Source organism: Taurulus bubalis (genome assembly GCF_910589615.1).
Source record: "Taurulus bubalis genome assembly, chromosome: 1".
Classification (NCBI taxonomy): domain Eukaryota; kingdom Metazoa; phylum Chordata; class Actinopteri; order Perciformes; family Cottidae; genus Taurulus; species Taurulus bubalis.
In genome coordinates, this window is record NC_136589.1 from 17,443,465 (window position 1) to 17,502,756 (window position 59,292).

The following is a 59,292-nucleotide window of genomic DNA, read 5'->3' on the forward strand; positions in this document are numbered from 1 at the left end:
GTACCGTTATTACAGTGTGCTACTAGTACTGTTATTAGTGTGGGATAAGTACTGTTATTACAGTGTGGTACTAGTACTTTTATTACAGTGTGGTACTAGTACCGTTATCACAGTGCGGTACTAGTAGTGTTATTACAGTGTGCTACTAGTACTGTTATTAGTGTGGAAGTAGAACTGTTGTTACAGTGTGGTATTAGTACTGAAGCTAAAGCGCTGAATACTTCTCGTTGCCGTTCAGGAGTTTGAGCAGCAGCTGACTGAACAGAGAGGCCTGACTCAGGCCATCGCCAGGCAGGGGGGCCGGCTCCACAGGCAGGACCCAGAGGACCACAGTCAGTTGCTGCAATGGTAACACACTGTACCTTTACATTATTTATTTATTTATATATGTATTTTTTTCTTCCTTTATTTATATATATCTATATATATATAGATATATATCTATATATATATAGATATATATATTTTAAAAAGAAGTATTTATTTATATATAGATATTTGTATTTATTTATATATAATAATATTGTTGTAATATATATACATACATATATATTATATTATATTGTAGTTTATTTTTCGTCTTCTTAGAATTTTAATATTTTCCCAATACAATAATAATAATTTATTTAAGCACATCTACAAGCAGTGAGTATGTGTGTGAGACAGAATAAGGCTGCAGGAGAAAGAACAAAACACAAATGGAATTATTCATCCTCAAACTTTTTTAACTGTTTTATTTAATTTGTCCAATCAATGCCACTATATTATATTTTGGATTAATTTGCCGTCTTTGAATAAGTGAATGGACGTGAGAGATGATAGCAGAGCCTCTCTCACCCCCGCCGATGGAGAGGAAGATGAAGTGTTAATGCTCGGCCTCTTCTCTCTCCCGGCAGGTCGCCTCCCGCTGAGGAGGACGCCGCTCAGAGGAGGTGGGCCGGCCTTCACAGCCGGCTGCTGGCGCTGGAGGAGCAATGGCTGCTTCCTCCCTCTGAGGTAAAGGCCCTCATCATGAAGTGCTTGATTATCACTTTTTTTCAAAAATACAAAAGAGAAAAGAAAAATGAAGAAAAAAAATCGGTGCTCTCGCCATGCTTGATTATCACCTTCTGTGAGCAGAAGGCACTTTGTTGTGTCTCTGGTGTGATGGGGAGTCCTGCAGGGCATGATGGAAGTCGTGTGTGTCTTCTTCTCTCCCTCTGAAGGTGACAGACTCATCTACGAGGCGGCGTGATGGCACAGCGGGACGCATGATTGGCGCGGAGGCCGTGAAAGAGCTTCAAACCCACGGCAGAAACCTGAGAGAGCTGGCACTCACGATGGAGGGAGCGCTGGATCAGGTGGCGGGCTCTTTGTCATGGCGATATGTATGTTGGGACGGGGGATAAAATGGGAGGAGCCGACATTTATACTCCATAACCCTTTTGAAACATGAGTTTATGTCTCAATCTCTAGTTTCAAGTCTTCTTCAATGCAGCATGATGCTCATTTAGTAAAGTATGGTAATTTAGAGTCAAACAGACCATAAAGTTACAGGCTACAAGGTGACAGGTCGTCTCTATGTCACTCCTCCTCAGTCCTAATATGGTCACTTCCTGTTCACTGGTTGCCAAAAAAGTCGTTGTTTACAGTCTTATTTATGTCGGTCCTTAGATGCTAAAAATGTCTGTGTAAAAAAAAAAATGCAATAAAACGATATGCTAATATAATTGTATTACTTTTTCAGTGTTCAACCTTTGAACCAATCAGTCCTGATCATAACGACCAAATATTGATACATTTTCATATTATTAACCTTTTAAATGCCAGTTTCTTTACATAGTGCCTGTTGATTGTTTATTATTTATTTTCTGGATACTAAATGCTAGAGACATTTTAAATTTAAATTTCTGAGTGGCTGTAGGTTGGCTGCACAGTTTATTATAGTTACTATGGGAGCTGATAAAAAAAACTCAACTGAGACAAAACTTATGCCAGGTGCATTTTGCCAAATTGCCAAAAAAAAAATGTTCATCACATTAAACATTATTTGTAATGCATTAAATGTCTTTACACCCGTCTTTACCTCTCTATATACATCATGATGCTGAATCAACCCAGAAAGGTTGGGACCACGCTCTGAAACCATTAAGAGTACGTTTTGGAAGATGAGGAATTGAACCTCAACCCAACGTATCAGACATGGTGACTGATATGAACTTTTATATTATATTGTAAATCTCAATCATCGAGGTGTTGAGGTCAATTGTAGATTCAGAGACCAGACGGACCGGTTAACCTTCTGTGATCCACTGCCCAGAGATGAAGCGTAATATATATTTCTACCGTGAAGTCACAGATTGGAAGTGATGGACGGTAAAGACGGAAGAGAATAAAGAAAGTAGAATCAACCTGATGAAAATCAACAGAATTCCAGAAGTCTGTGAAAGTAAAGTATTGGAGAAAGATGAATGTGGAGTTTTTAGAGCGAGTTTCAAACCACATTTATTTGTTTGACGAGAATAAAAGATGGAAATTCTCATCGCTCATCCCGGGAGACGCACTGTGACATCACACTACGAAAAAGAAAGAGCATAAAACAACAAACACGACAGACAGCCAGTATGATGAAGCCTCCTCCTCCTCCTCCTCCATAATGACTCAAAATGCTTCATCAACAATCGTAGAAAGATCCCAACATTCCCATCCGACTAAATACTTGCGTGGTATGAATTCATCTTCTGCACGTTTTTATGGCAAAAGTTTGACTCCCCTGTCCATCCCTAGGCCTCCCCTGTGGACGGATCTCATCAGATGCTGGACGAAGGTTTGTTTCTTGTCCTGCAGGGGGCATCTCTGTCCCTGTCCTCCATTACCAGCCTGCTGCACTCGCCTGCTGGGCCGCCACATGAGGGCGACAGCGATCAGAGGCTGCTGCAGCTGCAGGTGGGAAGATGCTTCATGTGTTAAAGCTGCATGCTCTCTCCTGACCACCAGGAGGTGACTCCTCTGGTTGTATAGAAGTATATGCTTCATGTCTTAAAGCTGCATTACTTCCTCGTATTCCGTTTCAGAGTCTGTCTGCAGAGCTGGCTACCCTCGGCAGCGAGCTGGCCTCTCAAGGGTCAAAGGTCAGCCACATCCTGGGCTCAGAGCGTGCTCAGCGGTGTGTCAAAGGTCTGTGTCGAGTGCTTCCTGTGGTCCGCTCTGCGCTGACCAGCAGAGGGCAGCAGCTCGCCGACCAGCAGGAGGAGCTGACGAGGCACCGGGTCAGATACCATGACGCACACGCAGAAATACAGACCAGTTTAAAGAACCAGTTTAAAGAACCAGTGCTGTGTGTTTAACCCCTCAGATGCTACTAAATGAGTTGCATGCAGCCTTCACCTCTAACCGGGCGACGGCTCTCCAGATAACTAATGAATTCAGTGGAACTCTGGACTTGAAGGTACGAACAGGATGAACGGACAGGAAATTATTATTTTGATAATTACGTCTCAAAAGTTTCATATCATTAGAATGAATTATATAAAATGTGTTAAACTTGAATTCAACTAAATATTTGAAGACTTTAATGTGGTACAAGTCATCCCCCTGGCTGTAGCTCGGGGGGATGAGTGGTTGTCCCCAGTCCCCCCATAGCTCACATGTCGAAGTGCCTAAGCAAGACACTGAACCCCCAACTGCTCCCCGGGCGCCTCACAGGGCTGCCCACTGCTCCCTAACCAGGGATGGGTCAAATGCAGAGAAGAATTTCCCCAAGGGGATTAATAAAAGTGCATGTTTCTTTTCTTTTTTTCTTTTTTTTTCTTAATGGTGGCCAGATGGTTTGATAATAAGGAGGTAATAATTGAGGTAATGTAACGAGCAACAATATACATTTATAAATAAGATATTAACAATAATTTAAAAAAATTGTCAGTGCAATATTTGAATATAAAAATGTCTATACGGTGCCATTAATGAGGTAATAACCTGATAATTATATAGGTTGATGTTTTCACAATGTTACAGGCTACTGTCAGCACAATCTTTTCAAAATCACAATATTATAATAATATATATAACAATAATATTTCAATGTCTAAATATTCTAAACTAAACTAACATTGGACGTAGCGGTCAGCTGCAGCATGAGAGGGTTTTAGGTTCTCTGCCAAGCAGAGGACAGCAACGGACATTGTTTCATGGAAGTCTGCAGAATTTACAAGGTCAAAGGTCAGGCTTATCGACCGCCTTGCTACTTTAGGTCTGGAGATTGCACAAGTTACATTAATATAAACTGTAAAAAATACTGTGAGCTACATGTTGCTTTCCCAGCATGGAGACACTGAAATGGTTTCTTACTATGAAGAGTGAGAGAAACTAAGAGAATAAATACCTTTATGTTTATGTACATGTACATGTTATGTTATGTTTATGTACATGTACCAGTATGTATTACCTTAAAGGCTAGAAGGAGAGAAACAGAGTAATCCATGAAGAGATTTAAGTTCACATCACAGCGTTCTTATTGGTCATTTTGTGTGTGTGTGTGTGTGTGTGTGTGTGTGTGTGTGTGTGTGTGTGTGTATTGCAGGCTGTGGTTGCGGTGCAGGGGGCTCTGCGGCGGCGGGTGGGCTCCCTGCTGGGAGAGGCTCACCTGCCTCCCTCTCTCGTCCACCAGGCCTCGCAGCTGCAGGTACGCTCACATCTGTAAGGTCTGCTTTTTGTGTGCACCAAGACATGTTACGAAGCTTCCTCCCAGAAGAGGACCCTATATACGGGGTTCCGGTGCACGTTTAAATCTGCGTCCCCCTCTGTGTGTGCAGTGTGAGCTGGACGGATCTCTGGGTGGCGTTCGCTGGCACTGTGAGGAGCTTAGGGCCGGCGTGGAGCTGGAGCAGCAGTACGAGCGTCTGGTTCACAGCCTGGAGGAGCTGCTGGCTGTGGGCGCCGAACGCCTGGCCCGGCAGCCTGATGTCGAGCTGCGCAGCAGAGCTCAGTTCCAGCAGCGGCTCAGCGGTCACACGGTACCGTCTGCGGGAGACAGGAGAGAAGATACCGCTGCTTTAACTACACGCTTTAACTCTTAACACCCTTTGTGTTCGCAGAAGTTCTTCCAGTTCCTGGGCCATCATTTCAGCATCCTGCAGCAGCTGACCCAGAGAGTCCCAGAGAGCGCCCTCCAGGGGTGGGAGGGCGTAGTGAGGGGGCTGCAAGGCGAGGTGGCCCGACTGCAGCAGCGTGGACTAGAGGAAGGGACCAGGATGCAGGAAACCATCCAGGTAGAGTCTGACATGCAGGTTATTTATCTGACGAGGAGGTGAGAGTGAAAAAAATGATCGGCTGCAGACACTTAACTTTGTTACTGTGACATTCAAAAGGTCGTAACTTTTCGAGGTACTTCGAGGGTTTATATGTGAGTCATGGCACAGGTGCAGCTGACTTATTACCGAAAAATGTGGGTCATAAGGCGCACCGCACCCTTTTATGCCCACATCTACTAAATAAAAGTAAAGAGTTGAGAAAAATTACTACATGCGAATTTTAAGGTAGAATTAAAAGACTCCTTAAAGAAGACGTCTCCTCTGACCGCTGCCGTCTCTTCGTCCTCTCAGACGTGGTCCCAGTGGGAGGAGGACAGCGCCTGGTCGGACTCCCTGCTGAGAGCCATCGAGACTTCATCTCCCAAGATGCACGAGGGGGGTGATCCTGAGAAGCAGATATCAGACCTCTCTGTCTACAAGGTACTTTCTCTTCTTATTAATACGCATGTTCTTTCAGACGCTCCGGGGATGATTGTGATTTACCAACAAGCAGCCCACTGCAGGACGGAGCTCATTTGGCAATGTTCCATTCTGCTCATTTGGAGACTATTGGGCGCACTCTCCATGCTCTACTTTGTGCATGGCCTTCAAAAACCTAATTGGCTCAATTAAATACAAGTGAACGGGTTGTTTTCTGTAGGGGAACACGATGTTCCTTGGCTTTGATGTGAGTTATTAGCCGAGCAGAGACCTCCAGGTAGGATTCATTTTGGTTCATGTTCTGTGGCTGCGGGATAAGAGATGTGTCTCTTATTCATCTGAAGTGTGTGTGTGTGTGTGTGTGTGTGTGTGTGCGCGTCCACGTCCACGTACTCGTGCTTGTGTGTGTTTAGGGATAGAGGTGAGGACATAAAGTTGTGTCTCTCTGACAGGAGCAACGTGGCGCTCTGCAGGGAAGCGAGGCGCGGTTCAGTCGGATGCTGGAGGCGGGGCTCTGGCTGCAGGGGGCGGGATGTGGAGGAGTGGGCGTGGCCACAAGCCAGCTGGAGGCCCGGTGGAGAGGCCTGCACAGGAAGCTGGAGCACAAACACACCAATGTAGACAGGACCAGGAAGCTGAGCAGCAGGTGAGGGAACTAAAGGAGTAAATACCATTTGGACTAAATAGGTTTGATCAAATAATTGATTTAGAGTTGAACTTTTTATTTTCATTGAAATGTTGCAATTAAATTAATTTCCGGTGGAAACTGGTGACTGGAAATATTTATCCTTTTACTGGTTGGGTCATAATTCAATGTAACCATAATAAATGATAATATTTACATTTTAATAATATAATCTAATAGAAACACTTGACTTGTATGTTAAAGTCTAATGTATATTATAGATAGATATTATGTAGATATTATTCATCCCATATATCATTTTTGTTATTAAAATTAAAATACATAAATTAAATAATTTAAAATTATTATTTGACATGTTATTCAGGTAGATTGCTTAATTAAAATATTAAATTAGTCAAAATTATTATTAATAATAAAATCTAATAAAAACACTTGATAAGGATGTTAAAGTCTAAATAAATGTACATAGTTGTGTATATTTATACATATATAAATACAATAAATACACATTATTCAGTTGACACTGTATTCAGGTAGACTGCTTAATTAAAACGTGATGTTTTCCACCATTAAACAGGTTTTCTCGTGACTCTGCGGCGCTGGCTGACTGGATGGGCGGAGCCAGAGAGCTGATTGACAGATGCAGTTGGCTCTACCTCTCTGAGGAGGAGATGGATGTTAACCAGAGGCGTGACCACTACCTCCAGTCTGTGGTGAGCAGGAGACTCTCTGTTCAGACCAGACTTCTACAGTTTAATTAAACGTTTACTCTCTTTCTTTTCTAAATTACAAGTTTATTGTTGTTGTTGTTTTTTTTGCATTTTGCAATAAACAACATCAGCTTCAAGCAAGCTGCCCTTCATATTGTAAAGATTAAGACTTCCTGAAGTGATTTAATTCACTGCAACAGAACGTATGTTGTAAACTGCCAGCATCCAGAAACTTAACCAGAGGAAACGAATGGAGGTGTTAAAGTATCCTGATCACACTCTTCATGTGTGTGTGTGTGTGTGTATATATATATATATATATATATATATATATATATATATATATATATATATATATATATATATATATATAGAGAGAGAGAGAGAGAGAGAGAGAGAGAGAGAGAGAGAGAGAGAGAGAGAGAATTGGAGCATAATTCTGATGTCAGTAGACCTCTAAACAGTGTTGGGGCAACGAGTTACAAAGTAACGGATTACAGTAACGTAATTACTTTTATAGGTAACGAAGTAAAGTAACGCATTACACTCAAAATATTGGTAACTACACTACTTTACTAGACCTCAGTAACGCGCGTTCCTACGTTACTCGAGACATTTTTACCAGTCCGAAAAGTTTTCTTTTAGTGGCGCGCGAATCACACGACACTTCCTGCATGAACAACCTATCACAGAACTCGATCTGAGTGATTTGAGTGACGTAGCTGCTGGTGCGTAGAAGGAGGGAAGCGGGGAATGGATGAGACGGAGACGGAGACGGAGTGCCCGGATCCAACTGGGAGGTTCTCTCCAGGTTCCCTAGGATTAAGGATATTGCAAAGCAATACAACACTCCAATACCATCAAATGCACCTGTCTATAATGAAGTGGAGCTTCTGATGAGGACAAGACACGTCTGGTATGAACGGAATCACTTTATTAGTGCACTACAGTATTACAACTGTTAAAGCGATCGAGAACGCGCTCTTGCACCAGACATGTATATATTTTCCACACGTAACATCAACATTAGTTAGCGTCAACAAGCACGTATCATTGTACTTTATGCCTTCAAAGTAAAAGCACTTCCTGTTTACATGCTCTTCACAATAAGAGTAAATCATGTAATAAAACAAGTTACAACACTGTCAAAAGGCTTTTCAACCTGGGCAGTATTGTTCTGACCCCAAGGAGGAACAGGCTGTCGGATAAAAGATTCGAGAGACTTTTACTCATGCGATACAATCGCTATTTTTAAGAATAGAAAAAATGATAAACTTCATAGGATATAGTGCACTTTCTGTTTATTTAGGCAATAATGAAGTGGATTTTCTGTTTATTTAATTGCATTTTCTGTTTCTATTTTTTGGGTTAAGTGCATTTCTGTTTCTATTTTATGGGAACAAGTGCAATTTATTTTTCTTAAACCACTACAATGATTCCTATAACAAGCTGGTTTTGTTCTTAGGAGTAGGCCCCCATTTGGTTTAGTGGGGTCTCATGTTTCCAAAAGCCTGTTTTTAATGTGTTGTATGTAATGTAATGCTGTTTGACCTGAATGTCCCCACCATACACAGCCTCTTGTATCCTGTTGTTTGTGGATTTTAAAGTGAGGCATATTTCTTCGTAAAGTAACTAGTAGTGAAGTTACTTTTCAAATGCAGTAACTAGTAAAGTAATCTAGTTACAATTTTCAGATGTAACTAGTAACTTGTAACCAGTTACTTTTTCTGAATAACTACCCCAACACTGCCTCTAAACTAGTGTGTAGTCACAATCTCCACACACTGACGATGTGTATTATTCTTGACCACTGTCCTGTAAGTGCAAATGATTTGAAGTAAGCTGAAAAGTGAGTCGAGAATGTCCGATATTCTGGCAGTGATCCCATCAAACCCCACAGACCAGCTGTATTTTTGGCCATTTGTGCGACTGTTCCCACAGTCGCACAAAGTCTAAAAGACTTGTTTAATTAAATAATAGTAAAATAAATTGTCTTTTTAGACTTTGAACAAAGAGTTGGAGGCCCAATCTGGACTGAAAGTGGCTGTTATCTGTGCTGGAATCCAGCTGGTTCAGCTGAGGGACGAGGACGGAGAGGACCAGGACCAAGAGGCTTCACGGCCTTCAGACCCAGACCTCCCTTCCGTCTCCTCCCAGCTCAGACGGGTGGAGATGGACTGGTCCAGTCTGCTGTCCGAGGCCCCCATCGTCCAACAAGCTCTGCATACGGTGAGGAGAATGGATGCAAAAGTCTGCAAATATGTCTTGCAGTCGGTGGAGAGAAGCCTAAAAAATCCCCGCCGCCTTGATCTTGTGACCTCGATCTTTTCCCAGTGTGTGCATGACGTCAGAACCAGTCTAACCAGCATGCACAAAGCTCTTCTGAAACAACGACGGCCCGTTTCACTGACAGCATCTGCTGTTGCTCACTTTCCTGCTTTTGCATTAGTTTGACACTTCTCAGCCACCGTAGTATGTGATTTCCATAAGTTTGATTTAAATATAGTGTTTCAGAGGTGTGGCTTATTTTAATCAGTAATTATCATTAGAATAGATAAGGTTTCCTTGGCTTCTCCTACTTTTTATGAACATTTATTGACTTTTTTTACTGTATTATTTTAATGAAAATACCAAATATAATGGAGGTTTTTGTCGCCATGTGTCTCTAAATATGAAAAAGTGTGCGTATGTTTGCTCCTCCATGCCACATGTACAGCGTGGAACGCTTTGCCGCAGTCTTCATGTCACCAATTAGTTTTAAACATCCCCGCCGTGCGGCACAAAGCCGCCCTGAGGACTCTTCTCGCCCTTATTGGTGTGAAACCAGTCTGCCTGTCTGTCTGCCTGTCTGTCTGTCTGTCTGTCTGTCTGTCTGTCTGTCTGTCTGTCTGTCTGTCTGCCTTGTCTGGGCCTCCTCTTGTCCCATCTTCCAACCCTCCTCTCTTCCTCTGCCTCATTCCCCTCTCATCTTCTCTTCTTGCTGTTCTCGTTATTTTCTGTTATTTCCCTCACCTTGTTTTTTCATCCTCTTTTCTCTACCATCCCTCACCCACTGCTTTTACCCTCTCACTCGCCTCCTTTTCATGTGATTTTTTAAAGCTTATTTCAGATGAAATGCATCTCACAAATGAACAAGTAAAGACACAATTTAAAAATAAATATCTTTAGCTTTAAATATGACACTAGCCCAGATGTGTGCAGGCTCCTGCATAAAAAACACCTGATATTTAGACTATAATTACATCATTTAATTTTGTAAATCATCCTGAGTTTTTTGAGGAGTACAAAAAGTGCTTCTTGAAGAAGTGTGTAATTTGTTGCCTCCTCCTCCTCCTCCTCCGCAGCGATGGATGAAGACGTTGAGCCAACAGGGGGCGCTGCTGGAGCTGCAGGCCTGGCTGGAGGCTGCAGAGTCCTGTCTGCAGGAGCGCCGCAGCAGAGTCGGCCAAACCTCCTCCAGCAACGCTGATCTGCGTGAGCTCCTGAAACACTGCAAGGTAGAGGAGAGTGTGGTGCGTGGCCTTATAAAAGCACAGATGGAGTCAAAAAATTATGTTATTTACAGAAAAAGTTTGAGAACCACTGCCTCACCCTCTCCCCCCCCCCCCCTCCTAAAGCTGTAAACCTAGGGGAAACACTGAACTTTTAGTGCACTAACTTAAGTGCAGTCTTGATTTGCTGGTGGACCTCTCGCGACCCTTTCTTCCCTCAGGAGTGTCGGACAGAGATGTCGGCCCATCAGACCACGCTGGACTACATGAGCCAGCCGTTGCAGACGTGCAGTGCCGGGGACGGCCAGAGGGGGCGTGATGAACACAACCGGTTTGCGGAGGAGCAGGGTCGGCTCAACCATCGGTGGCTCAGCCTGCAGGAAGCACTCAGCTCTCAGGTCAGAAAACAAGTTATGATTCTCGTCTCCTTCTTCCATGTTTGCTTCAAGTTGAGCAGGAAGTCCAGTCTTGATCTTGGAAATTGTAGTTTGACAACATTATTTTAACACTGTAGCTTTCAACCATTTCACACGGCCTTTATTGGTTCAAATTCCATCAAACATTCATAGAAATTAATATGTTATTAGATATATTTTATACATATTTTTTTGTGTCATTTTAGGCTCTAATCATTTTCCAATGAATACATCTCACTAGATACACAATAGCCAAAAATGTAAACCTGCACCCGCGCAGGCTAACTGAAATTCACTGGATAAGCTGGCCACGCCCCCGGATAAAAAGGGCAGCTCCCTTCCTCATTGATGAAGGAGCGATATTAGTTTTATAGGGAGAGAGTTCTTCCAGATCGCCAAGATCCGTTCTCACATCATCATGACTTCCTGTACGAGCGCTATTGATTCTGCCGACAAGGAATCATTTATTTACGAGAGCTTCTCGAGCCGCGGACATTGAACACCACAGGCGCAGCCGATTGCCCGTCTCACAGACATAGACTATCAGCCGCTGCATGCCGCGCTGTTCCTAAGTTTATTTAGCGCTTAAGAAACTTATGGATGTGTTGAAAGCACTCATAATTATATGACAGTGTTATTAGTAAACCATACATATCATTATTGTAGAAAATGATTACGATGGACTCATGATGAGAATACAGAGAATCATGCACAATTTCTTTTCACTGCTTCAATTGATTGAATTTCTGATTATTATTATGAATAATACATACATACGGGCCCATATACATATTCAAACTCCTAGTTATATGGTAATCTACACATACATGTATACACATAGTACATGATACATACGAGCATACAGTACACATATCCTCATAAGTATATATTTATTTGTATACTACTGCCAACAGCAGGCACATTTAAATAAATATAATCTGATTGATCTCTGGGTGATGAAGCACTTAAAATTAGCCGATACATTTTTCCAACACTGACGCATTTAACTTGTCTGATATATTTGCGACGCTTATGTCTCTACCTTATGAATGATTAAGGTATTGACTTCTTCATATGCGTTCATGATCATCTCCTGCTTCTCAGCGTGGAGAGAAAAAAAAGATTTCTCTGAGTTTATTTGCCATTGTACTGTTAGAACATCGTGGTGTCAGTACTTGATTATTATCCCTTCTGAAGAGGAACGGGCGTGCACATTTTATCCAGATAATTGACGTCTGGTTAGAATTAACGAGACCGTTTCAGCACGAATCTGCCGTGGAGAAACCGAGTTAGCCTGATGTCAATAATCTCGCTAATTTAAGATGGATAATAGGACATTTGCTCGACTTTGTTAAACCACGTATGATGAATACCCCCCAGGTCTTTACTTTTTTGTATTAATCCCACAGCATGAAAATTCAACTGTTGCAGCAGCTCAACAGTCAAAGAAGCCAGTGAATCAGTGATAAATAAATAATAATAAATAATATAATTATCTTTATTCTCCACTCCTCTGTCCCCGAAGCTGCATCACATCTACTTGAATATACACACTCTGACCTGTTGTTGTTGTTGTTTGTGGTGTTCAGCTCCAGGAGGCGCAGCAGCAGCTGAGGAGCAGAGCGGAGCGGGAGGCCCGTCTGCAGCAGATCGACAGCTGGATGGCAGAGCAGAACCTCTGGATGGACTCTGCCCAGACACCCGGCAGCCGGACGGAGCTGCAGAGGAGCGTTAGCACCGTTCAGGTCAGCAGGAACCGACGGCTGCTGCTTCAGGGTCCAACTCCACTCGTGAGGCGTCACGGAGCAGAGGAGCACTTTCCATCTACTTGTTTTTGTTTTTTTCAGCATCTCGAGGAGAAGATCGGACAAAAGTGTGCAGCTCTTCAGGAGCTGAGAGGCGGAAGAGAACACAGCAGCTGTGGCTTCATCTCTCGGACGGATAAATCCATCCAGGCCTGTGCAGCGCTCTCCCAGCAGGTGAATTACTTTCTCGTCTGCTGGCTTTAACTTCTTTTCCTCGGTGTTATTGAAACTTCCTGTCTGTTTTTTACCAGCATGCCTTGGTGCAACAGCGGCTGATTGAGGCCCAGCAGCTGTGGGATGGCGTGCAGCAGCAACTGAGTCGGATGACGCTGAAGATAGCGAGGACGTCTCAGAGGCTGGATCGTGACAGCGGCCCTCCGCTCTGCCTGCAGGCGCAGAGAGAGCTCCATGCAGAGCTGCAGGTACAGGAGGAGGACCGGTGCACCGACTTGTGTTTGTGTTGTGATGGAGTTGGGCAGGAATTTTTAATACGCATGTAGTTTCTGATTTGATCATTGGTTTGTGTTGGAAGCAGCTTCTTCGTGAGGAGACAGACGCTTCAGAGATGGAGTGGGACGAACTGAAGCAGAGCGCCTCCTGCCTGCAAGACGCCGTCAGTCCTGCTGCTGCCACCGTCCTCACGGGACAGCTGGACAGACAGAGAGACAGGTGAGACACACAACACAAACATGAACAACACAACAACGACGCAAACGCACGACACACACAAACAACACACAGTCCAACACACACAACCGACGCACACAAACAACACACACACGCAACCGACACACGTGGACGACACACGAACGACACACACGAACAACACACACTAACGATACACAGACGGCACACACGGCAGACACACACCAACAACGCACACAACTGAACCGACACACACACACACACAACACTCAAACCACACCAACAACGCACGCAACCGACACACGACTGATGCACAGGACCGACACACAGTCTCACTCCTTAACCACTTGATCGTCCTCCAGCTGGACGGAGGTGTGCGCAGCATTGAACCGGCGGCTCCTCTGGAGCCAGGCCATCATGCAGCTGTGGGAGGTCTACGGCGGGCTGGCGGCGTCTTCCTCCCGCCGGCTGCAGACGCTGCAGAGCGACGCCGGGTCCTCGCTGAGTGGAGCGGCTGCAGACGAGGACTCTGTGGAGCGCGTCGCCGGCCAGATGGTCCACGTTCAGGTGAGGAAATCAAGTAAAAACAGGAAGTGGACTATGAAACGGACGTCCTGTCCAAATCTGCTGAATCATCCCCTCAAGATATGCTTTTTGCTTTAATTTTTTTGGAAGGAAGTTTTAGGACGTTTTCGGAATTATTTCCTTGTGACTGTGAACAGTTAAAAAGTAGGATATGGTTGAGAGTCCTGAATAAAGCGTCCCCCCTCTGCTCCCCAGCGTCTCCTGGAGAGAACCGAGACCCTGCAGGTCGACCTGCAGGAGGTGCTGGAGGCCTCCAAGGACTTAGTTGCCCACCTGGAACCTTCGACCGCCGGTCTGGTCCAGTCAGAAAGCCGGCTGTTGTCACGCGGCGTCCAGCAGCTCAGCCAGACGCTGAGGAGGAGGCGGAGTCAGCTGCAGGTACGTCACCACTAAGCAAAGAGGCTATATATAGACGGGGATTAGGGCGCTGTGACATCTGAAAGCAGCGTTTGATTCCCTTTTTGCTCTTTAAGCCTTTTAGTGTGCCAACCTCTTAATTTAAATGTTTGTTTCATTGTTTTGTAATTAGTGTTGTATTGTATTCACGATATCAATACATACAAACATATTGGCACACAACACCAGTCCCTGCATGAAACATAATAAAACTAAAGAAAAAAAACTAAACTAAATAAATCCGGGCACACAAGATTAGTCCAGTAAAAAAACAACACTGAACAAACCGGAAGATGAAGAGACGAAGATGTATCATTCTTTAAATGTTTCAATACATCAATGCATCAATGTTTCAATGTATGCATCAATGTATCAATACACAGGGTTGCAACAGAAAACTAAAAAGGGAAATGTCTGAATATTTCCCAACTTCCTGTTAGGTTTCTTCCTTTCTAAACATCTGAAACTTTAATCAATTTCATGAAAACTTTACCTTTCATAATCCTTGAGGTTAGAGCTCCAAAAAGGAGGCAATTTTAGACCTATAATTTTGTCTTCTTAAAATAAAAAGCCTGGCAGTGCAAAGTCCAAAGTTATATCAAGGTCTACCTGGTGGTAGACAATATCATAATAATAATCATAATAATCATTGAATGCAGAGAAGAACCTGTTTTTCATTTACCTGGTGGATAAATATACCTCCATCATGTGTGAATCTGCCCTCAGTGTCTGTAACTGACCACCCGACATTGGCCACCATGTTGTTGTTGTTGTTTATAACACTCGTCACGGTCCTCTGTGTACTCCATGACTCGTGCATTGCCTAACCTGCCACCTGAGTGTCCCAGTGACCTATAAACTGAGAGCAGATGGCGGCGTGTCGCGTGTCTCCCGCTGCAGGAGGAGCTCGGCCGGCTGCAGGAGTTTGAAGACGTCCTGGCGTCGCTGGAGGGGAAGCTGGAACTGCGGCTGCAGCGTCTGCAGCAGGCGGCGGCTCAGACCGCGGACCAGGTGAGCCGGCACGGGGCGTTCAGGGACCGCTGAGCAGGAGAGCTTTTACGCGGAGATGAAGACGTCTGGATTCCTTAATTTATATTTTGTTCAATATTTTGTTGATGTAAATGTTTTATTTGGACAAGTTGGAAATAAGAGTTTCTTAGAGCAGTTTGGAATATGAATGAGATTTATTTTTTTACAAATCAACTTGTTTTTATAGTCAGTTTAGTTTTCTATAAAGAGTTTTGTAATTCCAGTGTCATAATGTCTCATATCAAGATACTAAATTATCATATCAATTACAAATTAGCACAATATCCTTATTTTCAATTCACCTTTTTTGTGAGCACTTAAAAGGACTTCACACCCATGTTGGTGAAAAGACTCCAATTTAAATGTTATTTATTTTTATATTACACACCCTGCTGACTAACTTTTAAGAATTAGTTAAAGAAAATGTGATATTTAGAGCTAGAGACGTGTTAAAAGGACAATATTTCTTTGCAGAATTAATGATAATTATAGGTATTGATGGAAGTGGATCTCTCGGGAAACTTCAGGCCATGAATCAGGAGTTTGTCTCCAGCTGAGAGGAGTAAAGGCAAAACAACGAGTTTGGACGGACTAGAAACTCAGCAGAGGAGCACATGTGTGGCATGCAGCGTTCATGCATGCAGTGTCGTGACCCCTTGTGACCCCGTATGTGTCCAGGCTGGCCTCCTGGAGCTGAGCGGCCCGGCGGCTGACCTGGCCGTGCTGAACGAGCAGAGCTGCAGTCTGACGCTGGCCGACACTGCAGCGCGCCGACTGCGGCGCCTCAACCAGCGCTGGGCCGACGCCTCCGCCGGAGCCGAGGAGGCCTGCAGGTCAGATCCTGTTTTACCCTGAATCCCTTTAAGTTTGAAGACTTGTTGCCTCACTGCGTTGGTTGTTGTTGTTGTTTGTGTGTTTTATTCAGTCAATCATTACAATACAATAAGCAAAGCCACAATGTAACATACAAAAAAAGAAAGACTGAATAGGTATAGGTAGAAGCATAATGCTTATATATTCCTATCCTAAATTATTATCAATTAAATCAGATAATGAATTCGACGTAAAGAAAAGAAAAAAAGAAACATATATTCATACATTTCATTCACACTTGTAACCCTCAAAAATGGTTTTATAAATAGTCCTTTTGAAAACCAAAAATTAGTTGACCATTCTTACATTCATGTTAGCGTTGTTCCACAACTAAACTCCTACAATAGAAATACATCTTCTTTTAATCCCTTTTTTAGCTTTTTGTACATTAAACTTACAAACATCTCTCAAATCATATGTACACTCTTGTATTGTTGTTGTGGTGTGTGTGTGTGTGTGTGTGTGTGTGTGTGTGTGTGTGTGTGTGTGTGTACAGTGAGCTGCAGACGGAGGCCCTAAGACGGCAGAGCTTCCAGCAGAAGTGTGAGAGCTGGATGTGCTTCCTGCAGAGGATGGAGGACAGCCTGGCGGTGGACGTGTCCGGCTCGTACGCCGGCCTCAGGCAGCAGCTCTGCACACACCAGGTATCGTGTTTGATGCACAACTCACCCGCTGACCTTCACGAGCACACACAAGCGCGGGTGTGAACCCTGACAGGGTTTTTACGGTCATGGAAAACGTGGAAAAGTCATGGAATTTTAAAATGGTTATTTCCAGGCCTGGAAAAGTCCATGTTATATTCATATGTTCATGACGTTCATTTACGCTGAGTTCGAAATAATAAAAAAAAATGTGTATGAACCCTGCCTGAACTTGCCGTTTCAGCGGTTCCAGGCCGAGCTGTCCTCCGGTCACCAGATCCTCCATTCCGTCATCACCGAAGCGCTGCACCTGCTGCAGAAAGGAGAGGTGGAGGACAGGTAAGGAGAGCACGCCTTCCGGCACAATAAAGAGAGGGGGTGGGGCTAATGCGGCTTCTCACCTGCGAGAGCGAATGTGTTCCCCAGGAGTGACTTCATCCTGAAGCTCGCCCGGCTCCGGGAGCACTGGCAGGGCGCGGTGCAGCGGGCCGACCAGCAGCGCTCCCTGGTGGAGGGGCTTGTGAAGCACTGGCACCTATACGGCCGCAGCCTGAGGAAGCTGCAGAACTTCCTGTCGGAGACGCAGAGGCTCCTCCCCCCCGCCGGGCCGGCCCACTGCAGCCTGCGGCAGCTGCGGCACCTCCTGCTGGACCTCCAGGTGAGGCCGGCAGCAGCATCGGAGGGGGCGAGGGGAGGAAATAGATAGAAAGACAGATGTGTACTTTATTTATCCCCAAGGGGAAATGCGTTTGTCACAGTAGCAAGCAACTTACATATGAGACACAAAAAATAAAAAATATCCAAAAAAAATATCAACAAATATCAGAAATTCAAAATACTCAATATATACAACAAAATAAAACAGTAAAGCGTAATAAGGAAATGAAACAATAAAGAAAGTGCAAAAATGCAAAGTATGTGCAGTTTATATGAAGTGTATAAAGAATGAGTGACTAACTAGACAACAAAAGCGGTGCATGGGCTATTGTTGATGGGTCAATTGACATTATTATACAATAAATAATGTGTAAGGGCATCACTTTACAGATACAAAGAACTGCGTAATGACAAACCCTCGATGAATTTGATGGAGGAATTTCAGCCTGAAGTTTTCGGTTCATCATCGTGTTTGATCTTTATTGGAACCAGATTCCTTTTTAGTTTAGAGGGTATGAATAAAATGTGTTTTTTAATATTTATTGTCCTTATTTTCTCCCCAAGATCGTCCTGATTGTCAGTGTTAAAGTACATGTTGCGTCATGCAATCTAAATAGGTTATTTCTGTTATTCAATTCACGTTTATAGGAACTTTAAACAAAATGAAAAGTGAATTAATTAATGAAATAGATGTTGTGTTATGAATCAGAACCATTTATTGCCATGTATGTTTTCACATACAAGGAATTTGTCCTGGCGGGAGGTGCATAACGTTGAACATTTAACAATAATCATAAAACAGAGTGCAATAAAGAGTGCATAAATAAATAATCCAAGATGATAAAGACGCAGTCGATTTTTTTTTAGTGTAAAGTTCTTCCCACTAAGACTCAACAACTAAAGTAAACTAAAACAATACTTCTCAGACCTTCAAGAAACAACCAAATGGTTTTAATCTGGTTTCCAGGAGTGTAAAATAGAGACGGTCTGGACTTTCAAACAAAACCAGCTGCTGCTGATGACATTTACATCAAAAGAGACAGAAGAGGAAGAGTGCTTCCTTTCTGCTTCTTTGATTAGCATGATAAGAGTAGATGAGATTTAAATTGATTGTGCGTCTCCACAGAAGAAACCAGTCTTCACTGAGAAGACCACAGCTCACCGTGTTCCCTTCTTCCTCTCCTTTCCTTCCACCTTCCTCCCTTCAGCACACAGAGCTGCTGTTCCAGAGGCATCAGTGCAGCTTCATCCACACGCTGGAGGTCGGCCGGCAGCTCTTTTCCATGGGTGACGAGGAGACCCAGACCCGGCTGCAGACGGACCTGGGCGCCCTGCAGGAGGAGTGGGACCACCTGCACGGCCTGCTGGGCCGCAGGGTGGAGCTCACCGGGGCCGTCGTCAAGGTACCTCTTCTAGAAAGTGATGCGTTCAGGGATATCGTGTAAATGTGTTTCACTGCGTCGTTTGTCATGCTGGATGTCGTGTCTGTCGGCTATGTCGGTCAGTATTCTCCATCTTTACTCCTGTTTGGCTTGACTTGGTGCTAAGTGACCTTATTTGGATCTGTTCCTGGACTCAAACACCAGGGTCCTGGTCTTGGACTGGGCCTTAAAGGAATCAGTTTTAACGGTCTGTTGTCAAGGCAAAGAGGACTGCATTTGGTTCTACTTTTCTCTTCTATAAATTATAGTGAATTTAATATTTGGGGGTTTTGTGTCTCTTTGTAGTAGTTTTATATTTTTTTGTTGTCATGTTGTGTCACTCTGAGGTTGTTTCGCCCCTTGTCAGTCATCCCAAGTCTCTTTTTGGCTTTATGTGTTTGTTTTGTGTCTTTTTGTGGTCATTTTGAGTCACGTCTTGGCCCAGAGGGGCTCCTGGTACTTTGGGCCCGTGCAGTAATCCATCCGTCCCCTTTAGTCTCCGACAGCAGCTAAATTAATCCAATCTGCTCTGCTGAATGCAGTGGACGTGTTTAGCAAGTCAGAGACAAAGGAGAGTAACGGCCCTCTGCTCATCAATCAGCTGTTCAAGAACCCGGAGCATTGATCCGCTTGATCTGCGAGCCTTCAACATGTTTTATTGTTTACCGTGTCTCAGAAGTGGGAGTGCTGCGTGGTCGGACTGACAGACAGCGCGCTGCAGCTACAGGACATGAAGACCAGGCTGAACCAGGCAACGCCAGAGCTGGACGATGAGCTGCCGAGTACCGAGAAATACAACAAGGTGTGTCTGCAAACGGCTGGTTTTCATGCCAAACATCCAGAGGAGGGCCAGAGCCAGTCTGCAGGCAGCAGTGCTCTCATTGGCTGAGTTAAACGTCAGTGGGTGGAGCTAAAGACTGAGTAACTGACTGAATAAGTCAGTGGTAATTACATTGATATATGAGAGAGAGAGAGAGAGAAAGAGAGAGAGAGAGAGAGAGAGAGAGAGAGAGAGAGAGAGAGAGAGAGAGAGAGAGAATGAGAATGTATATATATATATATATATATATATATATATATATAAATTAGGGCTGGGCACGTTATTATGAATCAATTATTTGATCATGCATTAACTGCATGTTTTATTGTTTTGCATTGGGAGGGGCTTATTGTTACACAGCATTGATGCAGCTACCAGCGTCCTTAAGCCTAATCTATGATTCTCCGTCAGGTCGACGGCGTAGCTACACCGTAGCTACGCCGTCGACGCAGACCCCTACGCCGTAGCCTGACGCGCACCTCCAAAAAATCCTAACTACGCGTCGCGTCGACGCGGACCGTAAGCGCTGTGATTGGTCCGCTCAGAACGTAATTTCCGGCAGTTGCTTTTTCCCAGCCTCGACCGGTTTAGTGGTCGTACAGACCACCTCCGCAAACGTCTTCTCTGTCGCCTGCGCTTCAACATTTGCAATATAAGCATTTACTCTTCAATATTGATGAGCTCCAACTCCAAATGCAGCCGCTCCAACTTGGTCGCCATTGTTTACTGTTTACTGTGACCGGAAGAAAAAGGATTCGGCCCCTATATAATCCCTGAAACCACACAGCCACACCCCTGGCGGCATGGCGGTAACGCGTCCCCTCGACGCAGAACTTTGAATGCTCAACGACTGCGTAGAACCATGTCGTCGTCAGGAGAATACACAACTTATATGAAACGGAGTGGAGTGACTACTTTACAACGTGCACCAGCTGTTGCTCTTACTGAGACTACTGGTCATCGCTGTAACCACAGTTATCTCGGAGTTATGCTGCGTTCACACGTTTACCGTGGTAGTTTACTCGCTCGACAATAAAAGTGGCTTATCTCCGTTGCTTCTCTCCATGAAAAGAGCTTTCACTTCCGCTATCGACCATGGAATAAATAACCACTAGTTCTGCTTCATACTTGTTGTGGAAGTCCCAAACATGTCGGAACATGAAACGCCCTCGCGTTTGGGTTCATAACATCATCTGTAGCCGCACACAACTCGGTGAATTTCACCGACTCCTCCAGAAACTGCGTCTGGCTTATCTCCGTAAAACGATACTGATTATGCCATCCACCATGGAAATAACCACCAGTTCTGCTTTATACTTTTTGTGTAAACTCGACATATGTCGGAACATCAAACTCCATGGTGTCTGGGTTCATAATATTATCCGTAGTCCCACAACAGCGTCTCAATGACGGCCGCTCCCAGCGCTGGTTCAGGCGGAGCAGCAGCAGTTTCATTCAGGAACGGCAAGACGTCGGTGATGACGGCCGGAGCTTCTCAACGCTGATTCTCAACGCTGATTGGCTGATGCTACTTTTGGTTGGGATATTTCAAGTTGGGATATTTCAACTCGCGACTTCCGTTTCAACGCAAACAAAAAACATGCAACAAAAACAACTAAATTGATTGGCAAACTGTTTCTAACTTTACAACACATATTGAGTTACTTACAAAGTTCATTATATTGATGAACTGTGGGTGCTGCTTCACATGCTTTGACTATTTCTGATTTTTTTTTTATGTTACTGTTTGAACATGGACAAAAGAAGGAGCCACTAGTCCCTCTAACAGGGACCCTTACTACTGAACAGACTGTTTATGCTGTTCCCTAATCAAATAAAATGTTTCTTCTGGTACCTGTAAAAAGAAAACATTTTTATATACTGTTGTTAATTTGCTGTTGCTCAGAGAGTGCCAGTTATATTGTTCTGATAACATTACTATTATAAAAGTGTGCAATACACTGGTTTTTAATCTTAGTATAGATTAATCACAGTTAATCACAGAAAAATCATGCGATTAATTAGTTAAATTTATTCAACTTTGACCAGCCCTAATCGATCCATATATCACAAACTCTTCATGGTCATTAACAGTCATAAATATGGAGGACAGAAAATTACTTGAGTATAAATAAATAAACGCATGAATAAATACAGGAAAGATGAAGGTGCTGCTGAAGGTGACACCCCCCCCCCCCCCTCCCCAAAAAAAAATGTCTAAATGTTTGTGCAAGTATAATCCTGACTTCACGAAGTAGGGCTTTGTGAACGGAGGTAACAAGGCAGAGCCCTGAGCCTGTGTGGAGTGAGGGCTAACGCTAGCTAACGCTAGCCTCGCTAGCTAACGCAGCACTGAAGGCTTCACAGCTAAAGCGGTATCTAGAGACCAAACATCCAATACTCATGGGAAAGCCGGTGGGATTTTTCCAGATAAAGGACAGTGTACTACAGATGCAGAAAAGGTCTATCTGTCACTGACAAGCAACTCCAAATGTCCTGTGAAAGCCAGCTGTCACAGATATGAAGAGCAACTTCTGGTTCTGCAAACATGAAGACTGCTGAAGCATATCATTCACATCATAAGGCTATATTTTAATTTGCACTTTATTTAAATGTTATTTACAGTTTATTTAATTTGAAAATTATTATTTTGAATTGTGTGCACACTTGTCTGCACACTAATAGTTGCCCAATAATTGTGAACACAGATATTCTCCTAAGAAAGTAAAAACCTCACTTTTACTGTCTAAAATATTCAGGTTTGAGGCGATCTTTAGCAGACGATTCATCGTCTGCTAAAGATCGCAATTGATTTGAAATGGCTTGTAATAACAATGCCATGTTGCCAAGTGCTAACGACGACTTCTGCTAACAGTTAGCTGAGCTTGCCAACTTCAACAACATGTGCAAGGCAGAAGTAGTATAGCATAACATACCAGGTGCGATCACACTCCTGTGACCGATCATGCTTTTGACAGAGGTTCGGACTGCCCCAGCTCATTTGCATATAAGGACACAGAAAGGCATAAATAAATGAATTTATTTATTTATTCCTGTATTTATTCATGCATTTCTTTATTTATACTTAAGTCGTTTTCTGTCCTCCATACATAAATACCTCTTTTTTAAATATCAAAATAATTACAGGCAGACAGATACTTTATTGATCTCAGGGGGAAATGTATGCATCCAGTCGCCTCGTATTCAACACAGATACACACCAGGATAAAGATGGAGGTCATCAGGTCATCAGGAAACAGTTGTAGCATTGTAGCATCTAATAATAACAATAATAATATTAAAGCTGCTCGCAGCTGTGACTGGGCCCTCACTTCCAGCACGTCAGGGACGCCTGCGGGTCGCCGGCTCGTCCGTCCGAGAACGTTCGCCTGCCAGGCGGATGTTCGAGGCCGGGAAGTGAGGGCCCAGTCACAGCTGCGAGCAGCTTTAATTTAGAGGGATATATATGTATATATATATATATATATATATATATATATATATATATATATATATATATATATATAAATAAAAGAATCACATCAGAGGAAATTTGGCCTTTTCCAAGCTCCAGTAGAAGTCGGTAGGGAGAGAAACTGAAGCTGGTTCTTCAGAGATTCATCACTGCATCTCCATCAGTTCTAGTTCAGGCTCTTCACTTCTTCTGCATCATCAGGAAGGGAGTCGAGAACAGCTTGAATTCGTTCTCACTGGCAGAAAGATCTGGGAAGCGCTGACTGAGTTCTGTCATTTGATGTGATGACAGACACATATTTCCTCTTTTTCGCAGAAAGGTTGACCTCTGGAAAATGGAATATATGTATGTATATTTTATACATGTAAATATGTATATAAATATATATAAAAGATAAAAATATGTATTAAAAGTGATCAAAAGCTTGAGGTTTCATGGAACGGCGTGGAAGTGGTGTGACGACTATATCATATGGTTCGTGATCATGCAGCAAGCTGTTGTAACTCAACTGTACTTTGTCAAAACTGTTTCAAAGTTAGCATGCTTTATGAGAGGCATGGCTTGAAGACTTCTGCATGCCAATATGAACTCATAGTCAGAGCGCCACCTACTGGGAAACTATGGCAATTTGAACTAGAAATGAATGAATAAAATGAAATTGGACGACTTCTAGTACGGTTTAGAGCATGGTCCCAAGAGAGTTATTTTTAAGTTTATATGTGGTACATACGCCTATCAAATATTGTATATCTATGTTGAACGTACTGCAAGGGCTGCTTTGTTGAATTTAGTTGAATTTACCCCGAAGAAGTTAATGGGTCCTTTTCTTTCGAACACAGTGAGATACAAACAAGCTGAGAAATCAACAAGTGGAAGATATCCTTTGATCACATTGAGCCAATGATTATCCACTGACATTTTCGTAAGAAATGGACCCAGCGTTTAGAAGGAATGGGCAAAAATGTGTTTTTTTACGAAATTCAAAATGGCGGAAAATCTAATTAGGCGCATTTTAATTTCACGGATGAGTTTTTTGTAGAGCAGTCCCACCCGGGCATGTGTGTAAAATTTCAAGTCAATCGGCCATAGTTGGCAAAAAGCGTGGGCTTTCAACCTAAAGGGGGCGCTATAGAGACATTTTCTCCGGCTTTTGTCTGACACCCAAATCAGATTGCGATTTTCACCGAGTCGGATGGGTGTGCACATTTTGAAGAATGTAGCTTTAGCACAAGCACCTCTTTTCCCCACGCAAAGCCCTACCATAATAATAATAATAAGAAGAAACATTCGAAATACAATAGGGTCCTCGACCTGACTACGTCAGTGCTCAGGCCCTAATAATACATTTTATTTGTATTGCCAAGGCCAAGTTTGAAACTCATCCTCTCTGACCCATCACCGCCTTGAACCCCCTCCCTCCCTCCCTCAAGCCCCTCCCCCTCCTCTTTCAGCCCTCCCCCGGCCCCGGTGGCCCTTAATCCTCTCTCTGGGCGTGGAGACGGACAGAGAAAGGAGAAAGGGGCCGGACAGAGAGAGCCATTAGCTGCGTGAAAGAGGGAGCAGTGAGTCCCTGACGGTCTGTTGTGGCTCCGCTGTGTAATGGTATGCAGGAGAACGAGGACTCGCTGGAGGACTGGGCGGAGAGCCTGACGGAGCTGAGCACCATGAAGACGGACCTGTCCCAGTACATCATCGCCGACGACGTCCTGCTGCTTCAGGAGCAGGTGGAGCACCTGCACTGCCAGTGGGAGGAGCTCTGCCTCAAGGTGAGCCTGCGGATCAACTCCGACTTAAACCCAGACTTTGATCTCAACTCCAGCTTAAACCCAGACTTTGATCTCAAGTGTCTCCTGGTTGTCCTTCGATCACAGGCTGCTTCTGATTTTTATCTGCTCTCATTTTACGTCATCGCTTGTACTTGACAGAGTAAATTACTAAATTTACTTTAATATTCCCTTTATGTATCTTTAATTATTAAAAATACTTAACTTCACTCAATCAAAGCCAAACTTCGCACAGATACTCTTAGCACATAGAGCTATGTTATGTATATACAAATATAGCAAATATAGTTACGATAAGAAAATGTAACTTTTAATTATTTATATTTTGCAAAATATATACAGTAGATATATATTTGTTTTCTTTTTCTGGGCACTATCGCAAACCAATATACAAGTAACATATATGAATGTAACACATATATGAATGTTCCCCAGGGTGTTCTGTATATTATACCTTTTTGAATTTTTCCAATAGGCCTTGTGGTTGAGGAGATAATTGGAATTTAGTATAGTTATATTAACCATTCGAATTTTCGGAAAACAGAGCTTGATGCCATAAGGTTGTAAAACTCATCTTATTCCACAATATCTGACCGCATCATGTGTATATTTCTTCATCAGCTTGTTTCAGCTCCTCATTGAAGCTGTTTGGTGTTTCCTAGTTTTTATTTTAATGTCTCAATCAAGTTGAAATATTCCAAATGTCTTGTGCCTCATTAGGTTCGGCCTGCAGCATATTTGCTATTTCTGGAACAGTGGGACTCTGAGTTGGTATTGACTGTCCTGCTGCTGGGACGGCTGGTAAAGCTGGTATTTTAAAGTGATCTGTGTAATTTGTTAGTGCGGCGACTAAAAGGCCGCTTGTGGAAATGTGCTTCATTAGATCAAAGTTTTCTTTTGAGGACAGCGGTCGTCTGACACGTGACAGCTCTGCTCTCTGGTCACTTAGTGTGAAGTTAAGTGAGTAAATCCTGTCAGTTTTTTTAGGGAGACTGGAGAGAGCAACAGGTGTGATGGGGTGTGACAGTCATTGTGGGGAACAGATGGTGATGGGAGAGGCTTCAGGAAGAAGAGCTATTGTATTGAAATGGGTCCGGGGGAGGGGACTTCTGTGCTGCTCAAGACCGGAGAAAGACACATCTTGTTGCAACATTCTGTGTTATAGGTGTAAATCCTAATTGCCATTTCCCAATTCACAGTTTGTACATCCTCCACTCCTTTCCTCGCCTCCTTCTCCTCGCCCACGGCAGGTGTGAGCAGAGAAGAGGAGAGGAGACAAGGAGAGAGGAGTCGAGGCAACAGGTGTACAACAAAAACGAGACGTCTTGTTTCTCTGAGCTTTAGTTTTTAACCCTGGAACACTAACGTCGGGTGATTTTCACACGAGCGATTGTGGTTACGTTATTTTCATTGTGTTGCTTTTGTCTGAGTTGCGTGGGTCCTTGTGTAGCTTGCTCACTGACGTTATTGAAGGTAGGCGTGTCTTAATGAAGGTTTGCGTGTCTTATTGAAGGTGGGCATGTCTTATTGAAGGTAGCAGTGTCTCTCTGCTCCAATCCCTGTTTTTTTCAACAGGCACGTGTTCGGGAGATTTTTACCCGTCGTTAGTGATAGAGGGTGAAACATTTCGAAAGGGTTTTACCATTGAAGGGAGACTTTTCCTTCACAGGACAAGGCGCACATGTCCCAGGAACGGGTGGACCAAAGAACAAGTTCATAGCTCCATTATTTATATTTGTAATCATGTTTCAAACCAAATTTTTCACCCGATTTTGAGCCTTTTTTCAGCCCCCCCCCCCCCCCAGATACCCGTTTTTGGTTTTATGAAAAGTTCTATTGGGTAAAATGAAAGAAGAGTACTTCAACTTGCCTTGTATTGTTGTATTTTAATATATTTTATGTATATTTGATCAGGTACATTATATCGGGTGAAATATATCCGACGATAGTGATAGTGTGACCATTTTTAACGTTAGTGTTCTAGAGAGACGTCGACCAAATATGGCATTTGGGCTGCATCCAGCTGAGCATCCAGCTGAGTTGGAAATAATAAATATGCTTTTAAAAGAAGACATTCAAAATATAAGCAGGCATACATACAGGCATCTATATAAATGTTTATTCTTTTAATCAAACTATTGTCTCTCATTCATTTGTGTCATTTAAGGTATACCGTATGCTTGGTCATGGAAATTTGGTTTAAAGTCATGGAAAAGTCATGGAAATCCATTGGTCAGAATGTGTATGAACCCCGGCATTGGTAAAAGACAAATTGACTGATCGTGTTATCATAATGAAGCTTGTGTCATTTCTGTCAGGTGTCTCTGCGTGAACAGGAGATCGCGGACCGCCTGGACGCCTGGGTCGTCTTCAACGAAAAGAACCAGGAGCTGTGCGCGTGGCTGACGCAGATGGAGAATAAGGTGGCGCACAACTCCGACTTCAACATCGAGGAGATGGTGGAGAAGCTCAAGAAGGTAGGAGGCTGCAGGAGGGGAGGAGACGCTCACCGATTGGTCGAAAACAATTACACGGTGGACAGAGATGTAGTTTACATTTTCAGCCCTGAAGAAGGTTGGGAAAAATAAATGAAGGCAGAAAGTTTTGGAAAATACATGAAAATTATCTATTTAGTATTTAATATACTAAATTATCTTATAATTTAGTATATCATTTAGTTATATCCTACTATTTTCAGTCATAGAACAGAGGTAAAAATGTGTATGAACCCTGTGTGTATATATATACACACAGGGTTAATACAGTATATATATATATATATGTTCCTGTGCAGATGTTTTGTTTTGCCTGTGTGTTTTATTCTGCTCCGTCACCTCTCTGTGAGGACTGTCGGGCTGTGAACCCCCACCCTCCTGGTTGTTACAGAGACGCCAGCTGTTTGAGCCCCAGCCGGTTTGTTTTGTATCAAACTCACGGCCGCCGTTACTTGCTACCTATTGTTCAAACCTTTTCAGGCACTGGAGCTTTAAATCTAGCGTCTCCTGCTCCGCCACACAGACTCCTGCAGGCAGGAGTTGTGTTTTCCTTTCTGGCAAACTTCCAAAGTCAGAAGTTGTCATGAGATTTGCCTGCAGGGCAGATAAATCTAGTTAATGGTTTTAGCAATTCTAGTTAAATAATTGTAGCTTTTATGAAGCAAACCTTTCATGAGGCGTGAAGGCTTTCTTTAAGATTCGTTGTTTTCAATGAATGTTACGTTTTTTTTTCTTCCTACTAGAAATGATAAAATGTTAACTTACTAAATCCTTCAGATAAAAGATTAAATGTGTAATTTAATGTGTTCTTTCTCCTCCTCTTTTCTCCACGTCAGGACTGCATCGAGGAGATCAACTTGTTCAGCGAGAATAAAACCCACCTGAAGCAGCTGGGGGAACAACTGATCACATCCAGCAACAGGACGAAGGAGACGGTGGTCAACGACAAGCTGAAGGACGTCAACGACCGCTGGCAGCACCTGTTTGACCACATCAATGCCAGGTAGGCAACCAGCAGATGGTGGAGGAGATAACTAGAGCAATGAGTTCAAGTAGAGACTCTGGTCTTTACTTCATTTTGGTCAAAGTGGTGTTGCGGCCCGGCGTACGGTCATCATAGTGAACAGTTAGTTAGCATGCTTGGGATGGATAGCATACCAACATTAGCATTCACCCTCAAGCACAGCTGAGTCTGACCAGGGCCCTATTCTTCGTAGCTGGTTTACTGAGTTAGCTGGATCATTTTCAGGATAAGATGACGTAGGTCAGGCTTTTCGGTTCTTCGAAGGAAGTTTAGAAAAATCCCCATAGCAACACATCGAAATCCCTTAACCTGCTCCCGGGCAGCCTTACTTAAATTCACTGGATAAGCTGGCCACTCCCACCAGACGAAAAAGGCAGCTTTGATGAAGGAGCGATATTAGTTATATTAGTTTTATAGGGAGAGAGTTCTTCCAGATCGCCAAGATCCGTTCTCAAATCCTCATGACTTCCTGTACGCAGCGCAATAGATTCTGCCGACAAGAAATTATTTATGTACGAGAGCTTCTCGAGCCGTACATTGATCACCACAGGCGCAGCCGATTGCCCGTCTCGCAGTATGCAGACTATCAGAAACTTATGGATGTGTTGAAATAGCTCATAATTACATGACGGTGTTATTAGTACACACATACATATCATTATTGTCGAAAATAATTAAGGTACTGATCCGCCCATACACATATTCAAACTCCTAGTTATATGGTAATCTACACATACATGTATATACACATATATGATACACACGCGCATACAGTACATATATCCTCATAAGTATACATTAATTCGCCAGCAGGCACATTTAAATAAATATTATCTGATTGATTTGGGTGATGAGGCACTTCAAATTAGCTGATACATTTTCCCAACACTTATGCATTTAACTTGATATTTTGCAATTCTTATGTGACTCTAGCCCGACCAGCAGAGGCGGCGTTATGCTGTGTTCACAAACAGGAAGTATTGTGAAAATCGCTACGCTTTGGATGTGAACGAACCATTAGACTTTGCCATGATTATGGACTTAAATTCATTATATGTAGTCATCTCCTGCTCCTTTCACGGAGAAAAGAGACGCTCTTTCTCAGAGTTCATTTGCCATTGTAGCGTTTGAAGATCATGCAATCTGTGTTCGAAGAGGAGCAGGCATGCGCATTTATCCAGATGACTGACGGCTGGTTAGAATGAACTAGACCGTTTGAGGGCAGGTCAACCTTTGAAGAACCGGGAAAGCCTGATGTCCATCATCTCGCTAATTTAAGATAGATAATAGGACATTTGATCAACTTTGTTGAACCAGGTACGAAGAATATCCCCCAGGAAATCTATTTTATTTTTTATTTGATTATAAAGACCTTTGGTTAAAACTGAGGTTTTATCCTATCTTTCTCTTTGTGTCTGGCCGACAAAAACATCACAATTAAATATTTATTCTACAACAACATCACCAACGATCTAGACTTGATTACGTCGTGATGCGTCACTGAGGATTTCCCACTGTGTCACTGTGTTGTTGTTGTTGACCAATCTTGCAAGAAATATTCACAATCTTATTAAGTTTGTTGTTTCTTTCTTTGTAAGTTTTGACAAGTTACACATTACCTCACATTACTAGACAACAAAAAACAACAACAAATAAGTAAAAAAAAAAAAACTGCATAACAACCAACTATACAAACAAAGGACTGGGCCCTGTTTCTCCTACCTGGCTAAACAAAGTCAAGCAAATGTTCTAATCTCCATCTTAAATTAGCGAAATGATTGACATCAGGCTATCTGGGTTTCTTCACGGCTGACACAGCCAGACGTCAGTCACCTGGATAAATGCGCGCGCCCGCTCCTCTTCAGAAGGGATAGTAATCGAGCACTGACACCACGATGTTCTAACAGTACAATGGCAAATAAACTCAAAGGAACCTCTTTTTATTCCTCTGCTGAGAAGCAGGAGATGATCATGAAGGCATATGAGGAAGTTAATACCGTAGTCATTCACAGCAAACGCATTGCGAATATTCCAACGTTTTTGCAACATTGTTGCCGTGAACGCAGCTTAACTCCGCCCCCGCTGTGAGACATAAGTGTCGCAAATATATCAGACAAGTTAAATGCGTCAGTGTTGGGAAAATGTATCGGCAAATTTGAAGTGCTTCATCACCCAGAGATCAATCAGATTATATTTACGAATAAATATATACTTATGAGGATATATGTACTGTATGCGCGTATGAATCATGTACTATATGTCTATACATGTATGTGTAGATTACTATATAACTAGGAGTTTGAATATGTTATGGGCGGATCAGTATGTATTATTCATAATCAGAAATTCAATCAATTGAAGCAGTGAAAATAAATTGTGTATGATTCTCTGTATTCTTATCATGATCACCGTAATCATATTCTACAATGATGATATGTATGGTGTACTAATAACACTGACATATAATTATGAGTGCTTTCAACACATCCATAAGTTTCTCAAGAGCTAAATAAACATAAGAACAGCGGCATGCAGCGGCTGATAGTCTGTGTCTGAGACGGCCGATCGGCTGCGCCTGTGGTGATCAATGTCCGCGGCTCGAGAAGCTCTCGTAAATAAATTATTTATTGCCGGCAAAATCTATATCGTCGCATACAGGAAGTCATGATGATGTAAAGGATGGATCCTGGCGATCTGAAAGAACTCTCTCCCTATAAAACTAATAAAACTAATATTGCTTCTTCATCAATGAGGAAGGGAGCTGCCGTTTTTGTCCGGTGGGAGTGGCCAGTTTATCCAGTGAATTTCAGTAAGCCTGCCCGGGAGCAGGTTTACATTTTTGGCTGTGTTGCTATGGTGATTTATCTAAGCTAGCTTCGAGAAACCGAGAAAGCCTGACCTACGTCATCTTATCCCGACAATTAGCCCGCTAACTCAGTAAGCCAGGTACGAGAAACAGGGCCCAGAAAAACACGGACATAAATCGAACAGAAATCGAACAGAAATCATCATACTCCATATTGAACCTACTATAACAATTGTATTTAACTCATTCTTACCACCGTTTGTTCTTATTAACGACAGACATACATATGTACAATGAAAAGAGAACCCGTGGTTGTCTCTTCACTCGAAACTGTCACATGACTTGTTGTTCATCGAGATATTTCTGTTCATGCTCAACTTCAACTCAGTTCCCATGAAGAGCTAAAATCAAGTTTTATGTTTGTTTTTCTATAGTAAGACTCCATTTACCATAAAACCTGTTGTTTGTTCCTTCATTATGAGGCATAACTGACTGTTTTGAGTCCAATCGTGTCGCTTCCTGCAGCAGTTATCCGTGTGCTGTGTTGTCTCCTCTGACAACACAGCACAGCTGTTGTGTTCTACTGCAGATTAAAGTGGAAAAGCTCAGAGCTGACAGAGGATAGAGCGACATTAATATTAATCCATAAGAGCAAATCTCATTCCAATACACGGAGCAGTGGTGGCTGACACACAAATCAAACCTAACTGTTGGTATTGTTGTTAGTTTGAATGTTATGATATGATTTTCTGGATAAATTCTGTCACAAAGTTCATCGAGACCAACTGAGTGGATGGTTTTTATGGAGCCAGATGGGTTGAAGCAGTCGAGGTGGGGGTGGAGGGGACTTATGCTCCATGGGACTGACTGACATCGGCCATATGGTGGCTGCTTAGTGACCCCGGTGGCTCTGGCTGTCCTCAGGCTCACCCATGTTAGCATCACCCATGTTGGCATCACCCATGTTAGCATCATCCATGTTTTCATCAACCAAGTTAGCATCACCCATGTTAGCATAACCCATGTTAGCATCACCCAAGTTAGCATCACCCATGTTAGCATCACCAAAGTTAGCGTCACCCATGTTAGCATCACACATGTTAGTATAACCCATGTTAGCATCACCCATGTTAGCATCACCCATGTTAGCATCACCCATGTTAGCATCACCAAAGTTAGCGTCACCCATGTTAGCATCACCCAAGTTAGCATCACCCATGTTAGCATCACCCATGTTAGCATAACCCATGTTAGCATCACCCATTTTAGCATCACCCAAGTTAGCATCACCGATGTTAGCATCACCATGTCATGTTATAACCAGCATAACGAGGCTAAGCCGGTTAATGAGCCGCTGCTGAGGCACAAGCCTCCAGTGTGTGATGGAATGTGTGTGTCGTTGTCACACTGTTGGTTTAGATGTTATGAGACCACTGCCATCGAAAGTACCGGTTCAGTTCACCCAAAGGTGCTGAATGGGGTTGGGTCGGAGCCCTGTGCTGAGGGGAGAACCCTGTTGTCTAAACAAGCATTAAGATGTCTCGTGTTTGGGTCTCTGTGGACTCTGTGCCCGTCACTCTGAACCCGGCAGCGCTTCTCAGAATGTGTGTAGCGATATGCCACATTGTAGCGATGCTCCACATTGTAACGATGCGTCACATTGTAATGATCCTCCACATTGTAACGACGCTCCATATTGTAACGATCCTCCACATTGTAGCGATGCTCCACATTGTAACGATGCTCCACATTGTAACGATGCCGGACATTGTAACGGCGCGTCACATTGTAACGACGCGTCACATTGTAACGATGCTCCACATTGTAACAATCCTCCATATTGTAACAACGCGCCACATTGTAGCCACATTGTAGCCACATTGTAACGACGCGCCACATTGTAACGATGCTCCACATTGTAGCGACACTCTACATTGTAACGACATGCCACATTGTAACAACGTGCCACATTGTAACGAAGTTCCACATTGTAGCCAGATTGTAACGATCCTCCACATTATAACGACGTGCCACATTGTAACGATCCTCCACAACGCGAGCAGGGAACCATGTTGTTCACCTCAAAACCGCCAGAGCTGAAACCTGTTTTTTCCCCCTGGTCCGAAAACTAAAAATATATAAACCTTTGTACCACCAAACTGTTGATTTCAAGTTGAAACTAAACCAGGAATGTGGGTGCGTTTCCACGAATGGATATCAGATGCAAACAACTAAAATCTCAGGGGATAGCCAACAGTTTTTGGGGGGGATTATTGCAGAAAACTATCTGTTTCAAACAAATGTTTTTGATACTTTAATGTTTTTGTTCAGGGAGATAATCTTCAAATAATCACAATGATTTCTGAAGAGTGAACACAATCAGCAGAGGTATAGAAGCTAACGTTAGGAGCTAAAAAGCGGTGCGTTCACTGACTGGTTTCGTGTCGGAGAACTAAACGTTCAAATGTCTTAACACAACTTATTTCAGAGTTACAAGATAAAACACACAGACTTGCAGACGAGAAAACAGGAAGTGCACTTCCTGGTTGGCGGACTCTCTCTCTCTCTCTCCCTATCTTCCTATCTATCTCTCTCTCTCTCTCTCCCTATCTCCTCTCTCTCTCTCTCTCTCTCTCTCTCCCTGCATCAATGAGTCACACGTTGTGATGAGGTGGAGCGGGTTCCCTCGGCCCTTTTGTCTGCGTCTCTCTAAACTAAGTAACGGGTTGACACTGGCCGCCGCTGGCCTTTGTCCCCCAAAACAAACCGGTGCTCCGTCACCGGCCCAGCAGCTGCCGGCTGCTGACACGAGCTTTTGTGCCCACGGAGCCCTCGGCCTCCGGGGGCCACTGGGGACCACCGGCATCCCTCGTCATTGTCCGAATAAGACGCACACGGGGCAGATGTTTGTCTTTCCAACGCACTGTTCTCCTCCTCCTCTTCCTCCTCCTCCTCCTCACACCTGGCACAGCCGTCCTCGTGTGTGTCACCGTTTCTGTTTTTGTGTTTCTGAAGTTTGTTGTTGGGCACAGGAAAAGCAAGTGAGAACATTTTAATTGTTTCTGGACTTTCAGGCAGCTGCGTGAAAGAAAGAAGAGACGATAAAAGCATCGGCACAAAGGACGTGAACAACGAGGAACGGGAAGAAAAAAACACTCAAGAAGTTGATTGTGATGAATCTTTATCATCGGTATAATCGTGGATATCATCACATGACTGGCATGAAAAAGCAGCTTCCATCGTAGTCCAAAAATAAAAAAGATTCTATTTTTATTTATTTATTCATGCAGACCTTGTGATTTAGGATTACCTCAATCAAGCTTGATTGTTTGCTTTGCACGTAATTTTTTTTTTTATAATATATTAATATTTGCGTCCGGCAAAAGTGCATATTTTGATGATTATCGGCATAATATTGTGAATTGCAATCATTTTGCCCGCGATAATCGACTCATAAATCGCCCCGTACCTTTTTTTTCTCCTTTCGGTCTATGCTTGTACGGATAATCCAGAATGTAATAAATTATGAACTGCATGGTGGCGACAATGCTCATTAATGAAGGATTTAGCAGCAGAAATTAATTAAATGAACTTGATTCTCGCTGCTGGTTCTTTTGAGACGTGAAGGCAACAGCTCTCAGCAGCTGCCGAGCACCGCGGGTCTGAATCCCACCGTTACCGTCACAGAGACATATTGAGACATTGACATATACTCGCTCTCCGTGCGCTGGACGGCTTTATTTGAAATGGAAGGAGGTGGCAGATGGAGGTGTTCCCCCCCACTGGGTCGGCCCTGTTGGTCCGGTCAAATAACGTGAACGTGCACCTGTAATTCGCTCCAGACCGGACTAACGCTAATGGACTGCTTGTTGGCTCTGATTGTCGTTGTTGTTGTTGTTATGTGATATTTCGAGTTTTACAGCCTAAATATGAACTTTTGTGCCCCGATGAAAGTCTTTGGAGTTGCACATCGCAAGGAAATACTTCAAAAGAGACGATTCTACGTAAACGCACCAAGTGTACGATTGATGCTTGAACAAGTACTTCTATTTTTTACCAATATTTTTAAAGCACAAAAAAACATACTTTATGATCATTTCAAATTGTCTTTCAAAAGTGGAATTTCATACATATTTTTTTGTGAATGAAAAGGAAATCCTGCACCGATTTACTCTTTCTGAGCCAAAGCTGCTCTACTTTCTGCTTCTCAAAATGCATAATAATCATCACACTCGCATGTTTACACTCTCAGACTAACTGACGATAAGAAAACAAGATATATTTTAAAGAAGAGGGGGGAAAAGGCGATAATGTTGTGGGACATTTTAGACTGAATAATAATAATTATATTAATTGTACACATAATCAAAACATGAATCGATAATGAAAAATGATTTAGCTGCAGCTTTCCCAAAGGAGTTCCTGTTGTTGTGTGTCCTTGAGTGAACCTTGGAGGAGGAGGAGGACATGGGTGGGATGGTGGAGGGGTGGAGGGTTGTGCTTGCTAGCAGACGAGCCATCGCCATGGACTAGCCTCCTCTCAGCAGCCCGTAAGTACGTTTTGCCCTCATTGCGACCCGGCCGTGGCATGAGACAGAGGAGGCAGGCGGGGGGAAAGGGGAGCAGATTGGGTGTTTTGTTGTAATAAGGAGGAGGAGGAGACAGAGAGAGCAGGAGTGGCGGGGGATGGGCTGGGCTTTTATCGGTGTAGGCGTGTAGACAGGCGGACGCATGCATAGCCGTTCAGAGCAAATTCAATTGAGACCGCCGGCTCCGGTCGTCTTGTGCGTGTCAGAATTTAGGCAGCAGCTTGAACGGCAGGTGTTTGTGTGTGTGGTTGTGGTTGTGTATGTGTCTATGCAATGAGCCAACCTTGACCTCCCACCTGCACACACACACACATACATACATACATACATATATTTATATATGTGTGTGTGTATATATATATATATATATATATATATATATATATATATATATATATATATATATATATAATATGTACTCACACACACACACACACACGTTGGGTCTCAGAGGTGGTTTTGGTAGAGCGCTCCCCACCGACTGCAGTCACATGACAGTGCCGTGTCTCCCTCTCTGCATTGTGCTAGTTTGTCAAATAATGTAGGTCACTGACCTGAGAGTTGAACTGGAATGCAGTCTCTCCCACTAGATGCCACCCGGCCCTCTCGGCTGGATGTAGGTCAGCCCATCATGATGTGAGAAAGACAGCAGCACTTCTCAGACTCCAAGGCTCGCCGCGTTGCGGCCTTGGAGCCCGCGTCGTGGAGCCCAGCGTAGTGCTAACAAGGGGCCGGGTGTGAGTCTTGCTATGGACGCCATGTCTGAACTGTGCAGTGAGGCCGGTCTTCACGCTGCACCTGAAGGTGTCACCGCTCTGATCAGTTTCCACGCTTCAAACCCCATCACATTTGAACATAGGAAAGATTTCGGGAAAGTGTTTCGGAGATGGAGAGAAAATGTTGCTAACAGTTTAGCTTGGCTTTCCGCTAACCTTCCGCTAGCCGTTACTGCTTCTGCAGCGCAACAGGCTAAACTATTAGAGAGAGACGAAGGTTAACAATATAAATATTATAAAAATAGATAAATATACTAAACAACAAACAGATAACAGTACTTTAGAACAAATATATATATATATATATATATATATATATATATATATATATATATATAATGAAATAGAAGTGGCAAATGTGTTTTAATAAGAAAAGAAAAGATGTGCAAGGGTGTTGAGGGAAATTGTCCTGTGAATGTGAGAGATAGTCAGTGTGTGGATCTTCAAATGCTACAATGGCAATTAAACTCAGAGAAAGAGCCTCTTTTTTCTCCTCTGAGGAGCAGGAGATGATCATGAACGCATATGAGGAAGTCAAGTCCACAACCATGGCAAAGTATAATGCTGCATTCACAGCAAACGCGTTGCGAATATTTGCAAAGTTTTTTCTGTGAATGCAGCTAATATCGCTCCTTCATCAATGAGGAAGGGAGCTGCTTTTTTTGTCCGGTGGGAGTGGCCAGCTTATCCAGTGAATTTCTGTAAGCCTGCGCAGGTTGAGGGATTTGGATGTGTTGCTATGGGGATTTTTCCAAACTTGCTTCGTGGAACCGAAAAGCCTGACCTACGTCATCTTATCCTGAAAATTATCCAGCTAACTCAGTAAGCCAGCTACGAGGAATAGGGCCCTGGTCTTTATATTACTGAGGATGTGAGAGTCAGAGTCAGTGGGGATCCTGCTCTTTCTTGATGAATCCGACTGCAGCTTGGAAGAACCTGTTCTTGTGGTGTGAGGTCTTGGTCCTGATGGACCGCAGCCTCCTGCCAGAGGAGAGGGACTCCAACAGTTTGTGTCAGAGTCCTGGAAGGGAACAAGTCCTGGAAGGGAACAAGTCCTGCAGGCAGATTGCAGCCGGTCACCCTCTCGGCAGAGTGGATGATGCGCTGCAGCCTGCCCTTGTCCTCGGCAGTGGCTGCAGCGTACCAGACGCCGGCGGAGGAGCAGAGGATGGACCCAGCGACACCTTCCTTCCTGTCACGTGACGTTTGTCCTTCTCTCCGCAGGGTGAGGAAGCTGAAGGAGACGCTGGTGACGGTGCAGCAGCTCGATAAGAACATGAGTAACCTGCGGACATGGCTGTCTCGCATCGAGGCGGAGCTGGCCAAGCCGGTGGTCTACAGCGTCTGCCACGGCGATGAGATCCAGAGGAAGCTGGCCGAGCAGCAGGTGGGCGGAGACGAGGTGGTTCTTGTTTCATGGAGAACAGCGTCGTTTTAAAACCAGTCAAATGTCGAGCACAGTGGTTTTCACACGGCGGTACATTGGATAAAAAAAAGAAAGAAAGAAAAAGTAAAAATTTGCATCCATTCAAAAACCCTTTAAAAATAGTTATTTAATAAATATTCAATACAATATAAGTGTAAGCTCATAAACTGAAAGGTTCATGGTTTTTTATTTGCCATTTGTGCATAGACCAACAGTCCAGACACATTGGAATTCTTGTGCAGGGCTCTCTAAGGGTCAACAGTTTAGGAAATAAAAACACACTATAATAAGAAAGAAAAAAATAAATTATAAAAACAATTACATTACATTTCCTTTAGCTGACGCTTTTATCCAAAGTGACTTACAACAAGTGCATTCAACCATGAGTACAAACTCAACACAACAAGAATCAAGAAAGTACAACTTCTTCAATAAAGTTAAACTACAAAGCGCAACGGCGTAAAAAGCTTTCAGGTCCAGAATGGAGACTCCACTCTGCGGGGCAAGAAGCAGCTCTCTCATTGGCTCATGATGCACGCCTGCTCTTAAAACCTTTATGTGACACCCACCCTGCCGCGGTCCGCAGCACGAGGACTCTGCGAAAGGAGAGGAGAGTAATGCTCGCTGCAAAGTAAAAAATCCCAGGACATATTTGTGAAGGGTGGCGGCCGTCAAGCTGGGCCGAGAGACGGTAAATGCACTCGAGAGCTCGGCCTCAGCCGGCGGCCCAAAGAAAGCTTTCATAAAAAGCTGCCGGCGCTGTCAAAAATCTACAGGTTCCAGGAGAGTTTGGATGTTTCTTCTTCTACTTTTATGCTAGATTTTGTGTCAAGATGCATGGATTTCACAAAATGTTAAAGTAAGGAGTACGCAGACCTGCTAATTGTTTCCTCTCCTCCCAAAAAAACTGAAATATTGTGTTTTAAAATGTGGAGAGTGACGGAAGAAAAAATATACACCCGACTCTTTGGCGGCCAGTCTGAATTTGGACCGGGATGCATCTGAGTTTATGAATGAGGAAATAAATGGTTCATGACAGACAGGTAGAGACGTATGACAGACAGGCAGAAACCAGGAAAAAAGAAATTGGTAAAAGTGATGAAGAAAATGCAGCACAGCTGCGGTGAAAGCCCCAAAAAGGAGCCTGTTCCCCAGAAAAGAGAATGCAGCTCTCTCTCTCTCTCTCTTTCTCTCTCTCTCTTTTTCTCTCCCCCCTCCCCATTAGCGGATGACAGACGGCTGAAATGACTTCCTGTGTGGAGGGGCTCTTTACGCTTTCATCATGGCAACCCGGAGAGTGGTAACTGAACAAACGAGAGCTGACAAAAGTGCTGTCAGGCTGCGCACACACACACACACGCATACACACGCACACACACACACACACAGACCAAAATACACAGTCAGTTCTTGAAGGCTTCTAAAATAACTTTTACAATTTTGTCGCCAATTTTAGTCCCTTTTTATATTTTGATTAATTAATCTGCGGTGTCATAATAACAACAATGTGGCATAAAAGAATAAAAGCTTTATTACAGTAATAATACTTCACAGCGTATGAATCTTAAGCGTTAGCAGGTTGTCTCTAAAACAAGTGACGTATTTAAATATCACCGGTGCAACAATGTATAAAAAAAACAACAAATGTTGCGCTGTTCACCACCATCCATACTTTATATTTCTTAAAAAGTGCTCTCCATTGAGTCCAAGAATTGGTGACTATGACTGCCGATGCAGAGATATAAAGAGAATATAATGTAAGAAAAACTAAAATAATATTAGTAAAATCAATAATAACATCAGCAGCAACAACACAGATATAAATAGATGAATATTATAGCGACCCTGGGTCAGGAAAGCTACGAAACATAGATGGCTTATAGGGTGTTTATTCAGGGAACATAGAACAGGCTACTGTTGGCCGTAGCCTACGCCAAAACAACAGCAAAACCCCGTGAAAGCCTCTCAACCAGCTTCACGTCTGCTCCGGGTCATAGACTCTGCTCCGAACGGGTCGTAACACAACACCACACCACACAACAACATCCTCGCTCTCCAATCACAGACACGCTTCACAGCTACCAGCTCATGAGACGTTCACTTGCATCCTGAACATAACATTTATAACACAACATTTCCCTCAGTCCGTTACACTACCTTCCCCCCACAAAGTCCCTCGCCCCCGAGGGGACAAACAAAGTCTCTCAGGTGGCCAGGGGGCCTGCGGTTCCTCCGAGGCTGCCGTCGGCGCTGGGGAGAAGGAAAAGGGGTTGAGGGGACGCTGGGACCAAGGGCAGAGAAAGGGAAGGGAGGGGCGGGGCCAGGGACACCAAGACCAGTCTGTGAAGGGGCGGGCGAAAGGCTGGGCCCATTGGGAAGGGTTTGGGGGTAGTCTGGGCTGAGTCCAGGGTTCCCCGTGCCCCGGGGTGAATGTGCCCCAGTAGGGGGCCAGCCTGTCTCTGTGCAGAGCGACTTTCCTTCCTCGTGGTGGCAGCTGGACCCTGTACACCACCTCTCCAAGTCTCTCCAGGACTCGGCAAGGCCCCACCCACTCACTATCGAGCGTTGGGCACCTGCCCTTCTTCCTCTGAGGGCTATACACCCAGACCAGCTCTCCGACTTCAAAATGTCGTCCTCTGACGTGCACATCGTAGTTCCTCTTTTGCCTTACGCGCGCACTGCGCATCTGGCAAACTTGTGGGCCGACTCCAAGCGGTCCTGGAGTTTCCGAGCATAGTCGAGCCCCGGTGGGACCCGCAGGGGCGTCAGGAGGTTTCCCCATCATCATCTCCCCTGGCGTCCGGATTTCTCTGCCGAGCATGAGAAGGGCAGGAGAGCAGGAAGTGGAGTCCTGCACAGCAGACCTGTAAGCCATCAGCACAAGAGGCACGTGGTCGTCCCAGTCGCGTTGATGTTTAGCTGCCACTATGGCCAGATGTTGTGCCAGCATGCAGTTGAATCTCTCGACCAGCCCATCGCTCTGTGGATGGAGGGGTGTAGTGCGGGTCTTGTGGGATCCCAGTTTGTCAAACATGGCGGCGAAGACACAGGACTCAAAGTCTCTGCCCTGATCTGTGTGGATGACTTCAGGGGCCCCAAATCTGCTGAACATTCCCCCCACCAGAGCATCCACAATTGTCTCCGCCTCCTGGTTCGGCATGCAGTAAGCTTCGGGCCACTTAGTAAAATAGTCCATGGCAGTGAGGATGTAACGGTTGCCCCTCTCTGAGTGAGGAAACGGTCCAAGAACATCAATCCCCACCCTCTCCATGGGACACCCAGCCGGAAACTGCTGGAGCTGGGCATGAGATCTGTCTGCAAGGCTTTTCTTCGCTGTGCCGCGGTCGCAGCGGCGGCAGTAGTACTCCACATCCCGCCTATGTTGGCCCCAGTAGAACCCCTGGCGGAGGCGACGGAGGGTCTTCGTAACGCCAAAGTGACCAGATCCCGGAGCTCCATGCATTGCCCGGAGCACTGTCTCTCTCAGAGCCCTGGGCACCACCACTTGCCACTGTGTCTCTCCAGTCACCGGCTCTTTCCACCCCCTCTGCAGTACACCATCACGCAGTCGCAGGGCTTGAAAAATTGACCAGAGACCCTTTGTGGCTCGAGAACACATGGTAACCTCTCCCCAAGGTGGTCGCTGTTGGGATCCCACCCAAGCGAGCACTGGCCTTATGTCGACATCCTCTTCCTGTTTGCACCCCCACTATGCTGCGTCCACAGCTGTCAGTCTGCTGCGTCACCAGGCTGACCCTGCCACCGTGCCGAGGGCCTCGTCGATGCGTGGAAGGGGGTAGGAGTCCTTTTTTTTCACTTTGTTGAGGGGCCTGAAGTCCACACAGAAATGCCACGCCTCCTTCTGCTTTTTGGGGACCAGGACGATCGCCAAGGCCCAGGGGCTGGTGGAAGGCTCGATGATTCCCGCTCGCTGCATCTCTTGCAGGGCTTTGTCTGCCGCAGCCTGCCTGGCCAGTGGGAGGCATCGAGGTCTCATCCTAATCGGCCGTGCATCTCCTGTTTCGATGTAATGCTGGATGAGATCTGTGCGGCCCACATTGAAAAACAGTCCTTGAACTCAAGAAGCAGCTGCTACAAGAGATCTTGTTCGCTAGGAGTCAGACCACCACAGTTTGTCTGCCAGACCTCCCTCACTGCCAAGACTCTTTCACGGTCGTCAGGTGGAGAGGCGTTTGTCACCTGTGTGTGTGGACTTGCAGCTGGCCGGACAGAGGCTGGGGGTGGGTGCAACTCAGCAGCTGGCAGTGTGGGTAGCTCATTTGAAGGGATGCAGCTAGGGGTTGTCTCAGCCGTCAGTGTGGCAACCGTGTGGGTCGCAACACGGCCAGGCCGGGGTGGCTGGCGCCACATCTGGATGACATGGCCATCTCTTTGTGCTGATGACACAGTCCAAAGCCCCGAGAATATCCAGTCCCAGTATACAGTCCTCCAGGTTAGCAACCCACACCGGGCAGCGGATAGCCTTTTTCCCCAGCCCCAGAGTCACTATTGCTTCCCCAACCATGGGAGTTCGCTCCCCGGTGACTATTTTCACTATAGTGGGAAAAATATCAGTTCCATTTGTCACCACATCGGGCCTCACCAGGGTTGCTGACGAACCTGTGTCTACCAGTGCAGAGCAGCATGTCCCTCCAATGGTGAGCGGTGCATACCAACAGTCTCCTATCCAGGTTCGATTCAGCACCACTAGTTGCTCTAGCTGACCATCAAAATCCTCCAGTGGTCTGGTTGTCCCTATTTGGCCGGACGGTTGCGTAGCTTCGTTAATTAGAGGGGGCTGGGACAGGGTGCCAGGGGTCCGCATCGTCCTGATTATGCGGTCCCCGGCTCGTTTCCCTTGTTCGCGGTGGAATGGGGGCAGTGTCGGACCAGGTGGCCAGGCTGGCCACACCCCCAGCAGACTCTTGGTCGTGGCGTCTTGCCTCTCATCTCTCAAAGTGGCAGCCCTCACCAGCTGAGTTAGCTCTCCCACCCAGGCAGGCTGCGCCAACTCCCTTTCCGTCTCACAAGCAGGGCTCCCCTTTGGTGCTTTTTCAACCACTTTACCCATGGCGCCAGCACACAACATCTCTCTCTCCGTTGCTGACTCCAAAGCCTCCTGGAGCGACCCAGGGTGAGCGAGTAGTGTCTGGATGCGCAGGTCAGCTGGCAGCAGGGCCTGGAGGAAATGGTCCCTAGCTAGCTCGCTTTGGATGGACGGGGGTATGTGGGCGTAGGTGCGGTGAACAAGCCCCTCAATGTCATTAGCGAGCTCCCTCAGCGGCTCCTCTGGCCGTCGCTGTCTGCTGCATAGCTCAGAGCGGAGCAGGCTAGTGGCAGAGCATTGTCCAAATCGTCGCTTTAGAGCCCCAATTAGTGCATCATAATCACTCCTATCATCGGGACTCAGCAGCAGCAGGCTTGATAAAGCGTCACCCGTGAGGCACATTGCTAACTGGAGAGCTTTTACTTTAGTGGACCATCTACTGGCATGGGCTAATAGTTCAAATTGTGCATGTTAAGCTTCCCAGTTGGATTTACCATCATATCTGGGGGTCTTTATTGTGGACGGAATAGCTTCTCTGCGTGTCTCAGTGTGCTCAGTCATGTCCCTTTCTGCGGCCGCAGTTATTCCTCTACGGCCGCCATTTCCCTCACCGAGTGGCCAAAGCCAGCCTCTGCAGCCATCCTCGCGGTCATTTCTTTTACCCGCTCTTGGTGCTCCGTCGTCTGCCAGGCCCCGGCTGCGCCGTCCCATTCTCGTTCGTCACTTTCTCCTTCCCGTTTAATCTTGAGACGGCTCCCCGACGTCATGTTTCTCAACGTTGACGAGCGTTAGCCACTTAGCTTCTCTGCTGCTAACTCGCGTGGCGATGTTGATGATAGTGAAAGTTTTACTTCTGACACCAAATGTAGCGACCCTGGGTCAGGAAAGCTACGAGACGTAGATGGCTTATAGGGTGTTTATTCAGGGAACATAGAACAGGCTACTGTGGGCCGTAGCCTACGCCAAAACAACAGCAAAACTCCGGGTCATAGACTCTGCTCCGAACGGGTCGTAACACAACCCCACACAACAACATCCTCGCTCTCCAATCACAGACACGCTTCACAGCTACCAGCTCATGAGACGTTCACTTACATCCTGAACATAAGATTTTTAACACAACATTTCCCTCAGTCCGTTACAATATAATGATAATGCATTAGAGAGCGATTGGTTTAAAGGGAGAACAGATCTTTCTAGACTCAGGGTGAATACAGGGGAAAGCAGTGTGTTTCTTTTGGACATACCTTGAAAGTAAACAGAGCCTGTTGTAGCTTTTGAAGTGCGCTGCTACGTCCTCGACTCGACGGGGATACAATGCTGGACTTCTGTCCTTCCACCTTCCACTCAGGAAGAACTAGACGGCAGACCCTAACCCCTAATCCTATGTATTGTTTGAGTTGTGTTTAGAGGTATTACATATTATTGTAGCCCTGCTTTTTATGTTTAATTTGATATCTAACATGTATTTTTTTTATTTATATACCATGTTATTTGTCTAGATTTGTACCTTGTGACCTGATATAAACGGAACCCCATATTAGGGTACCCTAGGGCTCAGAGTTTAAATAACTACTTGAGACGCAGCACTTATGGGGCTTTGCAGGTTTGTGTGGGCCGTACTTCTGTGAGAACATTTAAAATCTAAAGGAACCAAAATAGTGGGATGGACATGAGATCCTCCTGCAGAGATGCAGGTGATGAAACACGCTTGTTCTCCTTGTAGACATCATCTGTGCACATCATGTGTGGTTTATCCAGGCAGCTTTTTGAAAGCTTAAACTGAGAGCCCTTACTTTCTTCCAAAGCATACTGTTGTATGGATGAGTTAAATACCTGCCCGGTAACTGAGTTTCAAACTGTTCGGTTCGGACCGTTTGCAGGACCTGCAGCGGGACATTGAGCAGCACACGGACAGCGTGGCGTCGGTGCTGACGCTCTGCGATGTCCTGCTCTGCGACGCCGACGCCTGTGGCAGCAGCGACGGCGAGAACGACTCCATCCAGCAGACGACGCGCAGCCTGGACCGGCGCTGGAGGAACATCTGCGCAATGTCCATGGAGAGGAGGATGAGGTGAGCGGGCGCAGAAACCCCCCTTTGAAATCTGTATCCCGTCTGGTTTGGGTTGTTATTTCACGTTTCGTAAAGAATAATTAGAGTAGAGAGTGCATGTTATGATTTAATGATTTGCTTCCAGGATTGAGGAGACCTGGCGTCTCTGGTGTAAGTTCCTGGACGACTTCTCTCGCTTTGAAGACTGGCTGAAGGCGGCTGAGCTCATCGCGGCGCAGCCGGACTCCGCCGACGTCCTCTACACCGGCGCCAAGGAGGAGCTCAAGAAGTTTGAGGTCAGGAGACACATTCTTTCTTTCATTCTTTTTCAGTTTTTTTTCTCTTTTAGCAGAATATCGGAAAGGAAGGCCGACCAATCAGTTCATCATTAACGTTCCCATCAAGCACCTTTTGTCTCTGGTGACATAGTTAAAAGTGTTTTGCACGTAAATGCAGTCACTTTTAAATAAAGATTCTAGAAGAATAAAGATATTTTCATTGTCATATGCACAGATAACGGACAGTTACTCCGTGCAATGAAAAATGTATTTTGTTCGGTCCTCCTTCCACACAGAATTACAATCAACTTAAGGTAAACATTAGAAACACAAAAATATGAGAACAGTATTGCACAATCAGTTTGCACTGTGTAAAGTGCACTATGCATTGTAACAATAAGAGTGCACTTGTTTTTGTTAGTTTGCACTGATCTAAAACAATAAAAGGTCATAACAAAGGCATGTGATGGACTCTCTCAATGGAAATTAAAAGTATGATAATATGCAAAAAATGAATTTGAATGTATATGAAGTATAAAAGGGGTATCTTGCCTTCATCGGGGAGGTTTCTAACAACCCCCTAGCTTTGAATTTTCAATTACATATCCATCTACTTCAGCACCACGGACGGATTTATCCATACAGATTCTGTAACTTCCAGAGCTTCTAAGCTGCAGACTGACACACCGTATACGAGCACATTGTACTGTCACTTTCACGAAGTGCAGCACAAACTTTAAAAACCCGTCTTTGGCTTCCCAGCATCGTGACTCGTGTTTCCTCTCCGCTCTCCCGCCAGGCGTTCCAGCGGCAGGTCCACGAGCGCCTGACTCAGCTGGAGCTCGTCAACAAACAGTACCGTCGCCTGGCCCGAGAGAACCGGACTGACGCCGCCAGCAAGCTCAAGGTCCTGGTGCGCGAGGGGAACCGGAGGTGGGACGGCCTGCAGAGGAGGGTGGCGTCTGTGCTCCGCAGACTCAAGGTGAGACGGGGTCAACGCATTTGAACTTCAATACCCAGAAACCCCAGTGTACCAGCAACACTGACAGCGCCATGAACACGAGTGAGATGACGATCAGAAGGCAGAGTAGCGGCTCCCTGCTCTCCGCTCGGCTTTAAGCCGCCGGGATTGAGGTCATTCAGACGTTGACGAGACGCCACGCTTGCAAGAAGTCGGATGTTTGTCGCTTAGCAGATGGAGGATGCTTATGAGGATGCTTATGAGGATGCTTATGAGGATGCTTATGAGGACGCTTATGAGGATGCTTATGAGGATGCTTATGAGGATGCTTATGAGGACGCTTATGAGGACGCTTATGAGGACGCTTATGTTGCTTTATTGAAGTGAATGAGATCAAAGATCGCTGCTGTTTGACCTCTGCGGGCTTTAAGCGATATTTATATTTACGTCACAGGAATGTGCAGCAGACCAGAGTCAACACACACGCAGCCACTGTGGTCAATAGAGGAGGGCTCATATGTCCTGGTGCTGAGATAATATTCATTTCATTCATACAACACTTTTATACTGTTAAATATTATATACATAATAATAGTATATACATTAATAATATGTTATTTATTTAATAATTTTAATAAATAATAAATGCATCATATTTATTTATTTAAAACTATAAATAAATAATACATAAATATATAAATTATATAAATAAATAACACATCAATATATATATAAATTATATAAATAAATAATATTGTGTTTATTTATTTAGTATTATATAAATACATTATAATATTGTATAAATAAATAATATTGTATTTATATATATATAAATACGTAAATAAATCATTTATTATTTATTCAATAATATAAATACATAATAAATAATGTATAGAATACTTAAATACTATTAGATTTTATACCAATATTGTTCCTTAGATTCATTTTTATTTGTAACCCCTGATATCACAAATCACAAATTTGCCTCAGAAGGCTTTATAGCAAATTGCCTTTTCCTTGGATCCTTGCATTGGATAATGAAAATATTATTTTATTGTTTTTATTGTCTATGTGTATTGTTATGCACCTTTCACCGTTGTTAAATTGCAATGTACTCAACCAATAAATTATTCTGATGAGGAAAAACTCCCGAAATAAACTCTTAACGCCGGAAAGAAAGGATGAGCCCTCCCCTTGGAACAACATAATAATGATAATAATTATAATAATTATAATACTTTAATTATATATAGCGCTTTTCTGAATACTCAAATATGCTTTACAAGGACAGAGACAAACAGAACAACTAAAATAAAAAAATAACATAATAAAAATGATAATAAAATGACAACAAATCCACCCATATGACAGACATGATTGACATGAAGATAACTTTACTGTTTCCCTGCCAGCTAAACTAAACCCTGACGCCTCTCTGCAGCACTTCACCTCCCAGAGGGAGGACTTTGAGGGGACGCGTGAGGGGATCCTGGTCTGGCTGACGGAGATGGACCTCCAGCTCACCAACGTGGAGCACTTCTCCGAGAGCGACGTGGAGGACAAGATGAGGCAGCTCAACGTGAGTCTGCTGCCACGAGCACACGGCGGTCGGCCAGCAATACATCCCATAATATAAATAAACCAGAGTCTCCCCCTCTCCACCCTGCAGGGCTTCCAGCAGGAGATCACCCTGAACACCAACAAGATCGACGCCCTGATCGTGTTCGGGGAGAACCTGATCCAGAAGAGCGCCCCCCTGGACGCCGTGCTGATCGAGGACGAGCTGGAGGAGCTACACTCGTACTGCCAGGAGGTGTTCGGCCGCGTGGCTCGCTTCCACCAGCGGCTCGTCCACCGGAGGCCGGTCAGTACGATGATCGTGTTGCTTCTTTTTAATGCAGGGATAGTAGTAGTAATAGTAGTAGTATTAATCATATTAATAGTATTAGTATTAGTAATAGTATTAGTAATATTACTATTCATGTGAATAGTATTAGTCACAGTAATAGTAATAGTAGTAGTAATAGTAATAATATTAGTAATAGTAATAGCAGTAGTATAAGTATTAGTAATAGTATAATAGTAATAGTATCAGCAGTAGTATTAGTAATAGTATTAGTATTATTATTAGTTATAGTAGGAGTAGTAGTAGTAATATTATCAGAAGTAGTAATAGTAGTAGTAATAGTCTTAGTAATAGTAATATTAGTATTAGTAGTAGTAATAGTAGTAGTGATAGTAATATTATTAGTATTAGTAATAGTAGTAGTAGTAGTAGTAGTAGTAATAGTATTAGTATTAGTAATAGTATTAACAGTAGTAATAGTATTTGTATTAGTAATATTATTAGTAGTAGTGATAGTCATATAATTAGCAGTAGTATTAGTAATAGGAGTAATATTAGGAATAGTATTAATAGTAGTAATAGTAGTAATATTAGTAATAGTAGTAGTAGTAGTAATAGTAGTAGTACTAATATGGTTTCAGTGATGATGATGACTTCAAGACCTCCTCAAGTCCTCAGCACATGTTTCAAGCTATTTATTAAAAACTTCCTTGGCTTTCAACATGACACAAAGATAATGATGATTAGAAGAATGATAAGAAGAAGATGAAGCATGATAATGATAAAGAATAAGAATGATTTATATTATTGTAATATTAGAAGTGTGTGAAACTCAAAATGCTTAAAAGATAAAAGTACAATGAATAAACCTAAACAAAGACATGTATAATTCTACTCTAATAGAATACTAATGAAGACTACATAGAATACAGAAATAATGATAGAAAATATATATTGCTTCGCTCATCTTAATACTAAATTAAATTAGGCTAAACCTAAATGTTTTATTCAGTTTAACAAGTAGCTTGTCCCAAAATAATAATAAATAAAAATAATAATAAATAAAAATAATAATAATTGCGGTTCACAAAATAAACATTGCAAGTTCATTGAAATCAATCAATTGTAATTTATATTTAATTTGTTTTTTAATGTGTTGCCCTTTTTAAAGGTTATTGTGCGTGCGTGTGTGCGTGCGTGTCACTGGTTGTCATGGTGACAGCACCGGGGTGAGAAGCAGACTGGACTGTGATTTTCAACGAGTGAACCGGTCAATCTCTTGCTTTTTATCAAAAACCATGACTCCGAACACCAACAAAAAATGAATCATGAGAGAGATAAGACTCATGTGAACCCAGAAATGTCCTTTAAATGTTTGTGGGGTGTAGAAATGAGAGCGTAAGGGCAGTTCAGAAAGTGCTCCTGTTTGCTTCATGAGAGAAAATTGTGGTCCGATTTAACATGGAGTCCAATGGAGCAGTTGGCTGAACTTTCAGGCTTGCTGACAAAAAAGTTTGTAGGATTCCATGACGCTGTGTACCACAAGCACAATATTTCCTACGTTTTTATCCAACAATGATGTATGAAGACTGAGAATTGTGGGACTAAAGGCAAAATAAGGTTGTTTTTTTTACAAGTTTCTGTTGCTCCCTCTCACTCTGGCAGTTGGCTCTCCACAACATTCCGTGCCTTGCATTGTAAACTCTGAAAAAGTCAAAAATATTCCTAAACTTAAACAATGATTACATGAAAACTGTGCTAGCTATCAAACAATTCCCACTTAGGCAAATATACTTCATCCTTTTGTCAAGGTTTTAAATTTTAAATCATTTATCTACGTTAAAGTATGGCAAGCCACTATGGGCACATTTTTGTGCCCAACATTTTTTGAATGGGACAATTTCTCGCTTTTGGGGGAAACGGTTGGCCGAATCTCTTAGAAAAGTCATAGCACACGATTCCCGATGCAAGCCGCACGTTTTGATGTATTTTGACGCATGTGCTGGCAACGCACAGGAGGAGATACTCGCAAACATCTTGTGGGACTATGATTATTATTATGATTATTAAGCCCGCAGGACATGCAGTGTACTTGCCAGCAGCCTTGCTGGCATCGCCACACCGAATTATGGTATAATGTCCCTCTGAAAGGAATTTTTGACTTGTTATACAAATAAAAAAGTTGAAGTCTTTGACCTTATGCAACCTTTTGTGCCAGAGAGACTTTGGCTTGTTTACATTTAAGTTAAATGATTTTCTTCTTGTTCTTGAAGGTCCTGGAGGAGGAGAGGGAGCCATCGGACCTGGACGACTCAGCTGATCTTACCAACGGGACTTCCTCCTGGGAGACGGCGAGGAATGAGGAGGAGGAGGAAGAGGTTCCAGCTGTGAGTGGAGTCTCCGCCGGTCAGCAGGCTGCATGCCACCTCCTCGCGCCGCCCCTGGAGCGGTCAGGAAGAGAGACCCCCATCAGCGTGGACTCCATCCCGCTGGAGTGGGACCACACCGTGGACGTGGGGGGGTCGTCGTCACATGAGGAAGATGAGGACGAGGCCACCTTCTTCAGCGCCCTGTCAGGTGACCGCTCATTTGTATTGTGTATTGTGTATTTGTATTTTTTTATGTGTATTATGTACAACATTACCTGCTGAAAGGTTTTATTTTAATTTTAATAATCAGGCACAGATTCCGTGAAACAATGACATTCAAACCCTTTTATTCCGTTGTAACAATTGTTTACCAAGATCATAACTTTATGATGTTTGAATGAGTTGCATGTATTTGACGGATGCATGTGGTTTGAGTAAATCACAAGTCTGTGTGACGAGTTTCATGGTTCTATTTATCACTCCGTTCTCTCTTTTTCTGTGGTTAATGTTTTTATATATATTTTTGTTTTGGCCCCGTCTCCATTTCTTCTCTTCCCTATTATTCTACCCTTTTCGTTTTCCTTCCCTCTCTCTCTCCTCAGTGAAGTCCGTGACCGGCCCGCCCAGCTGGCATCAGCCCGGCTCCCCGGAGCGGAAACGAGTTCCCCGAGAAATCCTCCGAGGCCTCAGCGGCTCGTCTCCCACCGGCAGTACCGCCTTCCACCAGCAGGGCTACGTAAGGACTGACAGACACCGAGGGCTTCGAGAGCCCATCGTCTCAAGAAATCTAACTGTGTGTGTGTGTGTGTGTGTGTGCGTTCAGGCTAAGCTGATGTCGGAATGCAGCGGCAGCATCGACAGCGTGAAGAGGGTGAAGCTGATCCTGAACGACGAGGAGGATCTGGAGGACCCGGGTCTGACCAGCAGTACTGCGGACAAGCAGACCAGCACAGGTACCGGTGGTGCAGGAAAACAACGTTTTCTTTCTGGGTAAAATGTTTGTGTTTTAAACAACTCTGGCAGACAATGTAAGGATTCATAATATTTCACAACTACTTTTTGGATTTAGTGATTTAATAATTAAAAAAAAATGTAATTCCTGTCATGTTTTATTTGATTGACGGTCCAAAGAACTAACAAACCAAACTACATAAAACAGATGAAAAATGCATAGCCACACATTTGTGCAGCTGCCAACAGCAAATAGTAAATACAAAAAATATATTATATTATATATTAACTTAATCAGTTGGCAAAATTATTATTACATTTTTTGTCAACTTGTTGTGTCAGCACTATTTAAAAGAAACCTGTGTTTGTCGTATGTTTCATTACAGTTTTCAGACAAATGCCTCATCAGTTAAGTGGTAATAATTTATTTGGATCATTTACACAATAAGTTGAAGAAAACACTTTAAACACCATTTAAAGCTTTGATAATCTTCCTTTTTTTAAATTACATTTGTTGAAATTCTCTTGACATCCAGACAGAAATCAATAAATGAAAAGCTCCGTTACCCGTGAAATAACTTGGTTTGTAAAAAGTCGTCCTGCTCGTACGTTTAGAGACACAACTAAAGTAACAGCGTGACTCTGCAGGTGTGATCGAGCGCTGGGAGCTGCTGCAGGTGCAGAAGTTCAGCGGCGAGGACGAGGAGCCGGACCTGGAGCAGTGGCAGAAGCTGAACTCTGACCTCGGCAACATCACTTCCTGGTTGGGCCGGGTGCTGCCGGAGCTGCAGAGGCTGCAGAGCATCGCGCCGGCCACCAGCACCCGAGACATCGAGGCCAACATCGGGGAACTAAAAGTAAGAAACGCTGACAGATCACCGCGCGGAGAAGAAGAAACGCCTTAAACCTTAAAATCTTAAACCACATCTCTCTCTCTCTCTCTCTCTCTCTCTTCCCCTCTCTCTTTCCTTTTCTCTCTCTCTCTCTCTCTCTCTCTCTCTCTCTCTCTCTCTCTCTCTCTCTCTCTCTCTCTCTCTCTCTCTCTCTCTCTCCCTCCAGGAGATGCAGAAGACCTTCAACAGCTACAAGTGTCTGATGATCTCCGTCAACCTGAGCAGCCGCCACTTCCTGCGGGGCGACAGCGCCGAGCTGCGGGATGCCCTCGGCTCAGCCAATCACAGCTGGACGCTGGCCTGCGGCGGCCTGGAGAGCTGGGAGGGGAGGCTGCAGGCCGCTCTGATGCAGTGTCAGGTGGGACAACCAGTGACGAGGTCATGAGGAGGATGGAGTTCAGACATGTGGACGTTTAAATGACTCCTTCTTCCTCCTCTTCTTCTTCTTCTTCTTCTTCTTCTTCTTCTTCTTCTTCTTATTTTTCTTCTCCTTCATCCTCTTTTTCTTCCTCTTCTTCTTCTTCTTCTTCTTCTTCTTCAGGAGTTCCATGAGACGCTGCATTCTCTGCTGCTGTGGCTCTCTCAGGCTGAGAACAAACTCTCCGTGGTGAACGTCGGTGAGCAGTCGACATCTCACTCCATCATGCAGCAGCGAGACGGGCTGACGGTGAGTCAGCATGTCAAAAAAAATATTTTAGCAGGAAGTTCATTTTCTTCAAAACTTAGTTGTGTTTGATTGTGCATCCCACTACATAGCAGCTTTTATGTATTTCCAAAAGTAACAACAAGGCACCTTCACTCAATACAAAGTCAATGGAGAGAGATTGGTTGTTGTCCTCTCCAGTTGTGGGCGGGGCTTAATTGCTTGTAAATATACACATTTGGACACAATTAATTCGACAATGATCATTTCATGGAATCAGGTTAGGAAAATAAAATCTTCTCAGATTGTCACCCAGCATTGTCTCACTTTCTACAAACAAACAAAAAACTTTCGTTGAGCATAAAGTTTCACCTCAAACAAATGAAGTTAGTGGTGGAGCTATTTACTGACCACATCTATATTTTTGTCAGCACTTTAAAGACAGTATTTTTCCATCTGCCCACTCCAGATGTAAATAGTAAATAGAGTTAAAACTATAATCTCACACCCTGTTGACCGCTGTGCTCTCTGTCGCTCCTGCCTGCAGGCGCTGCAGGAGGAGCTGCGTGGCCGCCAGCGGGAGGTGTCCTCGCTGCAGGAGATCTCCTCTCAGCTCCTCCTGGAGGCCACGGGGGAGGACCGCCTGGAGGCCAAGGAGAAGGTGCACGTCATCAGCAACAAGCTCCAGCTGCTGCTGCGCCAGGTGTCCGTCGAGCTGAGTGAGCTGCGGGGGAGAACGGTAGGCCGCCTGGCTCTTCACGAGGCCTCATTTATTTTGTATTTATTTGTGGCAATATGATATTTGGTTTATTGTTATGAAGTGATATCTTACTTGCCTGGAAGCTTTCCAACAAAACCCTTTTTATTTATTTTTTAAAACCTGTGACCTCTGACCTCTGGGTCTAATCTGATGGTTTGTCGTCTGTGTCTCAGGAAACCAGCTCAACCAGCTCAGAGATGGACAGCATTGGACTGGGAACACTGGGCTCTCCTCTGCTGCTGCACACGGTACACCTGAATGTTTACTCTGGTTAAAGTCAAGCCACTTTAAAACATTCATTTCAACTTTTAAACATTCACTTCAACTTTTAGTTGAAGTTTAAAACATCTTTTGTCTGTGTGGAGCTGTAGGAATGTGGAAAAAGAGCCAATGCAACATAAATGCAGCAGCAATATTAATCCAAAAACATCATATTATTATAGTAAAACACAGGTAGGGAATGTTTTAATGTCAAATAAGTATTTCATACTTTAAGTACTTCTTAGATAGTAAATGTTCTGTTTTCTGTTGTGTGTTTTGAAGGTGAACTAGTGAGTAACTTGTGTTGTGTGTTTGTCGCTACAGGAGACTGCAGGTCTGCAGGCGGCTTCTGTTGAACAACCAGCGACTAAAAGGTGTTTTTTACAAGATAGAACTTATTCATGCATGATTCTTTTTTCTTTTTTTTAACTAAAAGGTTCAGTTCCTCCAAATTAAATAAAAACAACTGAGGAGATCAGAAATAATTACATTTCAACAGACGAGTCTTTGTAGAACTGTTTTTTTACTCTCGATTATTACAGTTTTCATAGCAACGATTTCTTTGATGTAAAGCAGTGGGGTCACTTTTTAAATTATGTTTACATTTTGGGGATTAGGAAGAACTAAAGAAAAAAAAAGTGTTTGTGAAACTACTGCTCCAAAGTAAAGAATAATAATGATAATAAAGAGCATTCCCCTCAACCCTCTGTTTCCTCCGCCCTCTTCAGGGAGGAGAGGCGGGCTGCTCCCCCCCGGCGGCCCTTCTTCCAGCGGGTCCTTCGCGCCGCCATCCCCCTCCACCTGCTCTTCCTCCTGCTGCTGGTCCTTGTCTGCCTCGTGCCGCTGAGCGACGACAACCACAGCTGCACGCTGGCCAACAACTTTGCCCGCTCCTTCTACCCCATGCTGCGCTACACTAACGGGCCCCCGCCCACATGATGCCCCGCCCACATGATGCTGCGCTACCCCCCCCCCCCCCCCCCCCCCACACACACACACACACACACACACACACACATGAAGAAAAATCCAAGATGGAGCCCTGAACATGTACAAAGACACGTCTCCCTTTCACACAAAAAGAAGCCCCGCCCATCATGAGAGCTGCCACAGGTTCGGTCTGTCCCAGAAAATAAAATAAAAAAATTGAAACCTAAATAGCGTTAATGTGCCGGTACAAAGAAACAAAAAAAGAAGCCCCGGCCATCTTTTGTTTTTAAAATTTAATTTAATTTGTATTTAAAACTATATATTTCTTTGTTGTGGAGTTCCACAGTTATGAAGAAAACCAAAGAAGAAGCCATATCACTGGTTCTTTCATCCACCAAAACAAATTCATGACCCTATTTTAATACCCATGGGATATTTTCATGTTTGTACTAAACTGGAGGAAAAAGGGACAGTTTTATGAACCAAAGCACACAAGCCAGTTTCTACCACTGCAGCCGTTTTCAGAGAAGAAGACACTTATGGATCGCACATTTTGTACAGAAACGTTTTGAGTGATAATTAAGAAGTGACAATTCCTCTGCAACATGCCTTTCTGTAGCCACATGTACTTATTGGTGTTATTCATGCTTATATATGTATATACGGGCAAAATACTGAGAGTGTTACTGAAATCTATATTTAACGGCGCAATAATTTACATGCCAGTGGATTCAAAAAGAGATATTTTCCTATGATTATGTTCCTTTATTGGAGTAATCGTAAGGTTTTTTGTAAAAGAAGTCCTCTTGTTAACTTCTAAAGTTAGTAGCTAACCCTCAGTGCAAAATCTCACATTGCAGTTATATCAAAATAAATCATTTAAATTAAGTTTTAAAAGGTGTTTATTTATTTTTTGGGACATCCAGCAGGTTAAAATAATGTAAAATACGGCTTCTTCTTTAAAACTCTTTTCAGAACATGAATATAAGTGATTCCTTTGTAGTCGTGTCAATACAACACATTTAAAGATATTTGTGCAGATACGGCGTTAATATTATTGATCCTAAAAAACTAATTCGAGTATTTTAAATTTTTGATCATAAATTGTATATAATCTCAGCCTCAAACACAAAAGAGAGAAACAACTAAAGTGTGTAAAGTTGGATTTATTTTGTGAGCTATTATTTATGGGATGTATAGATTGTCTATTGTGATTGACAATAAACAGTTTTCCATGATTTATGCTGTATGTCTTTGGCAAACAACGCAAAGGATATTAGATATGAATGCGTATGTTGTTGGAATCTGTTTCCGTCTATTAGCAGTGGTCGGAGAATCTGTTATAAAATAAAATAAATTCTGTTTACAGTGTAGCGTTAGAAGATCATGGATTCAGTGCTCGACTCTTTCCCCTTTTGAAAAGGAATGGGCACGCACAATTATCCTGATGACTGACGTCTGGTTCGAATTAACGAAACTGTTTGAGCGCAGATCAGCCTTTGAGAAACCGAGTTAGCCTGACGTCAATCATCGGGGTAATTTAAGCTGGATAATAGGACATTTGATCGACTTAGTTGAACCACGTACGAGGAACGGGGCCCAGGTTGAACACAGCGACGCGTTGACGGATCCATCTGAGTTTTTGTTGTTGTGGTTTTTGGCTCCTGGTGACATAATGAGGCTCGTCAGACTCAGATTGGTTCATAGAAACACATTTCCACTAATTATACTACAGCTGAAACTCAAACATTAACTTTCCCCTCTTTAACATCTGCCACATTCAGGGAGGAGAGGAAGGATTCTTCCCCACAGCGACCTTCTTCTGCCGGGTAAAAGCTGCAGCTGCTTGATTCTTGACCACTAGGGGTCAGAAAGAGACGCACCCCTGATATAACAATAGCTAATTTAGCCAACATTCCAGCATTATGTCTATTTACAGTTAATTGTTTCATTACTATATCAAAAACATCTACATCTACACAATCAAAGATTCTTTAAAAGCTTTTCATTTCCAGTGTTAACATAATTGATCCTAAATGTTAGTGAGAGGGTATCACTTGATATAAAAACGCAACACTCGGCAGAACAGAAACAAACGACAAAAAGTCTTTCAAGTTGGATTTATTTTGTGAACTCTTTATTTATGGGTATAAATTGTCATTTTGGATTGACAATAAACTGTGTTGACTGTGTTGCCGGGTTTAGAGAAAGACCCTGGTTCAGAGCAGGCAAAAGATCTCATAGAAGTGTGTGTGTGTGTGTGTGTGTGTGTGTGTGTGTGTGTGTGTGTGTGTGTGTGTGTGCTGGTATGCATGTGCAAGCTACAGACACCAGGAAAGAAGGCGCAGTGGACACATATCCGTCTAGCAGTGGAAGGGTAATCTGGCACCAAGGCTGAATTTACATTGGCAGCGAAGTGGCACAGCTCGACCGGACCGGACGTCCAAAAAGGTCCTAAATGATGTGTTCAGGGTTATGAATCCAATATTCTGAAGGATCAAAACAAAGCCGTTTGAACTCTGATGGCACCAAACAACTAAAAGGAGGTTGTGTGGTCAGCGGGGAGCAAGAATCAAGAACACGGCAAACAAGCCGAAACACAAGGCTTCAAAACGTGCAAAGAGACAAAAAGTTCAAGAACTCAAAGCAAACAGTCGTCTGCAGAGCCGAGAACAGAAATCAGACGGTTCCTTGTGTGTTCTGTGAATGACAGAATGTTTACCAGAAGCATTCTGTGTGTTTATTTCTGCTTTGAATCGATTAGATTTGTAACAGATAATAATAATAATAATAATAATAATAATAATAACGTGCAGCGTTCATGAGCCGAAGGTGTCGTATGATTAATGGGCTCAATGGAGGTTTGTTCCAAAAAGAGTTGCCAATAATGAGCTTTATCGATATATGATCTATATATACTTACATAAAGCATGCAAATAGAACTTTGTGTGCAGTTTAATAAAATTTTGATTTGTACAGAAAATGCCTTTTTGTTTAATGTTAAAAACTAGATGATATAAATAAATCTAAATAATTCTTTCTAAAAAAAATAAAATAAATGTATGCGTTAATTTAATCGTTAATACATTTTCCATTCTGCTTCCTTTGCAGCAAACAAAACATAGTTTAAAAAAAAATGCCAGGTTTAGCATATCAACATGCATTTGCATGTAAGCTTTACCCTTGAAGGACAGCCTAAGGTAACACGGTATTCAGTCTAGGTATAAGTCATGAATGAAGTATTCAAATCTATCTGAAGTGCTGCAGTAACCTAAACAGGACAATGTTTAACTTTACCAGCGTAGCTAAACCGTTATACTTTAGCATGCTAGCACTGTGTCAACTTGCATACAATAAGCATGTTAACATGCTAATGTTTAGCATTTTAGAACTGTGTCAACATGCATATAATAAACATGTTAACATGCTAATGTTCAGCATGTTAGCACGGTGTCAACATGCATATAATAAGCATGTTAACATGCTACTGATAGCATGTTAGCACTGTCAACATGCATATAATAAGCATGTTAACATGCTACTGTTTAGCATGTTAGCACTGTGTCAACATGCCTATAATAAGCACGTTAACATGCTACTGATAGCATGTTAGCACTGTCAACATGCATATAATAAGCATGTTAACATGCTACTGTTTAGCATGTTTATCACTGTGTCAACATGCATATAATAAGCATGTTAACATGCTAACGTTTAGCATGCCAGCACTGTGTCAACATGCATATAATAATCATGTTAACTTGCTAATATTTGGTACGCTAGCTCAACTCTTGAAGTGAAGGTAAAGCAAAAAGAAATTCAGTAATTAATTTGTTCTCTGGCCGTTAACTACCGTACATATTTCATAGTTCTTCTACAATAAGGTCCAACTGGAAGGGTGATGTAAAGTAATGTTTTGCATCTTAGGAATATAAACATACATACAGTTAATATTAGCAATTTGATATATTGGCATAACTTTTAAGAGCTTAGCTGTTTAGCGTGCATGGAGTTAAATTGGGGTTATTTTGTGAGGTTTTGGGACCCGGTCCGTGCCACTCGCCACAACCTGCTGCTTCGTG

The 59,292-nt window shown here is 43.6% G+C and overlaps 1 protein-coding gene across 1 annotated transcript; it reads left to right on the forward strand.

Annotated features, from left to right (window-relative positions):
* Window positions 1-17,489: 17,489 nt before the first annotated feature.
* LOC306733571 (nesprin-2-like) lies at window positions 17,490-55,219 on the forward strand (the record flags this gene model as incomplete). The annotated part of the gene is made up of 22 exons (XM_079214840.1): window positions 17,490-17,603; window positions 18,811-19,005; window positions 19,700-19,825; window positions 24,929-25,084; window positions 27,421-27,579; window positions 28,434-28,600; window positions 38,017-38,179; window positions 45,149-45,339; window positions 45,464-45,614; window positions 46,396-46,578; window positions 47,999-48,136; window positions 48,227-48,421; window positions 50,677-50,980; window positions 51,375-51,508; window positions 51,596-51,725; window positions 52,372-52,580; window positions 52,783-52,974; window positions 53,158-53,283; window positions 53,807-53,998; window positions 54,193-54,267; window positions 54,605-54,654; window positions 55,009-55,219. The coding sequence occupies exons 2-22, from the start codon at window positions 18,886-18,888 to the stop codon at window positions 55,217-55,219; spliced, it is 3,372 nt and encodes a 1,123-aa protein (XP_079070966.1). The 5' UTR covers window positions 17,490-17,603; window positions 18,811-18,885.
* Window positions 55,220-59,292: the final 4,073 nt, after the last annotated feature.